Raw genomic sequence first — 72089 nt, forward strand, 5'->3', positions numbered from 1 at the left:
AGCCCACCCGGATGTGTGGGGGCGCATTTTGTTTTCTATCTTCACCCTCATCATGAAATCACAAAAACTGCCCCCAACTTGGACCCATTCAATCGTCGTCCCCATTTATAAAAAGGGGAACAGGAAAGATCCTTGCAGCTACCGGCCGATAGCACTATTAGATGCCCCAGGGACGATTTTCTCTCGACTGATTCTGAGAGACTTTCAAAAGTGGATGTCAGAAGTCCACCTCAATGATCCATTTCAATCAGGCTTTGTGGCAGGTTTAGGCACCACTCCCAATATAATCACCCTCAACATGCTTCTCTCTGATTATGCGGCCCGTAAACAGACCCTATACTTGGCTTTCATTGACTTTAAGGTTGCTTTCAATTCAATTGATCGTAGCCTACTCTACCATAAATTGGTCAATCGGAAATGCCCACCATCCTTGGTATGCCTAATAGTACTTCTTCACTCTAACACCTTTATGCAAGTTCGCCTTAATTTAGGTGGGGACTTGACAGCTAAATTCCAGACGTTCAGAGGGTTGAAGCAGGGGTGCATTTTAGCCTCCTCAATCTTCAATTTTTTCATCCACGACTTGGGCCTTAATCTAAGCAAGATTTTAAGTGACCCTCACAGTTTGGGCTTGCACAGAATTCCTTATCTGTTCTATGCTGATGATTTGATCCTCATTTCAAACACTCATTCTGGTCTCCAAAAATTACTGGACGGCCTAGAGTCATATGTGGATCTAAATCATCTACAAATCAATACCTGCAAAACTCAAATAATGATTTGCAAAAGACATTCAGGCACCAAAATCAAACCCTTCAGTTGGCGTCTACACAATGTCTCTCTAGCTCAGGTACCCAGCTACAAATATTTGGGCACTATAGTGGCTGATACGCCTACAACTCTTGAGCTTGATTTAGCAACCACTGGCAAATTACGATCTTTAGTCGCCCAAGCAAAGATTCTTATGGGCAAATTTGGCAAGTTCACTGTCAGACATGTATTAACATTCTATCTCCAGAAGGTGCTCCCGATTTTGACCTATGGATCGGAAGCTCTTTCCCCCAGACCCATTGAGTGGTGGGATAAACTGGAATCATCCTTCTGGAAACAGGTTTTACATTTGCCCGTGTGCCCTCCTTTGCCTCTAGTTCGTTTTGAATTGGGATCTCTTTCCATGGCTTCCTTTGTCATCTGGAAGTACTGTGCTTTTTTCGGGAAGTGTCTCTTGTCTTTGAACCGTTTAGATATTCTGGGAAAGTAGCAAGTCATCTACTTTTGCGAAATGAGACATTCTCGAGAAAATGGTGCGTGTTCATTATGAATGCACTGTCCGACGCATCTGTGGATTTAGACTTGCTTTTATCAAATGAAAATCGAGCCAAACAGAAAATATATCATCCTGACTGGATTACTACCCAAAATAAATGTTTAACCTATAAGGACTTCGATCGCACTTTATTTGGCCATAAGCGACTCAGAGTAATGGCAGATTATTTGGCCAAATTTCCTTGTTCAAAGACTCGCCAGAAATGTCTTTGTTTTCGTTTAAATCTCTGGCCGACTCTCGATGTACTGGCCAGAAGGAAGCAAATTGGAGAGGCTGAGAATTGGTGTCGATTTTGTAAGAATGTCAACCAAAAAGAAACACTAGAACATTGTTTGGTGCATTGCCCAAATTTGGTCTCCATTCGGGCAAAATGTTTTGGGAAGTTCTTTGAAGAGCAAAATGTTAACATACAAAAAAACATGTGGCAATGCATTTTCTCATCCGTCTCATTGGGTGTTAAGATAGCAACTGTACAGTTTTTGGATGCAATTTTTTTATGATCTACATTTGTAAGTTTCTTTTAATTCTGTATTTCCTTTCTTGTTTTATTAATGCTGAATTTTAATGTTCTGATTTTTGCTTTCCACGTATCGCATTTGTACTCTTTTTTTATTTAACTGTAAAGAAGAAAAAAAATTCACTGTTCTTGACACTTTGTATATTGAAGGTTGATTTTATCAACCATAAAATAAAAAAAATAAAAAAAATAAAAAAGAAACCAGTTGGCTTCTTGTTTTTTTTCCTGCCATTCCCATGTCTGCTTCTCAGAGAAAGTTCTTACAGCACGTTTTTAGGTGTTTAAGTATACTCTTCTCATTTATTATTGAATTTATTCTTCACATCATTTAATTCCTTATAATGTCTATTTTTTTCCTTAGAAATGACCATATCATAAGTCTTTCTTTTGTACATAATGTTTCCATTATAACTTCTGGATCAATCATATGTATATCGCTTAGCAGCCTTAGAGAAGTTTTTGCATTTTTGTGAGTTTATGTAACAATTTTTGACACAAGTTAGAAACACACATCTATTTATATAATTTATAGACCAGAACATGGTATTGCCTGACCTTTTTTTCTTTATTTTTAATTTGCCAGGCAATTTCAAATGTCTGTACGACGTGATCACTAACTACAGTAGGCATAAGACTCATTGGGCCCATAGTCAGACAATAATATATAATCAATCCAGGAGGATTATTTCCCACTAAACCAAGTATAGTGGACACAATTAATCTTATGGTCGCTTGCATACAATTGATTGAGACAATTTGTGTTGATAAATGCTAACCATGGATCAAATTCATTCACATCCTCCACAGCCCACAGCGTGTAGTAGGAACCTTGCATCATGTTTATTCAAACACACTCTATTGGAGTTCAAATCAACATTTCTCTTATTTTTAAATCTCGTGTAATTGGAATCCCCCACCACCAAAAAGAGCCTCAGGGTTTGAAGATCCACAACAGTCCAGTAACTTCTACAGTTCTTCTAAGATCTCAGTTGTGTGGCATTATTAGGAGGATTGTATATGTTTATAATGAGAAAATCCTTATAATTTGTCCCTTCTTCATGTGACAATATAGCTGTCAAAAGATGTTGACATTTACTTATTGGACAATACTCATATGAAACCAGGTGGTTTTTAGCCCCCAGCATTAGGCCCCCAAAAGGTCGCCCCCTATTGTTCTTTAAGGCCTTACTATATATAACAGAAAAAACATCTAGTCCAAAATCATTAAGTAATCCTGCATCTTGTGATAGGAAAATATCCGCCTCAAAGAGGATTGCAGTCCCCACTTCCTTTGAAAAAAATGAGTGGAATCCTCTGGTATTCCAAGATATTACACTTAGTTTAATATCCAGCCCTGTACCTTGTCAATCTAATTCATCGCAGTTCACAATCTGTGCCTCCAAATCTTCGTAATTTTGTGCATTCTGTCTATTCATACTAAGGCCAGCTACAATGTTCGTAACCAGAATGTCAATATCAAGTGCCAGCTCTTTACTTTTGCCCTTGGCTTTATTTTATTTCTTTCCAATGGCAGGTTTAGTTTAGTTTTCTTCCACCCTTGTCAGTGTATATCCCATCTCTTCAAAACATTGGCATATAAAGTATACATTCCACAATGATTGGAGAGACTAAATGTATTATGCACCAATTTGCTTCACTTGCTGTTAAAGGAATTTCAACTAGCTTTATCTCCTTCATTGAAATAACTTTTAAATCAGGGACTTGATGTAATAATTCAAGCACATTATTTCTATTTAGAAAAGGGCTGTATGTTATTGCATATTTATCCACAAATTTTATTTTTGGAAGCCTACTCAATGCCGAACTCAGAATACACCTTATCCCGAGCTCCGTCGCAACAACAGTTATGCTGATAGGTGCAATACATTCACCCATGTCTTCGTCAGATTCCACATCATCCTCTTCGAAGGATAAATTATGTATATCAACCAGTTCCTCCTCCAATGTATCAGGAACACTTGTAATTGGTGCCTCATTTTGAGCAGTGTTGCCAGCTAACCACTTTTTAATTGATTCGTGATTCATTTCTTTAGTATTTTTCAATCAACTACCCCTGGATCTCTTATTCATTTGCCCATCCTCTTCTACAATAGCAAAATGATCTTCAGTCTCAACACAAGCATATCTAGTCGAGGCCACATCAGCCACTGGCAGTACACTTCTCGAATTTCTCTTCTTTTTATTAGATTTCCTTTTATTCTTAATTTTCTTAGTATTCTTGTCATTCTTTCTCACTTGGTTAACCCTATTTTAATTTCTGGCCACTGCATCTTCAGTATTTGTTAAAACAGTTGTCGGCACATCCTGCACAGTTATTCTAGTGTTGTTTCACGTTTTGTTCCACCTGCGGGGACTCAACTATAATAGTTGCTCCCACACGTGGATTCTCTCTATTTTCAACAGCTTTCCAAGCCCTTCTTTTAAGGCTAGCTATTTTTGAAAAACTGGCGCAAGCTTTCCAGCGATGCCTGGGTGTTACAAACGGTTGCGGGTATGAGCTTAAAGTTCGTTCAGCCGCCCGTTCAGGAGCACAGGCCACACCAGCAGTAGCTGGGGCTCGCAGAGCAGGAGCTCCTGGATCGGGAGCTAGGCCTACTAGCGGCAAAGAACGCCATAGAAAGGTGCCCGAGGGACCCCGAATTCGTGAGCAATATGTTCCTGCTGCACAGGAAAGAGAAGGTGCGCCCAGTCATAAATCTGAAATAACTGAACGGGTGGATAGTGTACCGTCATTTCAAAATGGAGGGCATCCATCAACTCCGAGACTCGCTCAGAGAGAAGGATTAAGAGAGAAGGATTACCGGATACCGAGCGAGCGCAGAGACTGCACTTCCTAGGTTTCATCCTGGACACCAGGAAAGCTACGCTCGAACTTCCAGCACGGAAGATTCGCGACATCAAGAGAGAATTGAGAGGGTGTCTGCGAAGGCAAGTCGTGTCCCTCCGAACGTTAGCGAGGATTGTGGGGCTGTTAGCAGCTTCTATTAAGGCCATATTTCCAGGGCCTTTACATTATCAAACCTTGCAGAGGTTGAAGATAAGACATCTGCAGCAAGGCCTGAAGTACCATCAATTGGTACCATTAGATCAGGAAATCACGATGGAACTGGAATGGTGGTTGAAGAATATGGACGCCTGGAATGGTCGTGCCAGATCTGATTATAGAATCCGACACCAGCCGCCTGGGTTGGGGCGCTCGGTGCGGAGATCTGCAGACAGGAGGGAAATGGAGCGAGGAGGAGCTCCATTTACACATAAATTGCCTGGAGTTGTTGGCGGGATCCTTCGCGATCAGAGCCTACACGAAGGAAAAGATGAGGTCATGCGTCCTGCTGAAGATGGACATATTGGTGGTGCGATACATAAACCATCTAGGCGGCACCAGGTTCAGAATGCTAGCCGAGCTAGCGAAGGACTTTTGCCACCTCTGCTTACAAGCAGACATCGGTCACAGCGGAGTACCTTCAGGGATCCCTGAACGTAATAGCGGACTGGAACTCACGCTACCTCTCGGATTCCAACGATTGGAGGCTGGATCCAGCAGTATTTCGGAAGATGATCGAGAGGTGGGGGCCGATGCACATAGACCTGTTCGCATCCCGGTTGAACGCTCAGACAGCAGACTATTACAGCTGGAGACTGGACCCGGGAGCTCAAGGGACAGACGCGTTCCTGCAGGAATGGAGCGGAGGTCCGCATTAAGCATTTCCCCCATTCGTGATGCTGAGCAGAGTCTTAGCGAAGTGTCGGAGGGAAGCAGCGGAGTTGCAATTAGTAGCTCTGTGCTGGAAGTCGCAAGTATGGTTCCCGACGCTCATGGCGCTAGTCGCAGATTACCCGAGGATTCTTCCGGAAGGAGAGCACTTGCTCACGGACCCAGTTGGGTCGTATCATCCTCTGAGAGGGAGGGGGACTCTCCCGCTCATCGCATGCAGGATATCAGGAGACGCTGGCCGTTCCCAGGCATTTCGGCGCTGGCTATGCAGTTCATTGCTGAATCCTGGGCCCCGTCCACAAGAAGGAGCTACGACGCGGCTTGTGCCAAATCGACTCGCTGGTGCAGAGGGAGAGGTGTTCATCCCATTTCTGCACCTGTAGTGATGATTTTGAATTTTCTGGCCCAATTACTACAAGGGGGTAAAGCGTTCCGCACCATAGGAGTGTACAGGTCCGCCATATCAGCGGGATAGCTCCCTATCGAGGGTGCACCGGCAGGGGAGCACCCAGTAGTAGTTCGGCTTATTAGAGGAGCCAAATTTAAAGTTCCCCCCAAAGCCTCATTATAAAGCAGTCTGGGATGTACTGTCAGTGCTTAAGCTATTGGAAAGTTGGCCCGGGGAACAGATATTTATCGCTGAAACAGCTGTCAGGAAAGTTAGCAATGCTATTGGGTCTATTTTCCTGTAAGCGTGTGTCAGACGTGAAGGCCCTAGATATAGATAGAAAGGCTTTCGGTCCAGAGGGCGTAACATTTACTATAGTGGGTAGGACTAAGACAGGGACATCCTCAGTGCACTACCCATATTTCCTGAGTAGACCTAAATGGTGCGTAGCAAGCTGCGTGAGAGAGTACGAAAGCAGGACTGCAGAGTTTAGAGCAGCGAATGTTCAGCAATTGCTTATATCGCGCAGGAAACCTTTTAAAGGAGTAGCCACCGCGACTATCGCCAGGTGGGTTAAAGAAGTCATGCAGGCGGCAGGCATCGAAGTGGGGAAGTACGGAGCGCACTCTGTGCGCGGAGCCATGGCATCTAAAGCTTTTAGAACAGGAGTGTCTCTTAGAGATATTATGATAGCAGCGGATTGGTCGAATGATCGAACATTTAAAGAATTCTATTTTAAGCCGACCGAGAATTTAGCGGTCACAGTGTTGGGGAGCTCTGAACAAGCATAATGCTTGCCTCCAGTCTTGTCATAGAATGAAGATTACCCCTGCTATCTGCGCAGGGAGTATTAATTCTATTAAAGTCTAGGAGGCGAGCATTAAATTCCCACCCGGAGCTATGTATTGCATAGGATATAAGATGATTGTATATGATAATAATGTGATTGAAATCAGCAATACATGTACACCACTCTGATTCTTCTGCTTTCTATTATTCCTAGGAGAGGGGCAGAAGAACGATTGAAATATGGGACTAGCAGAAGTAGTCGCCTGGGTCAAGGAAGTTCGACATTCATTTGGATCAGTTGAAGTCATTGCCAGTTGCAGGACTTAGAGTGGAGTTCTCAGTGTGATTTTCAGAGCGAGTAAAAGAAGAGAAGGAGCTCAGGGACAGCATATGGTCATAAACTGAGCATGGAAGGATATGGACTACAGAGACTATGGGGATTGTAGTTCAAAAGAAGAAAAGTCTGTTCAGACGGTTTTCAGTGTTTTGTTATGATTTTTTGAGTTTGTTGAAACTGCTGAAGAGTGGTAAATTAAAGAAGTTGAAGCATAATGCTCGCCTCCAGTCTTGTCATAGAATTTCTGCTATATCGCGGGATATTCTTGCCTCGAGAGCAGATTGTGGTGTTATTGTCGGCTGAATGTCTCATGTTGGGGACAAGGGGATGCCACGTATAAGCAGGAACTTCTGTTAATCCATGCATGATGTAGGGCTAGAGTTAGCAAATACCCCGTCTAGTGATATTGAATCCAGAGGATAATTTATATTTACGTCTAAGTCCAGGTTCCCTTGTGAATTCTCAAGCGCATGCGTGATGGTGATTTCTTTCACATTGGAGCTTTTACTTTCGTTTTCAAGGTTTTCAGCCAAGAGATTATGTCACTCGCAGTATGTGTCGAGTCAGGCACCTCGCCCCCTCCAGACAGCGTTAGCAAGTGTCCCGCCATGTCAGCAGCCTGAATGGCCGCCGAATCGCCAAAGGTATTTTTGGTTTTGTCATGTCTCCACTCGCACTTTCGCATTTAATGCATTTGGGTGTTAGCTGTGTGATTGAGTGTGGCTGTGGACGCAATTACGGGGATAGACGTCATATCGGGTGGTAACATGTGGTCATTGTGTTCTGATGGGTTCCCAGCGGATACCGCTGGACAGTTTGATTACCCCCGTATGCACACGGCTGTGTCCACAGTTGTGACAGTATCGTCATCAGCCACACTCATTTCATGCGAGTTAGTATTGGCAGCAGTTCCAATGGGGGATAGCTGCAAGTGCTCAATGTTTGTGCTACGGGGGATGGAGGTAGAGGTGTCACTTTCTTCTTCGAGAGGGTTGATGTCCACTCCCAATGGTTTCAGTTTCCTTTGAGTTACAGAGCTACCAGGCGACATCTCCACTTTGGTGTCACTTATCGAAGTAAGGATGTAGGAGATAGTCACATGCAGGGGCTGAAAAACAGAATGTTGCTGGAGACCACTGAGAGTGCACCATCTGAGCACCAGCTCTGCGCCCGCTCCACGATAAATGGGCGTTTTAAAGTGAAGTGGCACTCAATAGAAGTCAGCTCCTCCTCTCACAGCCATAGATAGGGTAAACAGACTGCTGAGACTGCACCAACTATTGGAGTTTTGATTTCCACAATTATTGGTGTCGGAAGTGGTTGCAGTGCAAAGACTGGGTTGTGTAGCATGCGCAGTGCGGCTTGACATCTCTTTGATCATTTGCTCGGCTATTATTGTCTTTGGCAATTGATTTTTTTTGTTCTTGTTTATAAGCCTGTTCATTGAAATATAGTTTTGTGCTAATTGTGTGAATCCATTCACCTTCACAGAAGTTTGAAAAATGTTGTGCATGTTTAAAAGTGCTTTTTGTAATGTATTGATTAATTTAGTTAGTGGTCCCATTCTGTTTAAAATTAATGTAAACATTTTTTCTTTAGTAGAAATGCGCTGTCAATTAGAGCTTCAAGGATTAGTTTTCTGCAGTAGTTTTTAAGGGTAGATCTTGACTTTCACGTTTTTTTATAAGATTGTTTAAACCGATTATTTTGAATGTTTTACTGTGGCTACGTTAATATTGGTAGATAGTGTTGGGTTCATTTGTAGTTTTACTTTTGTTTGTACATCTTTTTTTACTTTTAATTTTTGCAAGAAGGGCCTTACTTTAAAAAAAATGTTTTATATAAATTGTTTTTGAGGCGGATAACTATGGTTAGTCTTTATTTGTATCTGCTCTGTATTTTCTTTGTTTTCTACTGAGTTGGTTTTTAGTAGGCATTCTGGTCTGTCTGTTGGGGAAAAAAGAACATTTGTGTTTGAAAGTTCTGGAATGTTTATGCATGTATTAGCATGGGTGTTTGGGTGCAATTGTACAGATGAATAGAGTGGTGTGCAATTGTTTAGTGGGCTCATAGGTGTGGTGGGGAAGGTTGTAAGAGTAAGAGACTGCATAGGTGTGATGGGCTTGGGTAAATATGAGATTAAAATCAGGTGGGGTATAAAATAACTATATTTATGTGATGGGGAATGGATAGTAAACTATTGATAGTAGAAAGCATTGAGCACTACTGGTGTTAGTGAGTAAGGGAGTGGTGGTGTAATTGAATAAGTAGGAATATTATGATGTGTTGAGGAAAACAGTTGTTGATGTAATGGTGTGAAACAGGGCATATGTATGAGGGTTGTGTGGGTAAAATTGAAAAAGGGGTGAGGAAGTGTGTTTATGAGTGCTAATGTGTGTTAATGATTTGGAATGAAAGTTGTTGGTTTGGAAATAAGATCCTCATGTGGATAGGGCTATGGAAGAGTAAGGAAATGAAACTGGTGTAGAAGTTGATGAGAGATGGATGTGTTCTTAGGCAGTAAGCAATGGGTGGTGTGTTGAATAAAGAGCAATGTTTAGATAGGAATAGAAAGAGTGTGAACGCTGCAATAGAATCAGTAAAAGTGAAATGCAATATTTTTGAGTAAATACTCTAGGCTAATATATAGTGTAAGTACATTGTTACAATTGGAAAGGGCCTGAAGATTGTTCTTTCTTCGGTAGCTGTCTTTGTCAGTCTTCTTTTTCCCAGTAATTGTAAAAGAAAGTTAGTTGGTATATGTGGTAAGGGTGAAGTAGTTTCACTAAGAGAGGCTATTTATTAAGGTAGGATGAGTTTTTGGGAAAAGAGTGAATGAAGTTGTGTTATGGGTGGAGTAGTAAAGTATGTTAACTATGTTGTTAGAACAATTGGATTATGACTAGTGCTGTGTGGGACATTGTAAGGAGCAGGGCAAAAGTCAAAAATATTCATATCTAGGTTCTTTTTGCAGCAAAGGAAAGTTTCTTCTACTGATAATATGTAATGGTCTTATCTGTACAACAAAGTCTGGCTTCATGTACAAATGCATGACAAATGTATGGTTTTGCAATAGGGCAACTTTTGTGCTGGTGCTTTTAACAATGTGTTTGTGGTTGTGTTGCAGGGTTTTTAAAGAATAGGGAAACTGAAGTGGCATTGTGTGATGTTGGAAATGCATTGCAGGGACAGGGCCTCCATGTCCTTGTCCTATACTCCCTTATCATGTTTTTCTGTGTTGTTTTCTGCAGTGCAGTGCAGATAGGCAGTGCAGCTCTTCCTCTTTTTGGTTCGGGTGAACAGACTCTTGGGATACCCTTAGGGCACCCATGGGTAGGGGTGCAACCATGTACCGCTAGTGTATGTTTTTGGGTACCTGTGTGTGGCCCACAGAACAGGCTATGGACTACTGGTAGCTCCATGCTGAATGTGCTCTGAGTATCCTCCATTTTGGGATACCCAGGCCCTGCCATAGAAATCAGCGGATTCCTGATAGGAGACAAGATGGCCCCTGTGGCCTCTTGCTTTCTATTGCCTGCTTTCTAGTGGTATTGCCTGTTACCTTGTTTCCCCAAAGACCTGGGAAGCCCTGACTCTGTCCCTTCCCCTGACTGGCTGTTGGGTGGAAGTTCCATATGTGGTATTATGGGGAGGTCCAGGTCAGACTGGCTGGAGCCTTCCCAGTGACTGTATGTTGTGGGTACACCCTTGGGGTGGGATCTGGGTGAATGGAGTGTGTGACCAATATACACTTCATGTTATGGGTGTCTGCTTTCTGTTGTGTGATACAATAAATGAGACAGCCCTGCCCGAAACTGGTATGAATGCAGTGTGGTGTTTTGAAAGACTGGGTGCTTGCCCCAATCCACATTCCTCGTTGTGAGTGTCTGGGTGGAAGAGAATGGGCTGAATGGACTGTGAGCCTGATTGGCTACCTGCCTGCTGAATGCCCTTCTGAATGATTGGCTGCCTGAGCCTGGCTCAGCAGTGGGAATGAGAGACAGAACAGTACATCTGGGGACCTCTCACTGGCCAGAATTGTTCAGAAGCTGAAGTCGAATCTTGATGCTTAACCTTGGAGCCCAGCTGGAAGAAGAAGGTGTTGCTGGTGCTTGCCGTCATCGAAATCCGAAAGCTCTCCTGTCTGTCAAGCACTGATCCAAGAGAGGACCTGGTTAAGAGTCCTCTTCCCGAGCTACGAGGGAACATCATGCAGAAGCTGATCTTCATCAAGGCGCCCTGGTAGTCCGTCCCAAACAGCTGCCGACCGGAGACAGGGTCTGCCGAGAAACATTGAAGTAAGCACCAGGACATCGAGGCCATCGACGACCATCACCGTTCCATTGCCTAAGAACATTTAAACCAAGGACTCCCTTGCCATCATCATCGACCGCTTTGTCCCGCCAGAGAAAGTCGAGGTCATCGACAAGCTGAGGAGAATCCGCTGGTTTCCTGCCACCAGAAGTCCACAAAGATGCTGACGAAAATCCGAAAGCCAGGCATGGCCGAGTCCTGATCGCCAACGCCGACACCCTCTGGTCATCGAGGTGTACCACACACTTCCTATTCACAGGAGGTCCATGACTTATCGTCGACGAGCACAGCGAAGGTCGAAGCTGCTCCCTCGATAACAGTGTTCACATTTCTTCTTAGGAAACTCAATGACCCGTTGCTCTTGCTTTAAAGGGAGTCCACTTTGAGGGATCCGTCGACGAACCGTCGAAAGAACTCTGCTAAACTCAGGTACATTGCGTTAGTAGAACATTTAGCAGGAAACAATTTTTAAACATATATGGACTGGGCTATTTAATACACTTTATTTACTGGTTGCTGAGGTGGGGGGGATCCTCACACCGAACTGTGTCTTAGTAACAAGAGAACTATTCTGTTAGTGTTTAACCTAACTTGTCTTCTTTCCTATGTCTGATGCTGATACACCTTACGGTTTGATTTGTATGCTATTGACAATGCCAGCAGTTGGTGCATTTTAAAGGAGTCACAGAGTTAACTGTGGTACCACATAGACATTGTACATATTTATCATATTAGTATTGCCAAAGCACCAAGCGTGTTATTGATTGTGTTTAGTTAGTTTAGATTAGTTTGTTTATTTATAGAGCGCAGCCAAACCCTCAGGTAGCTGGGCGCATAATCTTGTGGACAACATAGTTACATAGCGTTGCGCGAAAAAAAGGGTACATACATTCAATAGTACAAAGAGGGGTACAGTGGGTGACATGATGCAAGTACAATAGGCAGTGTAGGACCGGGTTACATGGTGTTCCAGTTCAAAATATGGGTTAAGTTACTAATTAGCAGAATGTAGAGACATGGTTGGTGCGTAGGTAAGTGTCATATTGTTAAACAGAGAGCCAGGATTTCACCATGGCTCTGAATGGTCAGAAGGAAGCTTCCGATCTGATTGCTAGAGGGGAGTGCATTCCCGCATTGAGCCGCGAGGACAGGGAAACTGGAACCTCCTGCTGTTTTTAGATTGAATTTGGGAATCTTTACTTGGTGCAAGTAGGGTGTTCTAGTAGGTCTGATGGTGCTGTGTCTGGAGAATTTGTCAGATAGGTAGTGTGGGGCAGTCAGTGACAGGCATTTGTGTGTAATGACAAGGGTTCTTAACTTAATTCTGTCACGGATGGGGAGCCAGTGGACTTCTTTGCTTGCCGTGGAGACGAGGGCCTTGCGCGGGAGTTTAAGAGCACACCTTAAGGCACTGTTTTGTAGAATCTGGAGTCTGTTCAGATTTTTTGTCGTGGTGCCCAGGAAGAGTGTTTTACAGTAGTCTAATTTAGACAATATCAGTGCTCTGGATAGGGTGAGGTAGCTGGAGGAGGATAAAAATGGTCGGCAGGCATTGATAAGTTTGTTAGTGTAGGTTGTAAATGATATTGGGGAATTTTTTTTTCAGCGATATGGTGGAGTCTAGAGACTTTTATAATGTTGCCATCAATAGTGAAAGATTGGTACCTGGAGTCCAATTTATTGTGTCGGGCCTGGGAGCCTACGATAAGCAGTTCCGTCTTATCGTCGTTAAGGCAAAGGCTGTGTGTGGCCATCCAGGCTTGAATTTCTAGGTAGATTTCGTTGAGCTTTGCAACATCTTCTTGTGTATATATGCTGAACCTTATTTATATAAACAACTGTGTTATCACATAACATAGTGTGTGGACATTCCCTTACGGGGGCTTGGGGACTGCACTGTACATAAGTACCAGCCTGCATCACCTCCTGAGAGCTTAAGCCTTTATTGCTCGTCCTTCGCTACTGCATAGAGAATCTTGGCTGGAGTGCTCTGTGCTTCTACTCTGCCATAGAGAGGGCAGAAGTACATAAACACTCGCCCCCCCCTCCAGTCTTTACATATTGCAATGGCAGTTGCAGCAGTGTATGGTGTCTTATACTAGTGGTTGGAGAAGAGCAATATTTTGTATTTAAGGAGAAGTATTGCATATAGATATTTTGGCAGTACACACATGTGTGAGCAGGTGGATAGTGGTGGCACCATATGGGATATGATTAGAAAGGTTAGAAAGTATTATCCCCGTGGGGAGCCCAAGAGCCCCAAATGGGAAAGCAGCTGCAAGCAGAAACACAACGCGGTTGTGTTTGCATGCCGCAGTGTTTCTGCTTGCAGCAGCTTTCCCACTTGGGGCTCTCGGGCTCAGAGGAGCCTGAGAAACCTAGAAAGAAAAACCAATGAAGGAAAAGCCACCCTGTGGTAGCTTTTGTTTACTACAGCTGGCTGGCTTTTCCTTCATTAGTGCCGCAAAAGCAAAAGCGAGCACAGGCGGGCATCCATTTCACAAAATGGATGCCCCCATGTGCTTGCTTTTGTACATTTTGAGCTTCAATTGCTCAAAATTTTACATAAGGACTTAAAAAAAAAAGTGCGAGTATATTTGTTTTATTATTGCCCCTCTTTTTGGGCAATACATTTTTTTGGGCGAACCATTCCTTTAAAGTCATGCGAGTGACACAAAATGGTGTCCCGTCAATAGTGTCCCGTCACATCGTGGCAAATCTCACATGATAATTGCAGGAACTTCATTTCTCATGAAAGTGAATGACTGTATGCCACTGCAACAGTACTAAGCTTAAGTGCTTCAGCCATATACGTACGGGTACAGCACTTCAAGCTTACACGCTTCAGTCCTAGGAATTACCAGTATAAAAGCACATTTAAATTTGGGCCACATTACGAGTGTGATGGTTCGGTAAAACCAGAGGAACTGTGGCTGCAATTCCATTACCACCACTGTACCACAGGTTTGGGGTTAAAGTGGAGTATTTACATGTAGTAACATGCTGGAAGTAAATCATTATCCAATTTACCGCCAAAATTCAGTGTATTTACAACGCATTGTTACCACTCGCTGTAAATCTGGTGGAAATCCTCATGGAACTCTATGGACTCAAAAATAGGTATTTAAATAGCCATGCCACCACTCACAGTCCACTAGCAATGCCTCAGGATAGAGTGGCCGTATAAGTAATGCAGTTTGCCAGTTACTGAATGAATTTACCACAGAGTTGCCACTAACGCATGATTTAGGCCCTATATTTCCATTGTGAGGTATTCACATTTGTTAACACTTTTAGAATTTTAAGATAACTTAGAAAGGTTTTACATCAACAGCCCTGTTTCCATTGTGTCATGTAATGTATTAAAATGTTTAAAATGTGAATTCAAAACAGTAGTGAATGCATTTAACCACATTGACCACATTGGTGGCAGTGTATCTAATTCTGAAAAAGGTGATTGACATACATTTTCTTAACCAGGGAAATTATGTAATAAGGGAAGTTGAAAGGGGTGGAATTTTCTGCTGGTGAATGGAATGGGTTGGGAGAGGGTTTGACTGGTTGCATTTTAATCTGATTCAATTCTTAAGGATCTGTAGTTTTTACTTTGATGGATCATTGAAAAGATCACTTAAAAAATGAATCTCCCTTTTAGAAACATTCCGGACTCCTGACTGCAGGTGTTCTCATCAACTGACACTACATGTGCTTGTAAATTAACCTCCTGCCATGTATTTATTCGGCAGGAAAGGCCATCAAAGTACATCCTAAAAAAGAGTTCTAATACATGATTACATTCAACATTTCAGAGAAAAAAAAGGAAAAGGAACAGCCAAGCCATACTCAAGGCCCCACCTTCCATGAGTACCCCCAAACAGGGCTAAAATCCAAAAAATCTAGAACCACCGACCCCTTGCCTCTGGAAACTCCCGAGGCGCCTCGGTCCCAAGGCAGTCAGGTTTGCCCCAGAAAGTGGTCTGTTACTAGAAGGGTCTCCTGCGGGACACATGGGCACGGATAGGGGGTAGGCTGACTGTAATACCACTCTGCTGTGGCCGCCCGTGGGACACCATGAAGGAACACCACAGAGCCGCTACAGCCTTTGGGTTTGTGGAACCCAGACAGAAGCCTCCCCTGCCCGGGGGTTAAGGCACCTTCCCCTCCCCCCCGAACTCAAATCACCCTGGGCTCTCCCATAGGGGCACTGCAAAGGTGGGGGGATGGCCCCCGGTGCTAGGCGCCCTGAGGTTTCTCTCCGTTGGGATGGCACTGGGGGAAGAACCAACTCTGGTCGGCTCCTCATGGCTGGGGTAATCCTGACCACAGAAGCAGGGGACGTACAAGGGTGCGACGGATAAGACCCATTATCAGAGTCTGGGTTTGGCTCCCCTGCCCCCGCTGAGCCCCTTCCTTCTCTCCTCCCACATTCTTCTCCCCTGTCTCCCAACACACCTTAATCAAGACAAATAGGAGATTTTTGTCCTCGACCAACTCAGAGAGCAGGTGGTGACAGGGACAACTTGAGAAATTGGCAGAAACTGTGGGTGATGGAACTGTTGGACCATGATGACCTTTGGAGGGGGCTTTAAGGGCCCAAAGAGAGCTCATATGAAGGAAGGAGATAACCCCCGAGAGAACATCAGACGAGGGAACATCAGACGTGCGCTCTCTACCGATGCTGGATGGAAGGCTGGGCTGCTCACCCAAGCCCAAACCCACTGGGCCCACATTCCCAGAATCCAAAGACATGAACACATAATAGATGGGGGAGTGAGCCTCATGGAGAGCCAGTGTCGACTGCAGGGCTGAGAGGTCAGTCTTGGGGCCAGGAGGTGGATGAAGAGGTGTCAGCGCCAGCACCCGGGAAGAGGCCATAGGTGGGACAAGGGGAGGAACCATCGAGACATGCCCTCCAGACAGCTTCGAGATGCCCAATGAAATCCTCTCACATCCTTTGGCCAATGTTTCCAGAAGGTCGGCAGTGGCCACAGAGTCAAAACCCCCCTCCAGAAGTTAACAAATGTAAAGGGGGCACGGGTTCTTCTGGGAGGAGCGATGCCAGATTAGTCTCAGGGCCACAAATGTTCTCCGGGGGCTATAGTGATGCCTCCACCTGCGAGCTATAGATGCAGGGTAGCCTGGAAATGGGCCCCCACGGATCTCCTTCTTTGGCACAAGCAATGGCCGGAGGCAGTTTTGGCGGGTACTCCAGTCATACAAAGGCTCCCAATACAGGTTCTGGTACAAATTCCAAGGCCCTGCAGGGCCCCTGGTGCTTCACTCACCATGTCTCCCCTGCGTCTTCTGCCCATAATTGGCTTTCGGTGCGCCAGCAGGGCCATGGTAGCTTGTGCAGGTAAACTTGTAAGTCAGGCCCCCGCGGGTCCGCTAACACCCGCGGCCTTATCCCCGCAGGCTTCACCCTGGCGGGCCTCGGGTCCAGGAAGAAATGGTGAAGGGGGCGTGGCTTGCATGCACGCCGGTAAGGAAGCCCTCCTGGGCCAAAAAGAACCTCCAGCAGGTTGCCAACACCCCCGCCCTTATCCCTGCGGGCTTCCCTGCTCTTCTCTTCCCTGATCTTTTTCATTTACTGGATATGATGGGTGATTTGTGTGGTATTTTCATGAAATATGGCTAACATCACCGCCTTTTAGCTGCTTTTTAATCTGAAAGGTGCATACATTTTTCTCTGATTATTCAGAGTTGTAGTTGCAAGTCCAGGAAGTGCTTGTTTTGCTTTGCTTTTGTGTAAACACCCTGCACATTTGGTCTGTTTAGTAACATTAAAAAAAAGTTTGGAATCTGTGAAGTATTTAGAAATTACACATTTATTGAGAGTGAGCCCGTAAGCCTACTGGAGGGTAATTTCCTGCCAAACGGTAACACTCAGAGATCGTCAAAATGATCCATCTGGACAATGTCTGCTTGGAAACAGCCTGATCCAAGCGCCTTCCAGCATAACCAGCAAAGAGCTGATCGTCCACTCTGACCCGGGACATCCGTGAGAGATAGAAACTCAAAGCTCTTCTAGAATCCAGCCTATGGAGCCTCTCCTCTTCCTTACCAGGATGTGGAGGAGGATAACACGCTGGAAGAATCACCTTCTGGCTCAAATGGAATTCCGACACAACCTTCGGGAGAAAAGAAGGCCACACCCGCAGGACAACCCTGTCCTTATGGAAACCAGTAAAGGATGGCTTGGCGGAAAGTGCCTGCAACTCACTCACTCTGCATGGGGAAGTAACCGCAACTAAAAACACAGTTTTAAAGGACAACAGTCGCAACGGACAAGAATGTAAGGGCTCAAACAGAGCTCCCATTAGGAACTTTAAAACCAAATTCAAATCCCATCCCGGCACCTGGAAAGGTGACAGTGGAAACACATTAGTTAGCCCTTTTAGAAACTGGGAAATCAAAGGAATCTTAAAATAAGAACATTCCTCAGACGAGCGCTTAAATATGGACAGTGCCACCAGGTAACCCTTAATGGTACCCACTTGCAGGCCCTTGTGGGCTAAAGAAAGCAAAAAAGACAAAACCAAAGAAATGGAACATTGGAAAGGATCCACATTCTGTACCCTGCACCAGTCACAGAACTTTCTCCAACAGCAACGGTACAGGGATTTCGTTGCGGACCTTCTGGCCGAAAGCAACACCTCCATCACGTCTTCGGGGAGGTCCAAATAATTATACCTCAACCTTTCAAATACCAAGCATGAAGGCCGAGAGTCTTGACCTCTGGATGGAGAACCCAACCCCCCTCCCGTGAGAGCAGATCATCTCGGTAGGGAAGACGGCGTGGGGGGCAGATGGACATGTCTAGAAGGTCCGGGTACCACGCTCCTCTGGCCCATGCCGGAGCAATGAGGATCATTCGGGAACCGAACCTCTGTAACCTCCGCAACAGTTGCGGAATGACGGGGGCTGGCGGAAACACGTACAGCAGTGGGAAGGACCACTCCACTACGAACGCGTTCCCTAAGGCTCCTCTTGGGGGAAATTCCTGTGAGCAGAATCTCTTGCACTTCCGATTGACACTGGTGGTGAAGAGATCCACTTGTGGGGTTCCCCAAAGGGCGAACATCTCCAAAAGAACTTCCTGAGCCAGCTCCCACTTGTGAGAGACCGAGCTCTGCCTTCTCAAAGCTTCCGTCGCCGTATTTTCATCTCTGGCCAGATGAACTGCCAAGATCGAAATTTCCTGCTGGATGGCCCAGAACCAGAGCTGCATCGTCTCCCTGCACAACGGGAGTGACCCTGACCCCCCTTTTTTATTGATGTAGTGCATGGCCACTATATTGTCTCTCATAATCAGGACATTCTTCCCCCGCGCAGATGGCAGAAAAGCCTTCAGGGCTAGCCTGACGGCCCTTAGCTCTAACAGATTGATTTGGAATATTCACACTGACGGAGACCAATGTCCGCTGTCTGTCAACTCGTGGCATGAGCGCCCCAACCTGTGAGGGATGCATCTGTCACGATCGTCACCTCCGGCCATGGTTGCAAACATGGTGCTCCCTTCATCAGATTGCCTTTCGTCGGCCCACCATAGAAGATCCTGGGCGACCGAGGTCGGAATCTGAACGAGAACTGCAACCACTGCATCTTGAGAGCCCACTGCAGGGATCTCATCTGCAGCCTGGCCTCTGGCACCAGGAAAATGCAGGATGCTATGAAGCCGAGCAACCTCAAGAATTCCAACGCCGGGAGACTCTGGGCACGTTGAAACTTGTCCACCATCTGCAGAATGTGATGAGCCCTCACCTGAGGTGGCGAACACTGCCCCAGGGATGTGTCGAGCACTGCTCCGATGTATTGGAGCCGCTGGGTAGGTGTCAAATGTGACTTCTTTAAATTGAGGGAGAAGCCCAGCTTGTGAAGGGAGTGGCAGGTGACGGACAGATGATCCAGGGCTTGCTCGGGAGAGCGCGCCCTGATCAACCAATCGTCCAGGTAGGGGTAGATGTGAATCCCCCCTTTCCTGAGATATGCTGCCACCACCACCATCAGCTTGGTGAAGACCCTCGGGCGGAGGTCAATCCGAACGGCAGGACTGGAAACTGAAAATGCGAGTCACCAACTGCGAACCTCAGGTACATCCTGTGCTTGGGATGAATCGGCACATGAAAGTAAGCATCCTTGAGGTCCAGAGATACCAACCAATCCTGAAGAGCCTGGAGGACTTGAGAAAGAGTTACCATCTTGAAATTGTCCTTCCTGAGGAGCTTGTTCAACCAAACTAAGTCCATGATGGGTCTCAATCCCCCATCTTTTTTCGGGATCCAAAAATAAGGGGAATAAGGGGAATACCATCCCTTGGTCCTCTCTGCTACAGGCAACAGTTCTATGGCGCCTTTCTCTAGCTGGGATAGGATTTCCTGCGCAAGGAGCGGATCCGGCCACTTCAAAGAGAGGTCCCCGGTGGATTGTCGTGAGGCCTCTGCCGGAAGGGAAGACAGTAGCCGTGGGCTATGATCTCCAGAACCCACACATCTGAAGTAATGGCCCGCCATTCTCCAAGATGCTGCGCAAGTCTTACACCAACCGGCGAACTATGGGACATGGCCTCATGACTGAGCAGATGCGGCTGCGGCAGTGCCTGAGGGAAAAGAGGCAACTGCCCAAGCGGCTTTGGCACCCCGAGTGCCTTGCTTTCCACCCCGGGTACTCCTAAGGTGGCGCCTTTGACTGGCAGCTCCTCTCGATCTACCAAAGGAAGAGTAATACCGAAAGGAACCTCCCCTCCATTGCTGTCCCCTAGGACGAAAAGGCAGATGTTAATGTACTGCAGCGCTCAAAGACTTTGCTACAGCTTTGGAGGTCTGCAACCTCTCAAGGCTCTCGTCAGCCTTGCTGCCAAACAGATGAACCCCATCAAAAGGCATGTTCAGAAGACAGGATTGCACATCAGGAGCAAACTCCGACTTCCGCAACCATGCAAACCTGCATATCATGGTGCTCGCAGCCATGGACCGGCTGACAGTCTGCCGTGTCCAAACCCGACTGAAGGGATTCGCACATGGCATCCTTGCCGTCTTGCACGAGGGCTAGAAAACCATCCCTTTCTTCCCCATCAGGAATATGCTCAGCCGCCAAAGTTCCACAGAGTGTGTGTAAATCTCGCTAAGGCACAAGTGGAGTTGGCCGACTTCAACACCATACCCCCAGCCAAAAATACCTTCTTTGCCCAACCATCAAAGCGCTTATCGTCCCTATCAGGAGGGGATGGTAGGGTACACAGCCTGCTTCGAGGAGAACATAGCCGCCTGCACCACCAAACTCTCCGGATTACAGTGCGTTGATAAGTAGCAGGGGTCACTACTGGATGGGCACTATTTCTTCGGAAACAACTTATTAACTGCCCGTAGTCCCTCCGAAGCAGTCCAAGCCGCCACCACCCTCCTTTGCAAAGCCATGTGAAACAGCAACACCGGGTCAGTGGCCGGAACTTGATCCAGGATGTCCCTCAAATCATCCTGAGCAAAGTCAACAGGTGGAGCAGACCACCCCAAGTATTCTGTCACTCTTGACAGGAGACGCTGATAGGAGGAATCCGCATGTGCCCCAGGCTCATGTCGGCCAAACTCCACCTCCGGAGAGGTGTCAAGGCCACTAGCGTCATGCAATGACTGACGGAGGTCCTCCATATGACTATACCCAGACAAAAGGTCATCAGGGACATCGGGAGGCACAGGTAAGGCCATCTCCTCATCAGACAGTTCCTCAACCTCTGAAATATCCTGTAAAGGTTGGAAAAAAACTCCAATCTAGGATGAGGAACAGAATAGGGCTAAAAAACAGGCTTCATAGACATACTGGCAGCCTTCCTAGGAGGTTCCACAGCCCTCAGGGTCACCTCCGTCAAATCCTCCACAAACGACATCTAGGGCGCCGAAGGAATCAGCGTCGACGTCGACCGAGGAGCCAACGGCATCGAAGACTTCTTCGAGGACAGAGCCCTGAGAGTGTCCCTCGACGGACGCGGCGCCGATTGCGTTGATGACTTCTTCGGAGCCTCGAGAGAGAGCCCCTCGACGGACACTCAATGCCTTCTTGGAAGGCTTCACAGGTTCCAACGGTCTCGATGGCGTCGAGGACCGGGACCTTGATCTGGCACGGCTATGGCGATCTCCCTTGTCCGAGCGAGACCCCGACGGCTTCCGATGATCGTGCCGTCCGCCGAGCCCGAAGGCGTGCGAGTGGTGGAACTACCCCATTCCCTGCCGGCTCCTTTCAAAGGCACGGCCAGAACTCTGCCTTGTGACTCAAAAATCGCTAACATCTGCTGGCGGAATGCATCCCATTTGGCCGGCAAAGAAGACTTGGTGTGACAAGTGAACCGCCTGGCGGAGTCCTCCTCTGACGAGGACTGGGAAGGCGACTGGTGACGGTGCTTCCTAGAATGCCTCAACGAGGCAGAGGAATGACAGGAACCACTCCTAGACCGAGACGGGATTTTCGCCGATGCGGAGTGTCGCCCCTCAAGTCATCGGTCCAAAGCCCTGCAGACTTCGATTTACGGGGCTTAGACACCCTACCTACCTTCAATTTCCCCTTACGTTCCCACAAGGCCTTAGACGTCAGGGACTGGTAATCCTTGCAGTCGTCGGTGGTGTGGCTTTTGCCGAGGCACCAGAGGCAGATGTCGTGCGGGTCTGCTATGGACATCTTCGAACCGCAGTCCCGACATTTTTTAAAGCCCGACTTCGGGGTAGTAGAAGAAGATGAAGACATTGTACACGAAGAAAGAATCGAGCGCGCCGAGATTCCGAAGCAAACACGTTTGCAGAAATAACGGAACTGAGGCTACGGGCGCCATGCGTCCTATATATAACATCCAGTGACATCGACCCTCGACGGAGGCCCTCGGGACAACGGATCGACGCCATCGAGGTAGGACGCCCTCTGCCGAAAATTTGCTGAATCAGCAGAGCTGTGGACATTACCTGTCATAGATGGGGAATACGTTGGAGGACACAATCCCCTCGAATTAAAGGATATGGGTTTCTCTCTCCATACCTTTAATTGTGAACTTGAGGCCCATAAATTCTTGCAGAAACCAGTTCTGAAGTTAGCTGATACTTTATCTAATGCTGTGCCGATGGATAGGACTACTGAGCAAACTTGTATATCACAGCTCATTGCAGTGACAGCTAGAAATCAAAACCTAGCATGGGTTGAGCCCTTAATACGATCCATTTCCTCTTTTAAAATGGTACCAACTACGACTTAGCAAACAAAGAAACTAGGTCTAACCCTCATATCTTGGAACGCTTGTGGATATCATGCTCTTGAGGGGTGGTTAACCAGCTTTGTTGAAGAAGCTAATCCTGATATTATCCTTTTACAGTAAATAATGTGCATTACTGACTTGCCTGTAGAAGGGTACTATACTGTATGCAGGCATGCAATGAAAGGAATCTTGGGACGCCCGATGGGAGGACTTGCAATTGCAATTAGTAATAGGATCAAATGCAAATCGTCCCAGGTATATCAGTCCCCCAATGTGATAGCAATTGAAATGCAGATGCATGAAAAGGATGTGGATTGGCTGTTTGTACTATCTCTATACTGGAATCCACTGAAAATTACTTTAGAAGAGATGTTTGACGACTAAGATCAGTGTTTAGAATATATTCATAACCTCAAACAATTCCCTAAAATCATCACTGCGGGAGATTTTAATTCTATGTGTTATACTAGCAATGTGTATAATAATTTCACTGGTAATGCAGCAAAGCTTGGAGCCCAGAGTCGTGGTGCCAAATGGATTGCTTACTTTGATAATTGGGAGATATCATTTGTAAGTAATCAGGCAGCGGGTCTGCAGCATACTTGGTGTTGCGGCAACTGTACATCACTGATTGACTTTTTTTTCTCCAATATATTGTTGCATTTAGTTTCACCGGTGCTGATCCATCCAATTACTACAGGAGACCACGCGCCAATTCAGCTAAAGATGACCCTATTACATAACTGTCATAGCATAAATCACCTGCTTCGTTTAACTGAAATTAAACGACCTCAGTTATCAGTTAGATGGAAACCGGGTTTATGTAGGCGGATATCTGAGACAGTCAAATCTGAATATACTATCACCTCTCTCCATTGGGGACCTTATGTCTCGCTGTTTGATAAAGAAAGAATTATATGTGACATTATTGCAACTGCTATTCAAGCGATTCAGGTCAAATCCTTGACAAAAGGTCAACATTGGTCTCATACTTTTGATTCTGAGACGCAGATCTTAAAACACAAGAAAAATAAAGACTTGCGCACTATCAAAAAGTTAATCCCGATTATGCTCAATGCAAACTTGTTAAAAATCAAATTTTACTATTGTTTTAAAACAAATTGAGAATCGTGCATGAAAGCTAAGTCCAATGAGCTCAATTGGGAAATTGTGCGCAAATTGTGTTTGCATGACTCGAAACATATATGGTATACGCAATACCTCTCAGTTCAAACCAGCTTCTAATGTAAATATAATACCTGAGCACATATGGATTTCCTATATATTAGAGAAATTCTCTGTTCCTGCTTGCTTCAGATCGAATGTGTCTGTGTTGAATCACTCATTGAAATCGGACATTTTGAATTGGTCTGAGGAGGACATTGTTTTGGCAATCGATAAATTATCTCATTCAAATGCACCGGGTCCGGGCGGCATTCCGAACCTGTTGTATGGGCAGCCATACTCAAGATCAAGTTTGATATCATTTTGAAAACCGGCAACATACCTGAGCTATGGGGTACATCAATAATTGTCCCAATATGCAAGAAGGGTAACGCTATGGATCCCTGCTATTATCGTCCCATATCACTTATTGATACCAGCGCTAAGATCTTTGCAGGCCTATTATTGTATGAGCTTGAAAAATTCACTGCAAACAATAAAATCCTTGCTAAAGAACATATAGGATTCAGGAAGGAGATGGGCACCTCTCTGAATGCATCTCTGATGTCACACATCATTGCTAATACCAAAAAGAAAGGGGGACAACCTGTATTGGCCTCAAACAAGGTTGCAACCTGGCGGTGATTCTTTTTAATCTCTATCTTTGTGATTTGGGACAGGTGTGGAAAGAGCTGGGGATGTACCCAGTAAGAATTGGCTTGATTAAACTACATTGGCTAGCATTTGCTGATGATTTGCTTATAATGGACTCTACTCCAGCTGGTCTTCAGGCTAAACTAATTACATTAGAAAAATATGCCTATAATTTAAACCTTATTCCTAATGTAAGCAAAACAAGCATATTAATTATTAATGCTGGCAGAAAAATAAAATCATATCGATGGAGAATTGGTGATCTTGCAGTCCAACTGCAATCTGAGATCCGATACCTCGGATACCACCTAAGTTGTAACTCTTCCATTTGTATTTGGAAAGAGAGGCTTAATCAGAAAGCTTGTCTGTTAGGAAGCCAAATGAAGTTAATTTTCATCTATATTGTCAATTTTCACTAATCCCCTTATGTGATTTTGTTAGGATGAAAGTGCAAGCCGCAATCATTTACATTTTGGATATATGCCCCTTTGATTTAAGTACATACCTTGATTCCCTGCATGGTCGCTTACTCAAAGGAGCATTACGCATGGCACTGTCTATTCCCAACTGCGTGATTAGACACAAGTTAAGTCTGATATCGCTATCATGCAGAGTGTCATGGCGTTTGCTGTCCATCTATGCAACGTTTTTGAATCCTCCTAAAAATTGTTTATTTGAAGATCTGCAAGTTCTGATGGAAGAGCAATCAGTGGACTCTATTAACAAGTGTAAAGTCTGCATGCAAGTGATCTTAGACAGACTCGGGGTATCACATGATAATTTATGTTTTCGACCTGGATTTATAAAAAACAATTGTTTGAAGAAGATTGGGTACGTACTTTAGATCAATTGAAACTCTATTCTTCATATTGTGAATATGCCAAATTCTTACGAAAACGTGTACCCGACATTCCCTATGTTGCTATATTTCCTTGTCCTGTTATTAGAAGTTTATTCATGCGTTTTAGGATGAATCAGTTTTGCACCAAACAACGTTGCCAACACTGGTCAGGTCTGACAGTCATTATGCAATCTATGGAATGTAGGTTTCCTTCTTTTATGGAACCCTATGAAACCCTTAAACATTTGGTGCTCGAGTGCCCACATTTTAAAGATTGGCGTTCACTCTTTCTGATGAAATTTGCTAGTACTGAATTTGTTGATTGCACCGAATTTCTATGGGACAGACTCATGAATGGCACATTTTACCCATTAATTCTAGCATTAGGCAATTTTTAAAAGATTGTCGAAAAAGAACTTGCTCGATATGAAAGTCAAGACGGAATCGCCATATCTTTATAAAGACATTGAATCTAAGGGATGTTTAAAACTAGAGCTTCTAATGAGGTTTGCTCTAATGGGCTTATGTGTCGGATTTTTATACTTTTTGTATGTATGGGGTTAATGTGTAACTTTTTATGAATGCAAAGATGTCTAAGAATATTTTTAAGCTTTTTTCTGTATGAAATGAATTTTATGTTAAATTAAAGGTCTAATTTTGTAAAGGTTTATTTTAACCAAATACAAATAAAAAAATTAAAAAAAGTCTCAGTTCAGTTTTTGAAAAGTCAATTTCAAGGTAAAGCTCTGTCAACCACAGTTCCAACAACAACAAAAATTCATCTACTGAAATACAGACTTTCCGCTTCCTCAGAATAGCATCAGTGGTTTTCTCAGCCTCAATGCTCTTTTAGCACTTCCATTTATCCAAAAAGACTTGATACTGTTCAAAAAGAGATACAACTTAGAATGTGAATGGAACAGATGTATTGGTCAATAATGATTATTCGTCTAGTCAGGTTATAAATCACAATAGGTATATTTGTCCGGATGAATTCTCAGTTCTGCTGCTTCTACTTCAACAGCTTCGCCTCTACCACAGTTTATCATGAGGACATTCTCCTTGACCCCATAGCATTCCACTTCATCTGAACTACTGAAGTATTGCATCCACTGACAACCTAAATATACCACCTCAGTACTTTGTATTTTAAAAACACTTTTGGACAGTGATAGAAGTGTACCAAAAAAGTAGTGGAACTTTGACTCTGGCGTGGGACAGAATGGGAAGTAGAGGAGCAACGTGCAACACATTTTTCAAGCGTTGCAGTCATGCTGGTCGACAGCCAATTGAGTTAAAACAGATGTCAGTTTAGCTGTAACTGATATCTGGTGGTAAAGTGGAGAAGTGTGCTTTAACTTCATAAAGAACAGTTCTGGAATGGTGAAAGTGGTTGCAAAAAGTAGTTAACAGTAAAAATAAAAGTAGTGGAACACTGCTCGCGACCATACCCGCTCACTTCGACCACTGGGTTTAGACACGATTCACCTTAAGGCACTGCAACACCTTAACATAGGCAGGGCACTTTTCCTCTGAATATCTCTTCAAAAGGGGCAGCTTCTTTGCCTCTTTTGTCTGTCTACAACCATGACAACTTTAGTATTGTATATCAGCAGCATGGTTTCCCTTCCCCAACATTGCCTTCACCTCTTTGCCACTGTTAGCCATGTAATTACCCAGAAGTCTTGGTGCCACTGTCTTGGCTTCAGGTAATGCATGCATACTTGTATTGTAGGCAAGTTTGGTCTTCTATTGGGTTCACAGTAATTGTTAGAACCGCTTGTGGCTTTGAAAACGCCTGCTTTCAATCTCAAAATCTCTTGGCTTGGGCAATGCTTACACTCTCTTCAACTGCAGATATAGAATTTAAACACTTGACTTCTTTTAGGAACAATGATTTTTCAATAAAGAGGTAACGTTCACTCTCTACTTAGAAAACGAATTAGGCTCACGCAACCACTTCTTCATGAAGTTTGTGTTTAACAATGGTGTCCAAAACATTTGCTCTGCTTAATGGGAAACATGCGACCAGTAAAGTTCACTCTTCACTTGGGAAACAACATTAGGTATATGCGACCACTTCTTCATGAGGTTCAGGGCTTAACAATGTATTTCGGTAGCATTTATGTTCATGCGAGTAAAAGAGACATTCCTAGGGCTGGCCTAGTAACCAAAAGTGGCCCTGGAATTCTTTTTCAAAGTGGCCCCATATTTCGCCAAGGGAGCGAGTACAGCGCGTAAGCCCAATCCTTATATGAGAGGATTGCGAGTATCCCCCAAGAAGATGGTGAATAAAATTAGTCCAAATAAGTGCATTTAAACCATGTTTAATTCATATATGGAAAAAATTCTTCTTTTAAATAAGTTCATGATCTCGCAAAGTAGATCTTCATGATAGATGGACAAACCGCAAGTGCAATATGAGTCTAAATAAACGCAAGAAACATATCAAATAAAGCATAGATTGTAGCAAATGTTTTTATTAAGTAACAGAAATGTGTGAAAACTGTAGAACTGTAAAATATTCACAGGCCGATTCATGGAATTAATGTGCGCTGAAAATTCGCAAGCGTGCGAAAACGTGTGATTCGCAGTGAAAGAGCGAAAATCGCAGTGCAAGTGCGAATATCGCAGGAAAACCAGCGCACATCTATTCATGGAAGTCCGTGCGCGAGTAAAATCAGGGATGTGCGCTGAAAAAGTGCGCAGCGCATGCCGGCGCACAGGTCATCTAACGGCGTGCGCTAAGGCCACAGCGAAAGCGCACATAGCGCGGCGCACATAACAAAAGTAGGCGGAACACGGGGTGTAACACTCGGAATGGGGAACAACTCGTGAAAATGTGGGCGTCACGGGGGAAGTACAGGAGGCAAGTGCGCGGAACGCCCACACGCTCGCCTACAACACGTATTCATGGAATCGAATAGGGCAAACCAGCGCACGGGCAAAGACGCGCAGAGACCCAAACCCGTCCGCCACACGAAGGCAGGCGGTAGCGTCCCTGCGCTGGAAAAAAATGTGTGCCAAAATGTGCGCTAACAAAAAGCACGAATATACAGCTCTGATGAATGTCCCATACTGTGGCCCCCTAGGACAAATGACGTGCAAAGGGGTATGCGACAAACAGCGACACCCGCTGTGTGAAAAATAGCGTGTGCGTGTATTTTGGGTGTGCGCAGGAAGTTTTACACGCGATCGGGCCTGGGGGAGCGGGGTGCGTGTATTTCAGGGGTGCGCGTGAAGTTCTACACGCGATTGGGCCTGGGGGAGCGGGGTATGTGTATTCCAGGGGTGCGCAGGAAGTTTCACACGCGATCGGGCCTGGGTGAGCGGGGTATGTGTACTACTGGGGTGCGCGGGAAGTGTCACACGCGATTGCTCTGGGTATGTGTATTTCAGGGGTTCAAGTGAAGTTTCACACGCGATTGGGCCTGGGTGAGCGGGGTACGTGCATTACTGGGGTGCCCGGGAAGTGTCACACGCGATTGGCCTGGGTACATGTATTTCAGGGTTTTGCGTGAAGTTTCACACGCGATTGGGCCTGGCCGAGCGGGGTACGTGTATTGCTGGGGTGCGCGGGAAGTTTCACACGCTCGCCTACAACACGTATTCATGGAATCGAACGTGGCTAAGGCATGCGCCCAAAAAGACGGGCCAATCCGGAAACACGTACGCCAGCAGGAAGCAGGCGTACGTCGACCCGCGCATCATAAAAGAGCGCGCAAACAACAAACAAGCTCAGACGCCAGGATGAATATACCGTTCCTAGCAGCAGTGGCCATGGGATACGGCAGGAGGAGGAGGAGGTAGTCAGGGCCAGAATTTTTACACCCATAACCAGCCTTTTTGGGATGCCTGATGACCACGTGTATGGGAGGTACAGGTTTCCACCTCACATAATACTCGACCTGGTCAGTGAGTGGGAGGATGACCTCACATCACCCACCATGTGCTCCCAAGCACTCAGCCCCCTCCTTAATGTACTGCACTTCTTGGCCACTGGATCATTTCAGCGGACAAGTGCCATAGTGGGTGGGTGTCACAGGCCACGCAGTCATGCTGCCTACACCAGGTCTTGGCCATCATCACTACACGCCCATCAGTCCGCAGACACATATACCTGCCCAGAACACCTGCAGAAAGGCAGGCTGCCGCCCAGGATTTCTACGGGGTGGCACAATTCCCCAAAGTGCTAGGTGCCATTGATTGCACCCATGTGGCTCTACGTCCCCCCAGGGCATCTGAGCACATCTATAGAAACCGCAAGCACTGGCATTCCATCAACGTCCAGGTAGTATGTGTATGCCAACTATCCAGGGTCCACCCACGACAGTTTAATTTACAGAATGTCAACCCTAAACCGAGATCTAGAAGCTGGGCGGCATGGCGATAAATGGCTGCTTGGTGAGTATAAATGCCACTGCACATGCATGCATGTCAGATACTGAGTAATGTCACAACCCCACTAATGATACCCATCACCACCTCCCCAAGGGACAGTGCCTACCCTCTGAGCACCCACATGATGACGCCAATTCGGAACCCCACCACGCCACCCCAGGTAAGATACAACACAGCCCACATTGTAACCCGGGGCATAGTGGAGCGCACATTCGGAGTGCTCAAGTCATGCTTTTGCTCACTTGACCGTTCTGGCGGGCAGCTGTTATACGCTCCCCCAGTAGTGTGCAGGATCATAGTGGCAGCATGTGGCCTGCACAACGTTGCAACACGCCGGGGCCTGGCCGTGGACATGGTGGTGCCCCCACATCCCCAACCACATGCACGCCCGCTGCGCATGGGAGGGGAAAGGGTACGGGGTGAGGCAGCCCGTACGCAGCTGGTGGATAATTACTTCACCTAAAATCACACCCCTGTGGAGTGCACACAGCCCTGGCATATACCAGCTGACTATCAATGATGATGAGTCAAGTGACAGTCAACTGTCACAACCATACCAGCCTGAGATTGTTCACCTGGAAGTGTTCCATTGTGTGCATCCCTACCTACACAAACACCACCAATGCTGTGTCATCAAAAGACACACTTCTATGCTGCTTAAATCATTACCCCCTTGCAACATGACAACAGTGCCATGTCACCCAACCCCTCTGCAGCACCGCCACCCAACACACCATGGCATGTCATGCTATGTGAGAGCAAACAAAGGAATCCCCAAAACATGATACAAGTGTCACAAAGTACAGTGTCCCGAATGGAAACTGGCCACACACAATATGCTCCCATTAATGTAGAACTGACAACACACATGACCAAATACTTACCACACTACAATGCAGCTACCCAACCCCAAACATAGCATTCACATGACAGTACTAAGTCAAAGGATACGTAGTCTTACAACCTAGTGATGCTAGCACATCAACCACTTCCAACTGTACAGTGTTGGTGCCACGCAAATCTGGAAGTGCACTGCTTACAACATGAACTCCATCTCCAAAGTAGACGGCCTTGTGAAGACATAAGGAATGAAACTGCAAATCAGGTGGGAGACATGGATGCACAAGCACACATCAATACACCATGCAGTGTACAATATGCACTAGGAATGTATACACAGTATTGACTACAGACTGCCCACACATGTCATGGGAGTCCAACGTCATTGTGTAAGTCACTGTCACTTGGGCACACCCTTTGCAAGCCCATGGAAACGGGAAGCAGGAGGGGTGTGTGTCTCACGAACCCAAGCATTTAACCCAAACTCAGGACAAGCCTGCATGTGCCCAGCCGGAATACAGTGGATGTCCACGGGAGCCACACAAGGCAACACACTGTAACAAAAAATCAAAAATCAAAAATGCCCATGCGGGGCCAGTCGGGGTGGGGGAGGCCACCCAGGAGGTCCGAGGACAGGGTGCACACCAACAGCCACCTGAGTGGATGTTGCGAAAAAAAACACCTCCATGTGCTCATGGCCTTCACGGCTACGCTATCGTGAGAGATTCAGAATCGCTGTGGTCGCTCTCATCACTCTGTGCTGCTGCCGCCACAAGAGGTGGTGGTGCTATGGGAGGCAGCCCACGCAAAGCCCTAGTCTGGTCCTCCATGGCAGCAAGAATGCTGGTGTGGAAGGTCTCGTTCTGGAGGACGTGATGCCCGGACCTCCTCCCGAGTTGCCTGCATCTCTGCGTGTGACCCGCTCCAGCAGCTGTTCTGTCCTCGTGACAGTGGAAGCCTCAAGGTCCACAAGAGTCTGCCTGAGGTGATGAAAATCTACCCTCAGGGCTTCCCTCTGGCCCTGGGACTCTAAAGAAATGGCTTTCCGCTAAGTGTCCAGGGCCGCTGTCTGTCCCTGTCGGACGCCAACATGTCCTCCCTGAGTGATTGGCAAATGAAGTCTGTTGCCTGTTGTAGTTGCTCCACCTGCCTTTCTGGAAGGACAATGGAAGTGGCCACCGTCTCCATTGCTTGAGCCATGGGGGCAGGCCGAAGGGCAGGAGGACCCTGGACGGGAAGTGTGGCAGCGGTTGGGCCATGCGATAGATGCGGAGCGGCAGCGGGCGTAAGAGGCACGGCTCACGATGGTCAGGGCGGAGAACTCCATGCGTAGGGCCCTGAGGCGGGCCGAGTGCCTCGAGGCCATTCGCAGGGACCTGGAGTTACAGATGTCATTGTCCCTGCGAACCCTTGGGGCCATGGAAGAGGACCGCCTCCGGGACATCGAGCAGGAGTTCGATGGTGCCCTGGCCCGGGACATCAACATGTGAGTCGTTGGACTTGCCTGCTGCCCTTGTAAATAGTTAGATAGTGTTAGGTTTCCTTTGGTTTTTTCTTTATTTTGGTCGCGCTTGGACAATGCACCACGTTTCTGTATATAGTTTTTCATTAGGTAGTATTTTTTATAGGTTTCATTTCTTCAGTTAGGATCATGGACCCTGGATTGTTCATCTGTATATAGTTCACTATTGGATTCATCTTTTTATATTTTGATTTCCCCATGGAGCAATGGTTTTCACTTTTGTTTTTCCCTTGGATTTGCTTTGTTGGACTGTGACTTTGGACAACACCTTCCCTTTGGATTATGATTTCTTGTTTTTCATTATTTTACGGACATGCAGCTTTTCTTTTTTTATTCCCATCCCATTGTTGTTTGTTTGATTTTAATTCCATTCATGTTGCTTTTAATACATTTTTTTCTTCATACTTCCATGTGTGGTATTATCTCATTGGTTTCATGCATGTCATGATATGGGTTTTCACATTCACTTGCAACCATTGTGTGTGTGTGACGGACATGTGTTCATTTACATACTTGCCATTCGGGTTGTATCATGTAATTGCCTTTTCTATGTGGGTGGATGCAATACTTGGTAGGGTCTTTGGTCTGGGGAGGCTGGCCATAAAGGCCATGATTGAGGATCGTCATGACCTGGAGGCAGGGGGACATGAGTGGGGGCCTGCTGGTAGGTGCCCCACACTGCTGGGGGGTGGGGGTGCAAGGGGACATGAGTGGGACATGAATGGGGGCCTGCTGGCAGGTGCCCCGCACTGCTGGGGGGTGGGTGTGCAAGGGGACATGAGTGGGGGCCTGCTGGCAGGTGCCCCGCACTGCTGGGGGTGGATGTGCGAGGGGACATGAGTGGGGGCCTGCTGGCAGGTGCCCCGCACTGCTGGGGGGTGGGTGTGCAAGGGGACATGAATGGCGGCCTGCTGGCCGGTGCCCTGCACTGCTGGGGGGTGGGGGTGCAAGGGCACATGAGTGGGACATGACTGGGGGCCTGCTGGCAGGTGCCCCTTCACTGCTGGGGGGTGGGGGTGCAGGGGGACATGAGTGGGACATGAGTGGGGGCCTGCTGGCAGGTGCCCCGCACTGCTGGGGGGTGGGTGTGCAAGGGGACATGAGTGGGGGCCTGCTGGCAGGTGCCCTGCACTGCTGGGGGGTGGGAGTGCAAGGGGACATGAGTGGGGGCCTGCTGGCAGGTGCCCCACACTGCTTGGGGGTGGGTGTGCAAGGGGACATGGGTGGGGGCCTGCTGGCAGGTGCCCCGCACTGCTGGGGGGTGGGGGTTCAAGGGGACATGAGTGGGACATGAGTGGGGGCCTGCTGACGGGTGCCCTGCACTGCTGGGGGGTGGGGGTGCAAGGGGACATGAGTGGGACATGAGTGGGGGCCTGCTGACAGGTGCCCCTGACTGCTGGGGGGTTGGGGGTGCGGGGTAGTCCCCTGTGGTGTGGTCCGCCTGCAGGGGCCGTGGAGGGTGTAGCGGGAACACCTGGGAGGACCCACACTGCCAATTCACATGTAGGACTCCCCGTGCACCCCCGAAATTCACGTACCCTGCTCTGACAGTTTCACCCGCGATTTCAGCAGGGTATGTGTATTATGGGGTTCGCGTGAGGTTTCACCTGCGATTTCAGCAGGGTACGTGCATTCCTGGGGTTCGCATGAAGTTTCACCCGCGATTACAGCAGGGTACGTGTATTCCTGGGGTTTGCGTGAAGTTTCACCCGCAATTTCAGCAGGGTACGTGTATTACGGGGTTCGCGTGAAGTTTCACACGCGCAAGGGCCCTGGTCGAGGGAGTACGTGAATTTCAGGGGTGCGCGGCAAGTTTTACACGTGAAAGGGCAACGCCCGTGCACAATACGTCACAGACGCGCTTACGCGCTAAGGGCCTTTGGTCCAATGATATCGCGTACGTGTGCTGACGCGCTTACGTGTCATGATCACAGCAAAGGTTCCTACAATTGCGTCCAAAAAGAGTTGGTCTTCACTCTACCATTCGTGGAGTTTAAGAAAAAGCAACTCAGGGCAGTATTAGGCATGGGCGGTACTTCCCAACTCTCAACAGGGCTGCCTGGTTTATGCTGGTAGAATGCGCAGTGTAGGTCTAGTTGTTTTCTCTCTCCTCCTATTTAAGCCCCTCCCCTCGAGCATTCCCTGCTTCGCGTTCGGAAGAATCCAGTCAACGCTTGCCGCTGTCCCGCTTTAGGTCCTGTCACGTTTTAGCTCCACCTGTTACTTTTTCCCTTCAGTCATTCCGGTTCCCTTTTTGGCCCGTTCCAGTTTCCCTGAGCTCCCTGCAATTCCTACAATTTCCAGTCATAGTATTTTCCTCAGTCGGCGTTTTGGAACTCCTGTCACAGACTTCATTTCGGTCACTCCTTTAGCCCCGTCAATTTTCCAGTCACGGAACGACTTCCATAATTCAAGAGTTTCCTGTCAGAAAAGTTTTCGCAAGTATCTTTGCTCTATCCTGTGAAGCAGCATAAGTCTTTTCATGATATAGTGAAATTTAATGTTGCATTGTAATTAGTTTCTGAACATTGTCTGCGCGTAACGTATGGAGCCGAGTTGCGCTTCATAACAACTGAGTGTTCCTCAGTGAAGGATCTTAGCTTGGCGTGTGTTCTTTACATATGGTTGTGAGTGCGTTTTCTGAGGTAAATTCGTTTTCTGGTTGTGGTGCCCATGAATGCGTGGGTGTAGAAATTCCTCACACACTCTAGACACTCCTACATTTCCCAGTCCTAATTCCAGTCACTTCAGTCCGGCCCAGTTATCCTGGTTCCATCTCCCCTCTTCAGAACTAGCGCCCCTGCACAGACGCAGGATGGAGAGCTAACAACATTAATTCCTAAGGTAATTAAAGAAGGGGCTGTAGTGTCATATGAGAGTGTAGAATTAGTCAAACTCCATAGAAGTGCTAATCAAAATTCTTAGAAATCTCTTGTGTTTGTGTTTGTCCTAGGAACCCACATTCGCATGATTGAAGGGGGGAACTGGGAGCTACACCAATTGAGAAGAACAGAGTCACGTAGTTCCATCGTGAGTGTCCCCGCAGTGTCCAGGTAAGCGTTACAGAACGCGAAGCCCTTGAAACATTCTCTGCCTGGACATCATGGGAACTCCTGAGGTTGATCTGTTGGCCCAATTGTTGGGGGAATTGAGAGCGGAAGTGCATGCAGCACGTTCCGAAACTAATGCTCTGAGGAAAGAGTTAGTGGTAAACCGGGATAGAACTGAGGAGTTGGCCCGCCAATTATTGCAGTCACAAGCTGGTCAGGTTCCGTTGCCTCCTGGTAACCCCCAAGCTTCAGCCCCAATTGCACCATCAGTTCCTGTCCAAGTAATCGTACCAGGAAATATTCCCTTGGCCCCCCCAGAACGCTTTTTCGGAGACCCAAAAAAGTTTGCAGTGTTTCTGAATCAATGCAGGCTACATTTCTTATGCAGGCCAGGAACGTTTCCCACAGACCAATCTAAGGTGGCCTTTGTGTTGTCTTACCTGGGTGGGTATGCTGCTGACTGGGCAGTTCCTCTTGTCAATAGAGATGATCCTGTGTTGAGAAACTTTCAAAACTTCCAATGCGAACTAGAAAAACTTTTTGCCCGCCACACCCAAGGACAAGCATTAGATAATGAATTATTGTCACTTCGACAGGGTAATCAAGATTTGCTAGCATATGTAGCCACTTTCAATAGACTTGTTGCAGAAACCAATTGGCCTTCAGAGAAAAGAACTACCTTGTTTTACCGTGGGTTGCGGGGTGAACTGAAGGATGTCCTAGCACAAGTGGTGAATCCCCCAGAAGGAATTGCCGAATTCATAGACTTAACCATCCAGTTGGATCACCGACTTCAAGATCGGAGAAAGGATCGAGGTCGCCCAGAGAGTCGGGCATATTTTGTTCGCCCCAAGGAAACTTCTGGAAGGGTATCATCAGAGAACCATGCCGAACCTATGCAACTGGGTGTCATTCGTGGTCTAATCTCCCAAGCTGAGAGAGAAAAGAGGCGGCAGCAACAGCTCTGTTTGTACTGCGGGAAGGCTGGTCATTTCCTGAAGGACTGTCCTGTGAAACCTTCACGAAAACCACTGGGCGGTGTTAGTCAGGAAAACAAGGAGCAAACTCCGGAAAACTTAAGTGCCCGACAAGTATAGAGGTCAGCTTGTCGAGCGTGAAGAAGGTTTCGGCGACCTCACACTTTGTGATTCCAGTTATCCTATTCATTCAGGATTGTCCTACAAAAAGATTCATGCTAAACGCTTACATTGATTGTGGGGCCATCGGCAACTATATGGATTTAAACCTGGCAAGCAGATTGGGCATCCCGTTTACTGATAAGTTGGAAGCAGAAAATGTTTCTGGAGTGGATGGCACTCCCCTTGTGTCAGGTCCAGTTACACAACGCACTAACGATATCATAATGCTCTGCCTGGGGGAACACAAGGAGGAGATTTCCTTTGACCTTATTCAGGCGCCACAATTCCAGATCATCCTAGGAATTCCTTGGCTAGAAAGACATAATCCTGTCATTGATTGGCGTGCAAGAACTGTGGTGTTTGGTTCAGAGTGTAAAGAAACTTGTAATGGGACAGAACATGCTCAGGAAAAAAAACTACAGCCGAACACTCCAGAAGTCACGCTGGGTCTCATTGGGTTGTTGCCCTATGAATATCAACGGTTCCAGGATGTTTTTCAGGAGGAGAAGCAAGCTGAGGTCCTGCCCCCTCATAGACCTTATGATTGCCAGATAGATCTGGTTCCAGGAGCCCAACTTCCGTGCCATCGAATTTATGCATTAACTGAAAAGGAAAACCTCCATTTGAAAACGTATCTGGATCAGTATTTAGCCAACGGATTTATTCGACCATCCAAGTCCCCAGCAGCATCGCCTTTGTTCTTCGTGCCCAAAAAGGAAGGAGACCTAAGAACCTGCATCGATTACAGGGCCCTAAATCAAATCACTATAAAGAACCGATACCCCTTGCCTCTGATTTCCACGTTGCTGGACCAGGTGAAAGGAGCCAGGATCTTCACCAAACTAGACCTTCGTGGGGCATACCATCTCGTTCGTATTAAACCTGGAGATGAATGGAAGACTGCCTTTCGCACACGTTATGGACTCTTCGAATATCAGGTTATGCCCTTTGGGTTATGTAACGCTCCAGCAGCCTTTCAGTCATTCATGAATGACATTTTTCGGGAGCTTCTGGATATCTGTGTTGTGATATATGTGGATGACATCCTGATTTTTTCTGCCGACCCCCGGGAACATGTCAAACATGTAACTTCTGTTCTTCAAAATCCTCGAGGAAAACTTCTTGTATGTAAAATTGGAGAAATGTCATTTCCATGTTCCAGAGGTGGAATTTTTGGGATTCATATTGTCTTCGGAAGGAGTGAAAATGGACAACAGAAAGGTTGACGCAATTCTATCCTGGCCAGCTCCAACATCAGTTAAAGGAGTCCAAAGTTTTTTGGGGTTCGCTAACTTTTATCGACGATTTGTGTCTGATTTTTCTCAGCTGGTTCATCCTATCACGTCGTTGCTGCGAAAGAATAAGACCTTTGTTTGGACAAATGAGGCTGGTGAGGCCTTCCAGAAACTTAAAGAGAAATTCACTGCAGCTCCTGTCCTTCAACATCCTAAGTTGGATCTTCCCTTTGTGGTAGAGACCGACGCATCCAACGTCGCCATGGGCGCAGTCTTGTCGCAGCGTGACCCTATCTCGCACGAATTACACCCAGTGGCCTTTTGGTCAAAAAAGTTCTCAGCAGCGGAATTGAATTATACAGTCACCGATAAGGAGTTGTTGGCGATCAAGTGTGCATTGAAGGAATGGAGACATTATCTGCTTGGGGCTAGGCACACAGTTACCATTTTCACAGATCATCGGAATCTGCAGTACTTGCGTTCAGCAAAGGCACAATCTTCGCGTCAGTTGAGATGGGCTCTTTTCTTTGCCGAGTACGACTTTGTTATCACATTTCGGCCTGGTATCCGTAATGGAAAGGCCGACGCGCTGTCCCGAATTGGTAAGGGAGAAGAAGCTTACAGTGCCACAACTCCGGTGGAGATAATTCCAGTTGAAAAGGTGCTTGGAGTCATGGATGTTACAGATCCATTATTTGAAAAATTGAGAGTTGAAATCAAAGCCAATATCAATACTGCAGAATTGCAAAAATGGGAATCCGAAAAGGAACAATGTTATGTACAGGACGAATTGCCCTTTTATAAGGGGCGACTATTCTTGCCCACTCAAAAGCTACGAGAGCAAGTGATCACAGACTACCATGGTGCACTGATGGAAGGACATCCGGGAGTCACTAAAACATTAGAAAGAATCAAGAGATCGTATTGGTGGCCAACTTGGCGTAAGGATGTAATTCAATTCATCAAGACCTGTGGAGTTTGTGCTCAAAATAAATCACAGAAAATGAAACCTGCCGGTCTTCTCAAACCATTGGAAGTTCCGCCTCTTCCTTGGCATACACTCTCCCTAGATTTTATTACAGACTTACCCAACCGTGGAGGATTTGACACCATACTGGTGGTGGTGGATCTATTTTCTAAGATGGCACACTTTGTGGCATTGAAAGGATTGCCTACTGCATCGGTCCTAGCCAAGGTATTTTTGGAGAACATTGTAAGGCTGCATGGCTTTCCTTCCATTGTGGTGTCTGATCGGGGAAGTCAATTTGTCTCTGAATTCTGTAAAAGATGCTGCAAGATGGCTCAGATGGAGATACGTTTGTCCACTAGTTATCACCCACAAACTGATGGGCAAACAGAACGCACAAATCAAACGTTGGAACAGTACCTCAGGTGCATGCTTCATCAAACTGACGACTCTTGGCAGAAAATATTGTGGATTGCAGAATATGCCTACAATAATTCCGTACACTCCTCGACTGGATTAAGTCCATTCTTCACTGTTTATGGGCGACATCCACGAACCTCGGTTCATGATCCACCTGAATCTCTGGAAATGCCTGCTATTAAGACACTGCATGACAACATTATAACCGCAGTTCACCTCGCCAGAAAACAGTTGTACTTGGCGAAGACTGCTCAGAAGAAGTTTGCTGATCAAAGGCGAAGAGACTTCCCAGAATACAAGGTGGGAGACTCAGTTTGGTTGGCCACAAGGAATCTGAGGTTGAGAGGATCCAGGAAATTTCTTCCAAGATTCTTGGGTCCTTTTACCATTGAGAAGGTCATCAACCCGGTGGCCATGAAATTAACGCTCCCCAAAAACATGAAAATTCATTCAGTGTTCCATGTGTCTTTGTTGAAGGCTGTAAGTCCAAATACCCGAATCCAGGGTCCACCGGCTCCTGTAATTGTGGAAGGTGACCAGCCAGAGTACGAGGTAAAGGCTATCTTGGACTCTAAGGTTGTTCGCAGAAAATTGCATTACTTGATGGACTGGAAGGGTTATGGGCCGCAGGATAGAACTTGGGAACCCCTCGAAAACATTCACGCTCCTCGATTAATTAAATCCTTTCATCTGAATAACCCCAGCAAGCCAGGGGGAGAAGGGTTCACCGTAGGAGGGGCCTTGGGGGGGAATACTGTCATGATCACAGCAAAGGTTCCTACAATTGCGTCCAAAAAGAGTTGGTCTTCACTCTACTATTCGTGGAGTTTAAGAAAAAGCAACTCAGGGCAGTATTAGGCATGGGCGGTACTTCCCAACTCTCAACAGGGCTGCCTGGTTTATGCTGGTAGAATGCGCAGTGTAGGTCTAGTTGTTTTCTCTCTCCTCCTATTTAAGCCCCTCCCCTCGAGCATTCCCTGCTTCGCGTTCGGAAGAATCCAGTCAACGCTTGCCGCTGTCCCGCTTTAGGTCCTGTCACGTTTTAGCTCCACCTGTTACTTTTTCCCTTCAGTCATTCCGGTTCCCTTTTTGGCCCGTTCCAGTTTCCCTGAGCTCCCTGCAATTCCTACAATTTCCAGTCATAGTATTTTCCTCAGTCGGCGTTTTGGAACTCCTGTCACAGACTTCATTTCGGTCACTCCTTTAGCCCCGTCAATTTTCCAGTCACGGAACGACTTCCATAATTCAAGAGTTTCCTGTCAGAAAAGTTTTCGCAAGTATCTTTGCTCTATCCTGTGAAGCAGCATAAGTCTTTTCATGATATAGTGAAATTTAATGTTGCATTGTAATTAGTTTCTGAACATTGTCTGCGCGTAACGTATGGAGCCGAGTTGCGCTTCATAACTACTGAGTGTTCCTCAGTGAAGGATCTTAGCTTGGCGTGTGTTCTTTACATATGGTTGTGAGTGCGTTTCCTGAGGTAAATTCGTTTTCTGGTTGTGGTGCCCATGAATGCGTGGGTGTAGAAATTCCTCACACACTCTAGACACTCCTACATTTCCCAGTCCTAATTCCAGTCACTTCAGTCCGGCCCAGTTATCCTGGTTCCATCTCCCCTCTTCAGAACTAGCGCCCCTGCACAGACGCAGGATGGAGAGCTAACAACATTAATTCCTAAGGTAATTAAAGAAGGGGCTGTAGTGTCATATGAGAGTGTAGAATTAGTCAAACTCCATAGAAGTGCTAATCAAAATTCTTAGAAATCTCTTGTGTTTGTGTTTGTCCTAGGAACCCACATTCGCATGATTGAAGGGGGGAACTGGGAGCTACACCAATTGAGAAGAACAGAGTCACGTAGTTCCATCGTGAGTGTCCCCGCAGAGTCCAGGTAAGCGTTACATTACGCGCTAAGGGCCTTTCCTCGAATTACACGCTGACGTGCAAGATTTTCACGTGCCGAATCATTCCGTATCAAGCTGGCCACGCTTACACACACGGAAGACCAGGCTCCTGCCCAGAAGGCCATTTTCCTGCCCCCCAGATCCCCGAGCACGCTCCCACCAGCCATCTGCTGCTGCCTGTCTGCCTGCTGCCCACGTGCCCTGCTATTTGGTGCCTGCAAATCAGCCATCTGCAGGGGTCCAGTTGCTGTGTCCACCCCTACTGGAACAGAAGACTCCCGACTGGGATTGCCCACCCACTCCTGCCTCTGGGGTTGCCATGTCGGGCACATCTCCATCTGGCACCACAGCCAGAGAGGCAGAGGGCCACCAGCTTCACTGCCACCGAAGTTGGTGTCCTGGTGGAGCATGTCCTGGGGCATTATGATGCCCTCTTCGGAACATCGTGCACCAACAAGGAAGGACGGGAGAGGATCTGGGACGACGTAGTGGTTGCCATCAACGCGGAGGGGGTGGCAACCCGCGACATCAAGCACGTCAAGAAGCGCTGGGAGGACTTCAGGTCCAGGACCCTCCACAAGGCCCGGTGCCTTGCGGAGGGGGGCCGGGCACGCAGGAGTACCATCCAGATGAGGGTACTGGAATGCGTAGGCCCAGCGCTCCACGCCCAGATCCTTCGGAGGCAGACCCGTCTGGAGTTGAGCGGTAAGTGGTCAAGCATTGCTGTGTGAGACAGGGCATGTTGCAGTGTGCTGGTAGTCTGATGCTTGCATGTATGTGTGACATAGCCCTGTATGGATGTGTGTGTGCAGGGACATCATGGTCATGCATGTGAGACCAGTTATGTGTGAACAACATGGTTGGTGCATGTGTTTCTAATGCAACATGGGGAGCTCTATGTGGAATGCACACATGAAAACATGGCTGTCTCTGTTCCTGGACATGGAGGGGGGGTGAGGAATGGGTGCTGATGTGTGTGTGTGTGTGCCTGAAAAGTGTGTGTGTGACTTTGAAACGCCATGGATGCATGTGACTTTGAAGGCAACATCTTGCTTTACAGGGGCCCTTCTACATGGATGATGATGTTGATTGCAGGCACCAGGACTGTTTCTGCATGTGTGTTGTGTGCATTCACCCATGTGTTGTGGAATGACAGGATGGAAGTGACATTTGACAGTGCCACTCATGTGTTATTGCTTCCTGTCTAGGGTATTTTGTACTGTACCCTGATGCTTGTGCCCTATGTCTCCCTCTATGCAGCGTCAAGTGAAGAAGAGGGCGGAGACGGCGCTGTCGAGCCAAGAGGCGGGGATGCCTCCACTGGGCGGCGATGCAAGGCCCAGCCACCCTCCCAGGAATTACCATCATCCGGTCTGCCACAACGGCTGTGTCGGAAGGCCGGGTGAGCCCCCACAGGGGCTTCTAATGGTGGAAGACAGTGTGGAGACATCCAGGTTGGTGGTCTTCACAGAGGGGGAGGAGCCCGCTACTGAGCCGCACATGGGGCCTGGTGGGGGTAGTACCACTGGTGCAAGTGGTGCAGGCCAGGGTCAGGAGGCAGCACAGGTCACCGCGGAGGGGCCTGTGCATGTCGCTGTCCTTGACCCTGTGACTGCACCATCATGCACCAGCAGGGAGGCCCCGTCCCAGGCCCGTCCGCAGGTAGGGGAGAGTGCCATATCACCTGCCTCTCCACTACCTGCGGGCGAGGGGTCCCGCGACCGTATGGGATCCGTCCTGGTGGGTGTCGTGCTGCGCACGCGTGTCATTCGTGAGGACGTGCGTTCTTCCTGGGTGGAGAACGCACGCCATCACGAAGAGCAGCGTTGTGACGTGGCACTGCTGGGAGGGTGTCATGATCACTGCCAAAACTCCCAATTGCCATTCCAAGAAAGCCTGGTCCAGGGCATATCATTCCTGGATTAAGGGCAGACTCAATAATGATTAAGCAAGCGAGGAGTCACTTCCTGTCTTCCTAACATGGCCGCCTCCTAATTCCCAGAGGTTACAGTGTAGGTCTAGTCATCTCCAATCTTTCCCTATTTAAGCCCCACCCCTCGAGTGCTCTGCGCTTCGCGTCTTTTCTGCCTCGGCAGTTAACGCTTATCGCGGTCCGCTCTGTCAGGAGATTAGCAGCTATATTCTTTCCACAGTTCCACAGTATCCAAGTCCTTGTATTTTTCCCATTCTTGTTAGTTTAATTCAGGCGTCCTAGTGAGATTTTCAGTTCCCAGTGTTTTAGTCAGGAGTTCTGTCAGTCAGCTGTTTCCTGTCATCGTTGCCACGGCATTTCTCCAGGTGGTCTGTGAAGTGCGTAGCAGCATACGGAGCTAATTTCAGTCAAAGCACTTATTTCGCAGCAAGTATATTTGTACATTTGGCAGCCCAGCAAAACTGTTTACGCTCTGAGGTGGTTATTTAACAGTATAGTGGAATGTTAGTACGAGTGTGCAAATATTGCAGAGTAGTCTTTTAGCTCCGTTTGTTGAACTCTGTTACATGCATAAAGCGCTCTCAACCAGATTCCTGAAACTTCTCTCAGAAGAATTGTAGCATTCCTCCGCATTATCCTCTGTATTAGAATTCATTTCAGGAACATTGGGTAGAGAGAAATAAGGTTCTGCTGTCTAACCTTTTTCATATCGTCAAGTGGCATTTACCTAAAATTGGGCATTTTCTTCAGAGTATTGTTTGTGACCTGTGTAGTACTTGGTGGTGCTTCATTATTGTTGGGGTTCCTATTTTTGGTGTCCTCAGGGTAGATTACCATCTTAGCATACTACTCAAGTTTTACCTTCCACTGCTCTCCACAGTAGTTTCAGTATTCCTTGTGCCCGTTCCTTTGTTCACCATCACTACCACACACAAACCCTTAGTTTCCTCATTGCCCATTCTTCAGAACAAGCACCCCTGCACAGATGCAGGATGGAGAGCTCACCATAAAAAAGCAGAAGGTAAATAGGAAGAACGTTTATCATATATTCTCACATTGAGTCAGTGCCCATCGTTTTCCCCTGAAAAAATTTGAATCCTTGTTTTAAGAGGAGTCTTCTGTGTTTTAACAGGAATTCCGTTGCAGTAGGGAGGCCTCTAATTAGAAGCAACGTCGCTCTCTAAGAAGAGTCCTTGTGGTGTTCCCGCAGAGTTCAGGTAAGCGTTACAGAATGCGAAGCCTTACTGAAAACACTCTGCCTGAACACCATGGAAACTCCTGAGGTGAATACCTTGACGCAACTTTTGGGGGAATTAAGGGCTGAAGTCCATGCAGCCCGCTCAGAGACCAATGCTCTTCGAAGAGAATTAGTGGTGAATAGAGATAGAACTGAGGAACTAGCTTGCCAACTTTTACAAACCCAAGCAGGACAGGTTCCACTCCCCAAGAGTAACCCACAGGCTTCAGCGTCCACTCCAGCTCCAATTCCTGTTCAAGTGGTGGTACCTGGAAATATTCCGTTAGCGCCTCCGGAGCGTTTCACTGGAGATTCGAAGAAGTTTGCGGTGTTTCTTAACCAATGCAGATTGCATTTTCTGTGCCGACCAGGAGTATTTCCCACAGATCAATCTAAGGTGGCCTTTGTTTTATTTTACCTGGGTGGCTATGCTGCTAACTGGTCCGTTCCCTTTGTCAACAGAGATGACCCCGTGTTGAGAAATTTCTACGAATTCCAATGAGAAATGGAAAAACTCTTCGCTCATCACTCCCACGGACAGGCCTTGGATGATGATTTGCTATTGATTCGACAAGGCAATCAGGAATTACTTGCATACGTTGCAACCTTTAACAGGTTGGTTGCAGAAGCTAATTGGCCTATGAATTGGCCTATGGAGAAAAGAACAACCTTGTTTTATCGTGGCCTGAGAAGTGAGTTAAAAGATGTTTTGGCACAGGTTGTAAACCCGCCCGAGGGCATCTCTGAATTTATCGACTTGACACTTCAATTGGACCATCGCTTACAGGATCGAAGAACCGATCGCTCTCATCCTGAGAATAAGACGTATTTTGTTCGTGCCAAGGAACCTGCAGGAAGACCTGGAACCGATGCTCATCCTGAACCCATGCAGTTGGGTGGAATACGAGGCCCCATTTCACAGGCGGAGAGGGACAAGAGGCATCAACAACAGTTGTGTATGTATTGTGGGAAGGCCAGACATTTCTTAAAGGATTGTCCAGTGAAACCATCCAGAAAACCATTGGGAGTAGTTAACCAAGATAAGAAGGAGCAGGTGTCGGAAAACTCAAGTGCCCGACAAGTGTAGAGGTCAGTTTGTCGAGCATGGAGAAGGTTTCTGTGACCTCACACTTTGTGTTCCCAATTATCCGATGTGATTCAGAAATTCCCACAAAAAGGTTGCATTAAACGCTTACATAGACTGTGGGGCTCTTGGCAACTATATGGATCTTCACCTGGCAAGTAGATTGGGATTTTCTGTAACTGAGAAGTTGAAGGCAGAGAAGGTTTCTGGCGTGGATGGCACTCCATTAGTGTCAGGCCCGGTTACACAGTGCCTCAACAATCTAGTCATGACTTGTCAGGAAGGACACAAGGAGAGGATTTCCTTTGACCTCATCCAAGCCCCCCAGTTTCAAATAATTTTAGGAATACCCTGGCTAGAGAAGCATAACCCAACCATTGACTGGCGTTCCAGAACATTAACCTTAGCGGCAGATTGTGAGAACTCATGTTCGAGTGTGGAAGGTGCTGTGGAAGCCCTACCGCCTACACATACTACTGAGATCACCTTGGGCGCTATTGGGTTCTTGCCCCCTGAATACAGGAAATTTCAGGATGTTTTCCAGGAGGAGAAGCAAGATGAAGTGTTGCCCCCCTATGATTGCCAAATAGATCTGGTTCCTGGAGCTTCACTACTCTGCAGTAGGATCTACGCATTAACCGAAAAAGAAAATGGTCATCTGAGAAGGTACCTTGATAAATACTTGGCCAATGGATTCATCAGGCCATCTAAATCTCCAGCAGCATCGCCACTTTTCTTTGTTCCCAAAAAAGAAGGAGACTTGAGAACATGTATAGACTATTGAGCCTTGAATCTAATTACTGTAAAGAATCGATACCCACTTCCACTCATTTCCACACTGTTGGACCAAGTAAAACAGGCAAGAATCTTCACTAAGCTCGATTTGAGAGGGGCCTATCACTTAATCCGAATCAAGCAACGAGATGAATGGAAGACAGCCTTTTGAACTCGGTACGGGCTTTACGAGCACCAAGTGATGCCTTTCGGATTATGCAACACCCCGGCGGCCTTTCAGTCTTTTATGAATTACATTTTCAGGGAGTTGTTGGACATCTGTGTGGTGGTCTACGTGGATGATATTCTCATCTTCTCTGCCAATCCTCTGGAACACATGAGACACGTGACCTCTGTTCTACAGATACCTAAGGAAAATTTCCTATATGTGAAGTTGGAAAAATGTCAATGCCATGTTCCAGACGTAGAATTCTTGGGATTCATCTTGTCATCGCAGGGTGTTAAAATGGATAAAAGAAAGGTTGATGCAATTCTCACCTGGCCAGCACCCACCTCGGTTAAGGGAGTTCAGAGCTTCCTGGGATTTACAAACTTCTACCGGCGATTCGTGTCAGACTTTTCGCAACTAGTTCATCCTATCACTTGTTTGCTCCGAAAGAATAAAACCTTTAATTGGACTAAGGAGGCGGATGAGGCCTTTCAAAGGTTAAAGGAGAAATTTACAGCAGCACCTGTTTTACAACACCCAACACCAGATCTACCATTTGTAGTTGAAACCGATGCGTCAAATGTGGCCATGGGGGCGGTCTTGTCCCAGCGCGATCCCACTTCGCAAGAATTACATCCGGTTGCATTTTGGTCCAAGAAATTCTCCGCAGCAGAATTGAATTACACTGTTACGGACAAAGAGTTGCTAGCCATCAAAAGTGCCCTGAAGGAGTGGAGGCATTATTTGCTGGGAGCAAGACACACAGTCACCATATTCACAGATCACAGAAATCTACAATACCTACGTTCCGCCAAGGCACAATCTTCGAGACAGTTGAGGTGGGCTCTTTTCTTTTCAGAATATGATTTCATCATTACATTTCAACCAGGTATTCGAAATGGAAAGGCTGATGCCCTGTCACGAATTGGGAAAGGGGAAGAAGCTTACGTTGCCCCTTCCCCAGTGGAAATCATTTCCGGAGAAAAAATGTTGGGAGTTGTGGACATCACAGATTCAGCATTCGAAGAATTGAGAGAGGAAGTCAAGCTCATCATGTCAAAGGCGGATCTGCAAAAGCGGGAATCTGAAAAAGAACACTGTAGTGTACAAGATGGCCTGCCATTTCATCAAGGACGTCTGTATTTGTCCACAAAAAGGTTACAAGACCAAGTAATTGCCAATTATCACAGTGCCCTCATGGAAGGTCATCCAGGAATCACCAAAACCATGGAAAAAATTAAAAGATTCTATTGGTGGCCAACTTGGCGTCGAGACGTAGCACAATTCATCCAAACTTGTGGTAACTGCGCACAGAATAAATCACAGAAGACGAAGCCTGCTGGGTTCCTGCAACCATTGAGTGTGCCATCCAATCCCTGGCACACACTCTCCATGGACGTTATCACATATTTACCTAAATGTGAGGATTTTTATACCATTTTGGTTGTTGTGAATCTTTTTTCCAAAATGGCACATTTTGTGGCCTTAAAGGGACTCCCTTCAGCTCCGGTTCTAGCAAGAACATTTTTAGAAACTATAGTGAAATTACATGGATTTCCTTCAGTTGTGGTTTCCGATCGAGGAAGTCAATTTGTGTCCAAATTTTGGAAAAAATGCTGTGAATTAGCCCAGATCGATGTGCGGTTGTCCACTAGCCATCATCCACAAACTGATGGGCAAACAGAGCGCACAAGCCAAACGCTGGAGCAATACCTCAGATGCATTCTCCATCAAAATGAAGGTACCTGGCTAGACGTTTTGTGGGTGGCTGAATATGCCTACAACAATTCAGTGCACTCCTCCACTGGATTGACCCCTTTTTTCATCCTGAATGGCCACCATCCAAGAACTTCGGCTTTGGATCCACCAGAATCCTTAGAAATGCCAGCGGTAAAGAATCTGCACGACAACATTGCCACTGCCATGATCAAAGCAAGAGAACAAATGTCAGTAGCAAAAGAGTCACAGAATAAATTTGCTGATCTCAAAAGAAGGAGTTCCCCAGAATACAAGGTTGGAGACTCTGTTTGGTTAGCCACCAAGATTTTGCCATTGCGAGGAGCTCGGAAATTCCTTTCACGTTTTTTGGGACCCTTCACTGTGGAAAAGGTCATTAACCCTGTAGCTCTGAAGTTAACTCTTCCAAGGAATATGAAAATTCACCCAGTTTTTCACGTATCTCTGTTGAAAGCAGTGAACCCAGACACACGTATTCAAGAGACTCCTGCTCCAGTGGAAGTGGAAAACGACCAGCCTGAATTCGAAGTCAAGGCCATTCTGGACTCCAAGATGGTTCGCAACAAGTTATTCTATTTGGTTGACTGGAAAGGATATGGTCTGCAGGATAGGTCTTGGGAGCCCCTGGAGAACATCCACGCTCCAAGACTGTTAAAAACCTTCAATCGAAACAACCCGCACAAACCAAAGAGGGGGGTTTCCGATTTAGGAGGGGTTTTGGGGGGGAATACTGTCATGATCACCGCCAAAACTCCCAATTGCCATTCCATGAAAACCTTGTCTAGGGCATATCATTCCTGGATTAAGGGCAGACTCAATAATGATTAAGCAAGCGAGGAGTCACTTCCTGTCTTCCTTACATGGCCGCCTCCTAATTCCCAGAGGTTACAGTGTAGGTCTAGTCATCTCCACTCTTTCCCTATTCAAGCCCCACCCCTCGAGTGCTCCGCGCTTCACGTCTTTTCTGCCTCGGCAGTTAACGCTTACCGCGGTCCGCTCTGTCAGGAGATTAGCAGCTATATTCTTTCCACAGTTCCACAGTATCCAAGTCCTTGTATTTTTCCCGTTCTTGTTAGTTTAATTCAGGCGTCCTAGTGAGATTTTCAGTTCTCAGTGTTTTAGTCAGGAGTTCTGTCAGTCAGCTGTTTCCTGTCATCGTTGCCACGGCATTTCTCCAGGTGGTCTGTGAAGTGCGTAGCAGCATACGGAGCTAATTTCAGTCACGGCACTTATTTCGCAGCAAGTATATTTGTACATTTGGCAGCCTAGCAAAACTGTTTACGCTCTGAGGTGGTTATTTAACAGTATGGTGGAATGTTAGTACGAGTGTGCAAACATTGCAGAGTAGTCTTTTAGCTCTGTTTGTTGAACTCTGTTACATGCATTAAGCACTCTCAACCAGATTCCTGAAACTTCTCTCAGAAGAATTGTAGCATTCCTCTGCATTATCCTCTGTATTAGAATTCATTTCAGGAACATTGGGTAGAGAGAAATAAGGTTCTGCTTTATAACCTTTTTCATATTGTCAAGTGGCATTTACTTAAAATTGGGCATTTTCTTCAGAGTATTGTTTGTGACCTGTGTAGTACTTGGTGGTGCTTCATTATTGTTGGGGTTCCTATTTTTGGTGTCCTCAGGGTAGATTAACATCTTAGCATACTACTCAAGTTTTACCCTACACTCCTCTCCACAGTAGTTTCAGTATTCCTTGTGCCTGTTCCTTTATTCACCATCACTACCACACACAAACCCTTAGTTTCTTCATTGCCCATTCTTCAGAACAAGCGCCCCTGCACAGATACAGGATGGAGAGCTCACCATAAAAAAGCAGAAGGTAAATAGGAAGAACGTTTATCATATATTCTCACATTGAGTCAGTGCCCATCGTTTTCCCCTGAAAACATTTGAATCCTTGTTCTAAGAGGAGCATTCTGTGTTTTAACAGGAATTCCGTTGCAGGAGGGAGGCCTCTAATTAGAAGCAACATCGCTCTCTAAGAAGAGTCCTTGTGGTGTTCCCGCAGAGTTCAAGTAAGCGTTACAGAGGGGCCCTGGTCGGTGGGTTCCTACATGTGTCGCGCACTATGGCGGACCTCTCCTCCTCTGTGGAGGCTGTGCGCCAGTCGTTCTCCACATCGTCTTCCGGCCCAGATTCCACCAGGGCCCCCTGTGGACCTGGCCTGACCAGCACAGCCAGCTTGGTGGAGATCCCATCCCTGCCACAGTCGGGAGTTGGCGGTCCAGCAGGGGTGGACACCACAACTGGAGACCAGCAGATGGAAGATGTGAAGGCACCATCAGACAGGGCACATGGACAGCAGCAGCAGCAGCAGCAGGAGCAGGCTGTAGGTGGGAGCTATGATGGCTCAGGGCCATCAACATCAGAGGTGCAGGCATCGGCCGGAGGGCAGGAGGACCCTGGACGGGAAGTGTTTTCCGCGTGGCAGCGGTTGGGCCATGCGATAGATGCGGAGCGGCAGCGGGCGGAAGAGGCACGGCTCACGATGGTCAGGGTGGAGCACTTCAGGCGTAGGGCCCTGAGGCGAGCCGAGTGCCTCGAGGCCATTCGCAGGGACCTGGAGTTGCAGATGTCATCATCCCTGCGAACCCTCGGGGCCATGGAAGAGGACCGCTTCTGGGACATCGAGCAGGAGTTCGATAATGCCCTGGCCCGGAACATCAACATGTGAGCCGTTGGACTTGCCCGCTACCCTTGTAAATAGTTAGTTAGTTAGTATTAGGTTTCCTTTGGTTTTTTCTTTCTTTTGGACCGCTTGGACAATGGACCACATTTTTGTATATTGTTTTTTTATTAGGTAGTAGTTTTTGGTAAGTTTCATTTCTTAAGTTGGGTTCATGGACCCTGAATTCTTCTCTTGTACATAGTTTTACATTGGATTCATCTTTTTTGATATTTATTTTGTGTTCACCATGGAGCAATGGTTTTTACTTTTTATTTTCCCTTGGATTTGATTTTTTGAACTGTGACTTTGGACAACATTTCTTTTTGGATTTCTTTTGCTTGTGTTTTCTTGATTTTCATGATTTATCGGACATGGACCATTTATTTTGTTATTCCCATTGTTGTGTGTTTAATTTGATTTACGTTCATGTTATCTTTAATATATATTTTTGTATACTTCCATTTGTGGTATCATCTCATTGGTTTCATGCATGTCATGATATGGGTTTTGACATTCACTTGCACCCATTGTGTGTGTGTGACGGACATGTGTTCATTTACATACTTGCCATTGGGGTTGTATCATGTAATTTGCATTTCTATGTGGGTGGATGCAACACTTGGGTGGGTCTTTGGCATGTGGAGGCTGGCCATAAGGGCCAGGGATCTAGATTGTGATGACGTGTTGGCTGGGGGACATGTGTCGGGGCCTGCTGGCAGGTGCCCCTCAGTGCTGGGGGGTGTGGGTGCAAGGGGACATGAGTGGGGGCCTGCTGGCAGGTGCCCCTCAGTGCTGGGGGATGGGGGTGCAAGGGGACATGAGTGGGGGCCTGCTGGCAGGTGCCCCGCACTGCTGGGGGTTGGGTGTGCAAGGGGACATGAGTGGGGGCCTTCTGGCAGGTGCCCCGCACTGCCGGGGCATGGGTGTGCAAGGGGTCATGAGTGGGGGCCTGCTGGCAGGTGCCCCATGACGGCTGGGGGGTGGGGGTGCAGGGGGACATGAGGGGGGGCCTGCTGGCAGGTGCCCTGCACTGCTGGGGGTGGGGGTGCAAGGGGACATGAGTGGGACATGAGTGGGGGCCTGCTGGGAGGTGCCCTGCACTGCTTAGGGGGTGGGGTGCAAGGGGATATGAGTGGGGGCCTGTTGGCAGATGGCTCTGCACTGTTTGGGGGGTGGGGGTTTTGGGGGACATGAGTGGGGGCCTGCTGGCAGGTGCCCTGCACTGCTGTGGGGTGGAGGTGCAAGGGGGTAATGCTTTGGTGATCACTAGTGCCAAGTGACATGTGGCTTGGCTGGGGGGGCATGCCCATGGTGGATGGGCTGCCTGCGGGACATGACCAGGGGTGCAGGGTAGTCCCCTGTGGTGTGGTCTGCCTGCAGGGGTCAAGGAGGGTGTAGAGGGAACTCCTGGGAGGACCCACACTGCCAATTCACGTGTAGGACTCCCCTGCATCCCCGAAATACACGTACTCCACTCGCACAGAGCCTATTGCATGTGAAACTTGCCCGCACCCCAGTAATACACGTACCCTGCTGAAATCGCGTGTGTAACTTCCCGCGCACCCCAGTAATACACGTACCCTGCTGAAATCGCTTGTGGTACTTCCCGCGCACCCCTGTAATACACGTACCCTGCTGGAATCGCGTGTGGAACTTCCCACGCACCCCTTTAATACACGTACCCTGCTGAAATCGCGTTTTAAACTTTCCCGCACACCAGAAATACATGTACCCTGCTGAAATTGTGTGTGGAACTTCCCGCGCACCCCTGTAATACACGTTGTTAGGGAGAATTCTCTGGTTAGGCTGAATTTCCTAACCTAGTGAGTCCCCCAGCAGCTTTGCTGGATTTCGGGAGTTTGTTTTTTTCCATCCTGCCAAGAGTGATACTCTTTTCCTCCCACTCTTGGACATGTATGTGTGTAATTCCTTTGAAATGTCAATGTGTTCGATGGGCTATGGGGTCTTTTACTCCATAGGGTCTCATAAGTTTTTCTATGTGTGTTACACCGCACCCTACGTGCCGTAACACTGGGGCGTCCTAGCGGACCTCCATCATAGACTCCATACCCGGGGACTGACTACTGTCTCCCCGGGCATGTAAAGTCACCATTGGCTTTACTAGACCTAAATTTACTAACAGAACTAGTACAAACCATCTTATTGTGGACGTACTAGTAGGGGTAATTCGATTACTCCTAGATCTGTTACTCGAGGGGGCACTGTCCCGTCCCCCCTCGTTGAGTTTTGGCTGGTGGCAGTGGAAACTACTTGTTATGTTCGACCCCGAACATAACCCTATGGGATTCGTCCCATTGTTGGAGATTGACTCTTTTTCTCGTTAATCTCTAACGTACCACCGGTCTCCTTATCTTAAATAAGTTTATCGGATGATATTTTCTGCCAGAACTCGGTTTGTAAAATGGCGTCTGTGTTCGTCTCTGTGACTCCTAAACCAAAGGTTGAGCCCTTTGTTCCACTTTTGGCGGGCCTCTGTACAGAGACCCTCCAAAGTGGTGCCATTCTGTCTGGGTTATCTCAGGGGTGTGGGAGGGGGTTTAGGCACCCTGGACCGAGTTGCCTTGCCAACTCAGGTCGCACTCTGGAGTGATTGGCCCAAGTGTTGAGCGTTCCCGCTCACCACTTAGCATGTGTTGATTGACAGCTAGGCTGAATGAATGGGGGTTTTCTGCATAAAAGCAGGGCTTTTGGGACTGGATCTTCAGAAGTCGCCACAGGACCTAAGAATCCGACGAGGGTAACGCTGAGCCGACCTGCAACGACGACACCTCCGGTGGAGCCATGCTGAGCTGACTCACCACTTCCCGACGACAGAGGAGATCTCCCTGCCGGAGAGTCTCTTCCCCTGACTGGTGGGAACAACCAGTCCCCTTTGCTTTTTATTCACCTCAGGACGCAGTGGTCGAATTGCCCGTGCAGAGCACCCCGGCAACCGGATAGCCACTACCCCTGTACCGCGACCAAAACGTGGTGCCTTGTGACGGAGCACTACGCGGCACGTCTCTTCCCTGGTGGTGCACCGGACTTCACTTTCCTTCGACGACGAGATCATCTCTACTCTTGGCAAAGACCCGACGTGCATCCACCACCAGGAACAACTGCCCCCGCCGGAGCTGCCCTCCACAACAAGGTACTGTGTTCGCCTGGCTTCCCTTTCGTTCGGTTCGAGTGAGGTGTCTTAATCCACTCCGTTCCGCTGGGTCGCCTCCAAGCTTAGCTCATTCTTTGTTCTGAACTGGTTCAATCTGCCGATAACAATTTGCTAAAAAGACTTGAATGCATCTCCACTAGAGACTTTATGGGACATCGCGCCTTGCCTCTCTCCGAGTGGGCGTGGCCCCTGAACTTTATGATCTATGGTAATTCTTGCCTTCCTGCCTTGCATTTTATCCGCGTAGGATTGAACTGTGTTGATTTCATAACCTGCCTATCTTTTTCTCTCCCGTCCTAACTAATATTCGAGTGTCATCTAGGTTGAGGTATACACCTCTGTCTGAAAAGAACCTAGAGTTGTCGATATTTTGCTAGGGGGATTGATCGTTTTCTACTTCGTAGAGTAATTGTGTTTGATTTGTTTGCCGTGATTTGCTTTAGTGTTTTCCATAGATGTTGTGTTATAAATAAATACCTTGATATCTTTGCACTAAGCCTTGTTGCGTGTTTGCTTGTCTTGCTGTGAAGAATTGCCCTATTTTGTATACTCCACATACTGCTCAACTTTTCTTGAGAGAAGTCTGACTGCTCAGCTACAGCTACCACGTGAATCTGTGTGGTGCAGACTGCTACCAAGTGGGTTCACCGCCAACGCCTGTAGTCCTAAATCTTTTGCAGTGGTCCCAGAGGGAACTGCACAGGTTTCCGCCTAACACACGTACCCTGCTGAAATCGCGTGTAAAACTTCCCCGCACACCAGAAATACACGTACCCTGCTGAAATCACGTGTGGAACTTCCCGCGCACCCCTGTGATACACGTACCCTGCTGAAATCGCGTGTGAAACTTCCCTGCACCCCAGAAATATACGTACCCTGCTGAAATCGCGTGTGGAACTTCCCGCGCACCCCTGTAATACACGTACCCTGCTGAAATCGCGTGTGAAACTTCCCTGCACCCCAGAAATACACGTACCCTGCTGAAATCGTGTGTGGAACTTCCCACGCACCCCTGTAATACACGTACCCTGCTGTAATCGCGTGTGGCACTTCCCGCGCACCCCTGTAATACACGTACCCTGCAGAAATCGCGTGTTAAACTTCCCCGCACACCAGAAATACACGTACCCTGCTGAAATTGCATGTGGAACTTCCCGCGCAGCCCTGTAATACACGTACCCGGCTGGAATCGCGTGTGATACCTCCCCGCAGCCCAGAAATACACGTACCCTGCTGAAATCACGTGTGGGACTTCCCGCACACCCCTGTAATACACGTACCCTGCTGAAATCGTGTGTAAAACTTCCCCGCACCCCAGAAATACATGTACCCTGCTGAAATTGCGTGTGGAACTTCCCGCGCACCCCAGTAATACACGTTCCACGCTCGCCGTTTGCTGTTTGCCAGACCTGTATACTGGTCCAGGGTTAGCGCAGCCCTTTGCGCTGAATTGGGAATGTTGATGGCTTTTCCTTGCGCAAGGGCGTTCTTGGGGGCGTAACTGGCGCTGCTGCAGGGTCGCTGCGCCACTCTGCGCCACGGCTGGTTCTGGAGGCTAAAATCCATGAATACGCTGTGCACGGATATTGATTTTAGCGCACGCGGCTGGTGCAGACATTCGCACGCGCCAGTCGCCTGCGCCACTTTTGTGCGAAATTCTATGAATTACCCTCTCAATATCTCTTGTAACATTCTTCCTTCAAAGCAAACAGATGAATGGAGATATCACTGCCAAGTGACTAAAAACATCACCTCACCCTTACCTCAGCATAAAGGCTTCCAACTTAGATTTTGAAAGGTAATTAAATTGAACATATAATGGTTTTTAATAAATACCACACATCCATGAAAACTGTAGGACTGTGGAGAAGCTAATATTAAATAATAAATATTAAATAATTACCATCCCTTGTAACAAGCTGCCTTTTTTAGGGCAACAAATCGGAATGTGCATACATGCTTGCAACTGAGTTATAGTAGGATATTGCATTCAGCATGTTATGCATACAGTATTAAATAATGTAAACCCTGCAAAGCTGTAGAACTGTGTGGAAGCCTATGTTCAAAATAGTTAACTATCTTTGTAACAGGCTACTTTTGGAGGCCAAAAGATCAATGATTCATAATTAAGTGTCATCAAAGTATCTTTTGCAACTGACATAAGAATAAAGGCTTCCAAATGAGGCTGAGTAAGGGGACTGCAAAGTCTGTTCAAGAGGTACTTGAGTTTTGAAAATGACCTTTCACACGCCACCTGGGAGCAGGATAATGGCAGTGTAAGCGTGTAGGCATTAGACAGTGATCTATAGGCTTGCCTGTACATTTAGAATCTTTGTAGCACATGATAGCAATCCTTGCACATCTTGCATGTTGTACTTTTGTCTCTATCCTCGGGATCGTCATCTTCTTCAGTTTGAAAAATGAGATGAAAATGGGCATCATCTTCTTGTGCATCCATTTCATATTCTTTATCAAGAGGTGTTTTGAGTCTGTTTCACTTTGATGCAAAATCAAGCAGTTCAGTCTTTAATGTTTCAGTGGATGCTTCTGAATCAAATCTAGTCAGCAAGTTGCTTAGTCCAGACAGGGCATTACTTGGAAGGTTCTACAGGATCTCGGCCCAAACATGCCAAATCTGCAAAGAGTTGACCTTGGGTAGTGAACCGGCTCTGCAGACTTGTAACGATCTTGTCCATTGCAATATTGTACAACTCTGAATGTATCACTGGGTAACACGATAGGTTCATCAGCTGCAGCTTCACCAGGCATCACCTTCTTTCGACGTACTCAAGGCACCGGGAAGTCTTCTTCAATTACAACTTCCAGCTTGTCAATTCGCACCTTGAAACACTTGTGTATAGGCACGTTTATAAATAGCATATATCATTTTCCCAAATTATGAACTTCCTTGTTGTATCCATTATATCGCTACAATTACGACCCTGTGTCTGTAGTCTTTCTACGGTTTATTTTACGATTTGATATGCTTGTAGCACATCCAAACCTTGTGTTTGTAAGTACAGAGATAAAGGAGTGGTATTTTTAAAAATAAATAGATACATCTGAGTAGTCAAAACAGTACGGAACGGAATTAGTGACTCTGCATATGCTTCAGCCTTGTACCTAGTATTGTCATTGAAGCGATCCGTTGTGGCTAACTCCAGCATCGTTTCCACAACATCAACAAACATTGCACGACTTTGGTCATTATATGAACCAAACATTTTAGTAAGTGCTGCATCTTTTACCCACCATTGTGTTTCCTAAGTTACAGATATTGAACGAAATCTATCACGTCACACGTTCATTCGAAGGTATGATTCACGGCCAACAGGCCAAACAGCGAAATTGCAGGTATAGCCACTTTTGAGACATCCAACATTACTAGATTAAGTACATGTGCATAGCACTACACATGAATTTGGCCTGGGGCTTTGCTGCTCAGCCATTTTGTAAAGCCAGTGTACTGCCCTTGCATGTTGGAGGCACCGTCTGTTGAATTACCAACACAGTTTGATACATAAATATACATTGACTGCTGTACATCACAGATCAGATTACACTTAGCTTTCCCAGTGGTCGATGCACAGTTTGCTGGATATATAAGATGCTCGTGAACAACATTTGTAAACTGTAATGTATCTAATTACAATAAAGCACTGATCTAAAGCACTTATGTCCTCAGTTGTATCCAGCTTATTGAGAACATTCTAGCTTCTCTGATTTCTTCAGCAATTCCTTTTTTCAATAATGATGAAATAATATCAAAGATGTTAACAGTAGATTTTGAAATCAGTGTAACCAGGCTGCCACGCCCTGTACTACCCTTTACACGGTCATGTCGTTTTTTAGTATGTTTTCTCACTTCTTCAAGGTGACTTTTTAGTAAAGGATCAAATTTGTTAAGAAGAAGATGAATTTCCAGAATATTGCCATGATCCAAACTTTCATCTTCTAAGGTATGGGCTGCTTCAATTTTTGCCTGATAGCTGAGACCTCTTTTGCCAATCAGTTTAATTGTGTCCACCACATGCTTCAGAATGGCCCGTTTCCTTTTCACTTTCTCTTGTTTTGCAGTTTTTTGTTTTTGAAAGAGACAGCGAAAAATATTGGCATTCTTTAATCTCATAAAGAAAGCGGTTGAACTATTGTTGTGTAGGTTGCTACGTTCATGCTCATCAATTGTTTGGTAAATATGCTTTTTGTTAATGCATCCTTCAATGAAAGCACTTCTGTCTGTGTTTCTGTTAAACGCAAGCCACACCATGCAGAAAAAAGCTCTAGCCTTGCATGAATAAGTCAACCACTGCCGCTGTTCCCCATCTTTATGTTGATATAATTGTTTGTATTGAAATGAATTGGAAGGTCTTCTGGTTGACATGGATGGAATTTTAAAAAGGCAAGTAGGGTTTCTGATGATGGCCTGACAAACCACTGATTTTTCCCTCAAATTTTTCAGCTGACTCAAGTTCAGCCAGTACATCAACATTATCACGCTCTACTTCCTCAGCTTGTACTTCTAGGAAACCCTCAAAAGTTGAAGCATCTATTTCAGTTCTTTCATCACCCTGCCCTGTACCTGCAACTTCAATTTCTGTGGTAATTGTGACAGAATAGCTGTTTTCTGGTGTAGGATCTTCCTGAGGAAGGACACGCTTTGTTGACATAAATGTGTCACTTACTTTTTGATATTGGCCTTTTTCTTCTCACGATTTATCTCACCTCCTCCTTTAACTTGTTTTCTTTTCCCATCATCATCGCCTTTTTCATCGATGATGAAATCTACCAATGTAAAAGAAGATTTGTGTAATCAAAAAGCTGGTTACTTATAACAAAACAAGTACTACAATCTAGTCTGTTATTGATCAGTCACTCGGGACAGCTGTCTAGGCTGGGCTTTGTGCATATACTGTTCTAAATTTGGGTAAGGGAAAGCGGAGTGCAAGCCAAGAGCTGGACGGAGCTCGAAACTTTGTTTGTGAACACTATTTTTGCTGCTGACATCACTACACAGTGGATGAAGTTAGTTGTGAGGGCAAGTACCGGTTTTGGACACAGATAGTAGTTTTGACTAGTGCTGTTGAATAAATATTCTTTAAAATGCACAATTTGCATCCCATTTTTATCAAAAGTAGACCACTCGCTTTGACATCTGTGCAGAGCCTGCTGATGCAGGTTTGAATCCCGGCAGGGCCAAACTCAGCCTTTCATCCTTCCGAGGCCGATAAATGAGCACCACACACCGTGGGTAATAATAAGCAGTGCTCAGATGACTGAGGGTTCGTAGCGCTATATAAATGCTAAATTATTATTATTATCAAAACCCTACCCCTTGGGTACTACTAACAGTCTGTCACAAAAGGAATTAATTGCCATTTGCAACAGGGGGCCACTTTTTCATTGGTTCCCAATACAATTTTATGCCCCAGTCCGAATCTGGCTGAGTGCTTGAGCACCAGTGAACAATCACCGTCAGAGTGTCAGCCTACACCCAGAACCTGCAAGTGAGTCTGCTAACTTTGGCAGAGGAGCCTAGATGGGATAGCTCACTGACCTCTCTCTGGCCCAGTGGGGTGAGGGCAGGGAGTTTGGGAACGGCAGGGTTCGGGCTGCAGCCTCATGCGGGGATAGCTCTGGCCAAAGGGGTAAGGTTTGGCAAGAGCTGAAATAGCTGGCGGGTGAGGGAAGCCAGCAGTGCCCACACACAGTGAGGGTGGACAGAGGTGCTTGATGACCACAGGGCAGAAGCTATGCGTCAAGCACTGTGTTTATGCAGCCCTGCATAATCGTTTTGCATTACACCAAAGGCACACCCAAACTGAGGTAGAGCTCTCACTGTCCGGTACCAAGATATGTTGTTCTAAGGCAGCTGGCCCTATAAGATGAACACCCTTTTTATGTAGCTCCCAACTCTGAGTTGTGTATGCTTATATGTATCTACCATTGTCTTCTCTTCATACACACATAAATAAGTTGAAAGCAAGGGAGTTTCACTTGAAGGCTGCAGGGGACAAGCCACATTGGGAATTATGAGTCCCAATGGAACACAGATTGCAAATGCTCTAATGCACAGGAATAAGATGCAGCAAGCAATTAAATGCAAACCCTAAGTATGCTTGAACATTTTAATGGTGGTAGATCTAAAGCAGGGTGGTCCAACTCCAGGCCTTGAGGGCCAGATCCATGCAGGTTTTCAGGATACCCCTCATCAATATGCATGCAATACATTTGCATACAATGATTCTAAATGTTTGCAAATCTTTCCTCATGAATATTAATGAGGGATATGCTGATTAGCCCTCGAGGCCTGGAGTTCGAGAAACCTGAATTAAACTTCAGTGGCTGGCCACCTGTTACACAAGTCACAGGATTCAGAGAATGTCCATATAAAATGTAGTGGGCTTAATGGGGCAACCTCATACGCATTGCAGCGTTCGGAACTTCTAACGGAAGGAAGTTGTGTTGCCTGATGTTATTTGCATAACATCCCCAGCCAGTCATTCACAGTGGACTTCTGTCTGTCCCTTGAACCTTTCTCCCTTCATTTCTTCATAACTCACTTTCACTCCCTCCCCCCTTTTTTCTCCCTCCATTCCTAGCTTTGCCTTTTGTTCACACTTTTACATATTTCATGTCATGCTTCGTTTTTCTACCTCCTGGCTTCCTGTCTTCCCTCCCAAACTTCCTATAAGTCCATATAGCCCTCTTCCTCTTTCCTTCTATTCCTAATTTGATGAATCCTTTTCATTTTCTGTGATTTGTATCTTTCTTTGATTCCCTCCTTGCTGAAGAGGGCCTCAGCTCGGTACTGCGTGAGTGACCAGACACACATTGCATTTACATTCAAACCTGTGCAGTGCGTGTGTGTGTTACTATCCTTGTGGGGACATGGGTGTGTAAACATACACACACTGTGGGGACTTGATTTCACTGTGGGGACCTAAGCCCAAGTCCCCACATGGTAATAATGTGTTCCAAATGACTTAAAATGGCTTAAAAGTCATCTGTACCAATTTGTACATCTTTTGAAAAAAATGGGCTTGTGGGGACATGTATTTATTTTGGTGTGTGGATTTGTTTGTCAGCTCTGCCCTCGTAGGGTGGATGTGGTATTGCAGCCATCAACACACAGGAATTTAAACACACTTCATAAATCTGATGCCCTACATGCTTAGGCAGCAGGCAGCAGATTCATGGGAACCATTTATAGACCTACAAAATTGTGTTTTAATGTCCTAAACCCTTTCCACTTTGTGTTTAAATGGACAATAAATTAAATAAAGCTGTTTTTTGCATTTTGTATGTTTACAGACTTTTATAAAAATCAATACTTAACGAAAGTATTTCCTTATTGCACAACACATTTCCAGATTCAATTTAAGCACTGGCTTCTTTTGTAACAAACCAATGCCTTTACTTCCTTATGTTTCTGTGAATATGTTGAAGTCCCCACAGAGGTGGTGTGTGATTAGATTGAATTCCACACTGTGAAGATCTTACACGTATTGTGTGCACTGATGCCAGCTTGCCTATAGTATGATATGTGAATTAATTGAATGTTAGCTTGAAATTTAGTTCACAGGGTTGATGTTTAATTGATACCAATTGGGTGTCATTACAAGTTCAGTGCCACTTTCCCTATCTGCTGATGACATGCATTACTCACCGTTATAGCATTTCTGATGATTGTATGTGCTTAGATTCACATGCTGTGCATATGGTCCGACATCCAGTGGTAACCGCAAAGTATTGCATCTTGTCTTTCGGGACCAAAAGGGGACGTCGGCATAGGTGTGTCTGTAACACTAGCCCTATCGTGACGTGTAGTGTACCAAAAATCCCTCACGCGCAGAGGTCCCTCCGATTGTATTTTTTCTGCCACGACGGAGCCCAAGGCTATTGTGAGTGAGTACATAGAGAGAAAGTAGTAAGATGTCTATGTTCCTTCCCCCCGCCCCGAGCGGGGAGGAAGGGTGGGCGCATGTGAATCTAAGCAGATACAATCATCAGAAATGCTATTACAGTGAGTAATGCATGTCTTCTGATCCTTGTTAATCTGTTTAGAATCACATGCTGTGCATAAACTAGTGAGCAGTACCTGAAGTTGGAGGTGGGTTGTGAGAAGGAACAGTAGTGATGTCTTAATACTGCCTGTCCCACTTGAGAATCAGATCTAGAATGAGTGTCTAGGCAATAGTGTTTTGTAAAGGTGTGTACAGAACTCCAGGTTGCCGCTTTGCAGATGGACTCAATGGGAACATTTGCAAAGAATGCTATGGAAGCCCCAGGGCCACGAGTAGAGTGTGCTCTAGGCTTGAAGGGCAGTTCTCTCTTAGAAAGTGCATAACGTAGTGTGACGCATTTAACAATCCGCCTTGAGATAGCTGATTTAGAGACAGGATCCCCTTCTCTACCATCTGCCACTGAAATGGAAAACTGGTTAGTCTTTCTTAGTGGTTTCGTTCTTTCCAGGTAAAACATGACTGCCTTGCGCACATTTAGTGTGTGTAGGCTTCTTTCGACCATGCTAGTGGGATTATGGAAGAAAGTGGGTAGTTCGATTGATTGGTTCACATGGAACTTCGATATGAATTTAGGCGCAAATGTGGGATGAGTGCGCAGAACCACCTTATCCCTGTGGACTGTAACAAAAGGGACTAGAACTGACAGGGCCTGAAGTTCACTAACTCTTCTAATAGAAGTGATAGCTATTAGGAAGGCTGTCTTATAAGTAAGGTCTTTTAGACTTGCTTTATGCATTAGTTCAAATGGAGACCCCATGAGTCTGGTCAAACCCACATTTAGATCCCATCCGGGCGCTGGGTTAGAAATGGGGGCGGGGGGTGAATTCTCTAAACCCCTTCCATAAAAGCCTCAATAAGAGGTATTTTCCACCACAACGCTTTCTGTTGTGATGTAGTGTAGGCTGATAGAGCAGCTAGATGAACCTTTAGGGGATTAAAATCCAAACCTGAGTCTAACAAATGAGTTAGGTACAACACAATGTCTGTAGGCGAGTAGTCAATGGGATTCACGGCCTTAGTTTTACACCGGATGACAAAGCGTTTCCACTTACTGGAATAGCAATAATGCGTGTTAGGTTTTCTAGCCTCCCTGAGTATGTGCATGCATCTCTGAGGGGGTTGAAGGTGTCCAAACTCTATGACCTCAGGAGCCAGGCCACTAAGTTCAGAGTTTGCGGGTATGGGTGTAGTGTCTCCCCTCCGTCCTGAGACAACGTGTTGTACGGGAAGGGTAGTCTCACAGGGGGGGAGAGGGACAGTTACGCTGCCCACAGCAGAATAACGCAAAGCATGTTCTGCTGTTTGGGTGCGGTTTAAATAGTCTCAGGTAAAGTAGTCCAGGTAAAATAGTCCCAGGCCTGCCACACCCAAAGTAGTCCAGGTAAAGTATTCCCAGGTCTGCCACACCCAAAAGACTAGACCGCATAGCTCAGTTCCTTGTAACTGAGCTATGTGTGTGCCTCATGTTGGCTTAACCCCCCCAAGTTAAATAATCTCAAGTAAATAGTCCCATTGTAATGTTGGTCGTCATGATGGTTATGTGCCTGGCGCCAAAGGTGCCAGGACTGACTCCAAGAGAGTCTTGGATGAGGTTTTAAGGCCTTTGACCTGGCCCTAACTTGAAGGCTGACTTGCCAGTGAGGGCCAGGGGCAAGGGTCATGACAGCACCAAAACAATGCATGGGTTGGTCCCATGGATTCAGGATTAAGAATGGAATAATGAGGCAGGAAAGGGACCAATTTGTAGCCTTTTGCAGATCATTGTATAGAGAGGATTAGTAGGGAGGCATTGAGAATTGCCTGCTAAGGGTCAATATGAAGTGTCTTCTGGATTACTGGGCATAACTCCTGGAACCCTATTTTTGATGAGGGACTCTGTGAGATGATCAAAGGAATATCAGGTGGGAAGGCACTTGGTGGAGAAGGTTTTACTGTGAATTTCTTATAATGTATTTAGATCTGTGTTAGTTCCCTTTATGGTACATTTGTTTAATGGACTAGACGCACGGATACAATAAAGGACTCCCTCATCATGGTTCTGTCCAAGGAAGGAAAAGATCTGCTTCAGTGTAGCTAATTTAGGCAATGTTCCTTCTCTACACGGATACAGAGCTCCTGGCGAAGGTACTGGTAAATCGAATGGAGGATCAACTGCCCTTTTTGGTCTATGAGGAACAGGAGGTGATTGTGAAAAGTCAACAGGGTCCCGATAATTTGCATAAACTGCTCAACCTGATCCATTTGGTGGCAGGGGAGGACTTGGAGGGAATGCTGATCTCTATGGATTTAGACAAAGCGTGTAACCACTGGGATTAGGCGTTGTTTTTAAGTTAGTCCTAGTGAAGGTTTGTTTGGGCCCTAATTTTGGGCACTGGGTGAAGACTCTATGTGATGGACCAGGACTAGAATTTTGCAGAACAGAGATTCCTCCTTTTCTTTTCCCCCTCATGCAGAACTAGTCAGGGATGCCCTCTGTCACCCCTCGTTTGCCTTTGTGATGGAAACCTTGAGAGTGCTATAAAAGCAAATTGGATGATCTAGGGATTCAAATATGGGGCGGTTCAATTTAAGCTAACCCTGTTTGCAGATGAACCACTGGTTGACATTACAACATATGGGCGATGTCTAGGCTTAAGGTTAATTGTTCCAAATCTCTGATTCTCCCTTTAGGAAGGGGTTGTTGGGTAGACTGGGGGCCGGCTGAGAGAAGGAACATAAAGGTGGTAGCTAAAAAAACATAACTATCTGGAGTGAAGATTCATAGGATTTTGTCCCAGGTGTTTGCGGTTAACTAACCACCCGAATGGGAGGCCCTAAAGAGGAATGTAAGTGTGGCAAGGTATCTATCTCCTGGTTTGGAAGGATGATTTCTATTAAAAGGGATCTGTTGCCACCTCCTATTTCTATTCATGATGTGGCTGGTTATACTCTCTTAGTTTACGTTTAGGGATTGGGATGCAGATCTCTTTGATTCCTCTAATTGCCTAAAGAGGAAGGGGGTTTCTCCTTTCCGGATATTCGTACTTTAGGATGGCGCAGTTGCGTGTATTAGTGGCTATTTATGGAGCAGTATTGGACATCTATTTGTCAATGCCCAAATCACACTGCCCAGAGGCTTTTGGTATAATTGCACCCTAGGTGTTTTGTGGAAACTATGGTTGGGAGAGGGTCACATTGACAGCCTTACCTTGTGACCTTCATCATTGACTTCATTATAGGGGCCACTGTTTCTTCCTGAGGCAAATCATTCTGGGTGAGATGAATGCATGGAGTGGTGCAGGGTTTGAAACTGTTCGTCAGCTGTTTAGGGGGGGGGGGGTTTAAATCACTCCAGCATTTATTTGGCTGAAGTAAAGTGTGTGCTTTTCCCCTTATATTAGAATGAAGGGAGAGAACAGCTCAACAGCAGGAATACTTTATGTTTTGGCATGGAGAAGATTCCTGCCCACTGGGAGTTTTTTCACTACTTCAGTATGGTAAACTCTTTCCTTAACAACCTAACTACTCATTTTCCTATTGCCTTATTTTTCAACCTCTCTTGCCATGCTTGTTTAAGATTGGAGATTGACCTAGATATACAGAGGCCCGGACCCTTGACTATCTCTACACTGAGTCCTTAGACAGATCCCCAGTTGGACCTGTCCAAGGACTCGGTCTGGAGATGGAGAAGACGTGTTAGAGTAGCAGTAGATGGTGAAGAAGTCTCAGAGATAACATGTCCATGAAGCCTAGTTAAGCAAGAGATTTAAGGAGGCAGGGAGGTATGATCCGCTGTGTCAAATGTGTTGGAGAGAATGAGTAGAATGAGAATGGAGGAGAGGTGGAACTTGTGAACAGTGGTATAAAAGGTTAGAGAAGTAGAGGGGGTTTACCTCTAAGTAGTTGACAATGTGGTTACATACAAAGCTGTTTATGTTGCTGAGGTGATGGGGTACAGGAGACACACATGTGCAAAAGAGTTATTCTTATCATAACATCTTTGTCATGAAGACAATTAAGTTAGGTTTCAACATTCCCTCACAAATCTTTTCTTGCAGACATTTTATTGACTGACCTCCTATTCTTCAGTTGCGTTTTCTGCGATATCATGCTCTGATGCATTCATCAGATCAAGCACCCTACCAAATTAATAAAGTACAAAAATAAATCGCCTACAAAACATACAATGCAACCTACCACGTGTGGACTGTGCAATATATATTTGAACATTTTGTCTTGTGGAAAACTGGAAGAAATCAGCGTTATCCCCCAAAAGAAATTACAGTTCCTGGGATTCTGAAATAAGCAGGCTCTGGTAAGTAATAATATGTTTATTTCTCTAGACCCCGGAGCAGCCGCCACCGAGAAGGCTCATAAATCAACTGACCAGTGTGGAATGTTGATCCATGAAGCTGGACCAACATTCCACACGCGCCAGCCATTACAACCAATTACAACATATCCTCTTCCGTTAATAGTAATAAAATGCAACAACAAATGAAGAAATACAATGACGACATGCGTCAAGTGAAAACAGGCTAATAAAAATGGAAATCAAAGTTGATGAGAACAAAGAAGGAACATAGAAATGCATCCACAACGATAACTGTTATGCACCCTCTATCAACACAAAATAGTGATACATATTATAACACATAGTCCTTAAATTTTGCAGGGAGTCCACAATGTCTAGCAGGACGCCCCTCCCCAACACGCACATCCTCCCCCATCCTTCCAGCATCACTACCACCCTGGCCAGCCACAGCATGTTCCACACCTACCTCACTCGTCCCACCATCAACCTCCTCACTCGTACCACCATCAACCTCCATACCCACTCCATCATCCACCCTATCAGGCATAAAATCCAGAACATCACTGGTCTCATCCGTAACTCCATCGTTGGCATGGCTCTTGCCACCATCCAAGACCACCACCCTTCTCTTGCTCCAAGTGGAACCATCCTCCAACCGGACATGTCCTCTCCCACTTTTAACAACTTTCTTGGCAGGTAGAAATGCACTCCCCCCTTTCTGAACAAATCTGGGATTTTTTATGCAAACCATGTCACCCACATCCACCTGCAATTCCTTTTTGTTCTTTTGGGACAATCTTACCCCTTCCTGTCAAGTCGCAATCCTTCGATGAACACTTTCCAAATCCATCCCACACGGGCCACCACCACCCAATGCCATAGGCCTGAGAGTGGTATCTGGTTTTCTTCCCCTCATAAGCTGAAAAGGTGATCTCCCTGTACTGACTGACGGGGTTCCGCAATATGCAGCTAAATACTCTGAAACAGTCTCTTTCCAATCTAGCCCGTTCGCCAAACCCAATTGTATTGGACCCTTAATGGTCCCATTGGCCCTTTCCACTAGGCTATTGGCATTCGGATTATACAAAGCCGTGCGATGGTGTTCCACCCCGCACCACCCCAAGAACTCCTTCATGGCCTTCGAAGTAAACTGCACACCATTATCGGTAACAAGACTAGCTGGTATCCCTTCCCTATCAAATACCTTTTTAAGAAAGGCAATGACACAATCGGTGGTAACTCTTCCAAATGCCCCAACCTCTATCCACCTGGACGTGTAATCAATCAGTACTAGCAAAAACCTATACTCTTGCTGCAAATACTCAAACGGACCCATGATATCCAACGCTACCTTGGGCCAAACCTCATTAGGCACTTCAACCGGGTGGACGGGCTGGGGACAGACCACTTTGCTCTTATCACTAGAGGCGCATGCAAGGCAGTCTCTAACAAGTGCCTCAACGTCTTGATCCATGGATGGCCACCAATACTCCTCCCGTAGCCTCCTCTTAGTCAAGGAACATCCTAGATGCCCTGCATGGGCCAAGTCCACAATCCTGCCCCTCAAACTAACTGGCTTAACCAATTTGACACCTCTGGAAACACCCCAAGGGCCTTCAGCCAACTCATCCAGCACCTGCATGTACCCTCTTCCTTTCCAGTCTATCCTTAACAGATTCCCAGCCCTTGCTGAGCCCCTCTCTTACCCAGATCAACTCCGCATCCTTTTCACTCTCAACGTCCCACGCGGCCTTATCCACAGCTGGGGTCATACAAGCAATCTGACATTCGTGCAAATCCTCTTCTTCTCCAACCTCACCACCATAGGACTCTATCTGCTCCAACACGGGCAGCTGCAACAAACAGCCAGCCACCACATTTTGTTTCCCAGGGACATACTGCATGGTAAAGTTATATTCCTGCAATTCAACAGACCATCTAGCTATCCTTGGAGACACTGCAACAACACCTCGAGAACACCTGTACCAAAGGTTTATGATCAGTTCTAACTACATATGGAATCCCCCAGATAAATGTCATGAAATGTTTGGACGCCCACACCACCGCCAACGTCTATCTCTCTCTATAACAGAATACCTGCTCTCAGTTTCTCTCAATGTCCTCGATGCAAACGCCACCGTCTTGCACTCCCCCTCACTCCATTGCTCCAAAACCGCTCCCAATCCTACCGCACTAGCATCAACAGTAAGTGTGGTTCTGAATTTGGGATCAAAGGATCTTAAACATGGGGCATGCTCAACTTCGTTCTTCACAGCCACAAATTCCTGATCACATTCATCAGACCATACAAACCTAGCCGATTTCTTCATAAGAGCTCTCATGGCCACGGTCTTGTCCGAATAATTGGGTATAAAGTTTACATAATACTCCACTAAACCCAGGAATACCCTCAGCTGATCCTTTCTGGTGGGGACTGGGGTATCTTTCATTGTCTGAACCAACTCTGCCTTAGCACTCACTCCTTCAGCGCTCAAGGTATGTCCTAGATACGTTACTTTATCCACTCCAATTTGGCACTTAGATAATTTCACAGTTAGGCTCTTTTCTTTCAGCACTTCCATCACTTCCCAAAGCCTGATGTCATGCTCCCTTTTACAACCACCCCACACCAAAATGTCATCCTGAAAGTAACACACCCCAGGTAAACCACCAAACATCTCCTGCATCAAACGTTGGAACACGGCAGATGCCGATGCCAATCCAAAGGGCATACGACAAAAGCGATAAGCCCCAAACAGTGTCACAAAGGAGGTAAGAGGTCTAGAGTCAATGTGCAAATATTGATCTGGTGGTACGCAGCAGACAAGTCCAATGTGGAGAAACATGTCGCCTTACCAAGAGTTAACAGTAGTTCGTTAATGTTCAGCAAAGGGTGGCGATCAACCCAAATACTTGAGTTCAATTCTCGTAGGTCCACACACATCATGATGCTTCCATCCCCTTTTTTAACTAGAACTACAGGAAACAGCCATTCTGAGGACTCAATAGGCTCAATAATCCCAGCATCCATCAATTTGTTCAACTCCACTTTCAAACCCTCCTTTGCCATCACAGGAACACCTCTTACTTTATGTACTTTAGGTATGGCACCGCTTTTTAAAATAATGCGATGGGAAAATCCCTTGAGCTTGCCCAAGGTATCAGTAAACACCTCAGGAAACGCTGCCTTGAGTGCCTCTGATGTCCATTGACTATCACCCTCTCCCACCTCCAAAACACTAAGTACAGGAACCTCCTTTCCCAGGCGTATCTCCATACCCAAAGCCGCTTGTTCCTCCCAACCCAGGATGCTGGTACCTTTATGTGCCACATACAATTTGCCAGTGGCCTGTCGGCCCTTGAACATAAAATTGGACCAACTATAACCCATGACCTCGATGGGATTCTGCCCATAAGCACTAGGGTTGATATCAGCCCATTGCAATGTAGTGATGTCCTTTCCGAATTTCTCCACATACAGCTCGGGGGACACCAAGGTATAAGGCGACCCCGAATCAACTGGCATCTCCAAAGGACGGTCATCCACTAATACTGATACCCATGGACCTTTGCGAACCATCCCATCCACATGCAGAATTACACCTTGCTCAGGTTTACTGATGGCAATGGCCTCCTGAATAGAAGAACCCTCCTCCGGTATTACACTGGCCACCCCATTGAAATTACACATGCGGGCATAATGGCCGGTACGCTTACATTTCCTCCATTCCATATTACCAGCAGGGCATGCTTTAGACCCAGTAGAGTGGCTTGACTAACCACAATTTCGGCAACACTCCTTCCCTTTGGACCATTTACCACCTTGTGCGCCACTCCTTTCAATCCCTCTTCTATTTTCCATTACCCCACCCCTATCCCGAGGCAGAACAGCTTGAACCCCTTTCCTAGAGCTATCTCTTTCGGTAACAATCTGCACACTCGCCCTGGAAGCCTCAATTGCTCTGGCAATTTCCAAAACCTTTTCCAGTGGCGGATCGTTTTCAATCAACAGTCTTTCCCTGATTTTCTGGCTGCTTGTCTTAATCATTATTTGGTTTCTAATGTGTTCATCTAAATTCCCAGAAAATCTACAAGTAGCCATCAGGGCTCGTAATGCAGTCACATAAGCATCAATGCTTTCTCCAGATGCCTGTGCTCTGGAAAAGAACTTATATCGCTCCAGTACCACATTAATTCTCTTTCCAAAGCGAACTTCCAGTTTTTTCAGCACCGTTTCATATGCTTTTACAATCCTCTCCCCCTCACCACTGCCTGGAACAGTCACATCCTAACCAGGCAGGTGTCGGAAGACCCTTAATCCCTCGGTGTAGTTTAATAAAGCTGCTTCCTTCTCATCGTCAGTAAACTTGGAACCACCAGCTGCCTTCAAGTAAACTCAAAAAGAGTCAACTCACTGATCCCAAGAAGCAACAGGTTCACCTGGTGTCGGTAAAAAGGCGGGTGGAGGCCTAGCCGCCGTATGCAACATGTTCAGCAACCAGGTATATTATCCCCTTCTTTTTCAAGTGCGGTGGCGGCAGAGACGTCTCAACAGTCGCCCCAGCAGACAACACGCATGCCACCACATTCACCCTGGAAGTGCTCACCTGGTGCAAAGTAGCATAAGACCTTGGTTCACGTACAGCTCACCTGGAAATGTTATTCAATTTCAAACCGTCCAAACCACTTGTGAGGCGTGTCCCCAAATTCCACAGGCAGCCTTCACCACAGCTGACCAACACTTGTGCAACAATACCAGCGCAGATGCCTTCCTCACTGCACTTCCAGAGCACCAGCCGTACTTCTCTGCAGGCCCTTGGTAGCCACACCCAGGGGGGGTGTGTCACAGGAAGTTGTTGTCCAAAGCCGTCAACACGAACGATGCACTGTGCGACGGAACGCCCAGCAGGACAAATCACACTCGCGCAGCAGCGCTGGGCCCTCCCTGCCGCCGGCACAGCTGTGCTCTGATGCGTACACCCGTATGAACAGGCGGATACACGCAGCTGCTCCTGCTGAGAGCCGCGCACCCCACAGTAGTCTGCAGGCTCAAGTGGATCGCACCAGCGATATGGCGGGGAGGTATCAGCTGCTCTTCGGAGGGCTGCTGCAGCCCCTCACGTGTGCGGACAGCACCGCAGGCCCGGCGGACTGCCGCAACCCCACTGGGCTTCTGGCGCTGCGCCCCCTCCTCACCTCCTCAGCACCCGGACTTGGCCAACTGCCGAGGTCCTTTCGCCTCCTCAGCCCGAGGGCAGGTGACACACGAATACGCAGCCCCCCAAGTGCGCGGGCAGCTCCGCAGACCTGGTGGATCGCCGCGGTCCCACTGGACTATCCCAGCCCAGGCCTGGGCTTGTAGCTCTTCGCGGCCGCTCCTCCCTGCCAACCGGGCTGGGGACACCGGTATGCCTGGTCCTGCACGCGTGGATGCGGGATCCAGGCTCGTCGCCAATGAAATAAGCAGGCTCTGGTAAGTAATAATATGTTTATTTCTCTAGACCCCCGGAGCAGCCGCCACCGAGAAGGCTCATAAATCAACTGACCTGTGTGGAATGTTGATCCATGAAGCTGGACCAACATTCCACACGCGCCAGCCATTACAACCAATTACAACAGATTAATTATCAATTGAATGGTCTCTACGCTCTAGATGAGTCTCCAAGCTTCTTATATTTAAACTTATCCATGGTGTTGCCTCAAATACCTTTGTGACTACATGTCTTTTCACTCTCCCTCTTGGATTGTCCACTCCTCGTCTCATGTTATCCCTCCTCATCAAAGTCATTCCTTCAGTGCATTTGTATTGTAGTGGCATGCTGGGGCAATGTCACCATGGGCCAAACTTGTGACCCCATTGTTTGCTTGTGCCTTGTTACATCACTGGCATTCTCATTAGAGAACCCTGTGAGTTCACATATGCCAGTTGTTGCAAGGCGACAGCAACTGTGGGTGTTTTCAGTGGCGTCTAGTGACATTTTTAATTGGAAGGGCATAAATATGTTCCACAAATAATCATGAGTGACCGAACATAGCGAGGGAGTCCCAACCAACCGAAATTGTTCCCACTCCACAAAAACATTTTGAATAATGTGGTAAAATGATGCATTAGACAGCAGATGAATCTTTTTTTTCGATGTTGTTTCGCCATTCGATGTATTCTATGCATATTATGCCCAAGGACAATGTATGTTAGTGGGGATTGTG

The sequence above is a fragment of the Ambystoma mexicanum genome, chromosome 4p (genome assembly GCF_040938575.1).
Source record: "Ambystoma mexicanum isolate Mex_15411 chromosome 4p, UKY_AmexF1_1, whole genome shotgun sequence".
Classification (NCBI taxonomy): domain Eukaryota; kingdom Metazoa; phylum Chordata; class Amphibia; order Caudata; family Ambystomatidae; genus Ambystoma; species Ambystoma mexicanum.